Below are 71790 nucleotides of genomic sequence, written 5' to 3'. Positions count from 1 at the left end.
CAGTGTTAATTTTCCTGCGGTATTGTTTCTGTTGCCACCGCTGTTTTGGGGCTACATTGATGGAGATGACAGAATGGATTAGGCGGTGGTCTGTCCAGCAGTCATCAGCTCCTGTCATGGCGCGGGTGATGTGGACGTCCTTGCGGACCCTCGCTCGGATGATGACGTAGTCCAGCAGATGCCAGTGCTTGGAACGAGGGTGCTGCCATGAAGCCTTGTTCTTGTCTCTCTGACAGAACAAGGTGTTGGTTATCACGAGGCCATGCTCTAAGCATTTCGACAGGAGGAGGGTACCATTGGAGTTGGCTTTCCCTAACCCCTCTCTGCCGATCACACCTCCCCAGAGGTCGCTGTCCTTTCCAACTCTGGCGTTAAAGTTGCCAAGGAGGATCATCTTGTTGCCCATTGGGACTCGGGACAGGGATTGTTCGAGGCTGGAGTAGAATTCCTCTTTGGTCTCGTCTGTGGCTTCCAGTGTTGGGGCGTACGCACTGATGACTGTAGCGCACTGGTTCCAGGCTAGGGTGTGTCAAAAAGTCATGAGGTGCTCATTTATACCGCTAGGGGAGTCTCTGAGACATCCATCCAATTCATTTTTTATGGCAAATCAGCACCTGTGAAGAGACGCTCGGTCACTCGACCAGGAAGCACCAAGACTGGTTTGATGAGAATGACCAGGAGATCCAGGAGCTAATAAGGCGCAAGCGCAAGGCATTCCTGATCTGGAAACAGCAACAGAACTCGAGAGCAAGAAAGCAGCTCCACAGAAGCCTGAAGGCCGAGGTCCAACAAAAAACTCGCGACCTAAAAACAGATGGTGGGTGGAGAAAGTGCAGGAGATCCAGCAGCTAGCCGACAACCATGACGTGCGTGGATTCTTTAGTGCGGTCAAGGCCATCTATGGCCCAAGCACCCAAGGCCCTTCCCCACTGCGGGCCAAGAACGGAGAGGCACTCATCAAGGACAGAGAGGCAGTCAGTGCCCGCTGGAAGGAGCACTTCGAAGTTCTCCTTAACCACGAATCTGTCTTCGATACGAGTGTCCTCAACTCCATCCCACAGCATGCTACCCGCCACCATCTCTGCATAAGCCAGACCAGCATGAGGTTGAAAAGGCCATCCGACAACTGAAGAACAACAAGGCCTCAGGAGCAGGTGGAATCCCTGCCGAGGCACTAAAGCATGGTGGAGAAGCACTACTGGCGCAAATTCGTGAACTCATTTCTCTTATCTGGAAGGAGGAGAGCATGCCAGGGGATCTCAGAGATGCCATAATTGTGACCATCTTCAAGAAAGGTGACAAGTCCGACTGCGGTAATTACAAAGGCGTTTCCCTACTGTCTGCCACAGGGAAAGTCATCACAAGAATCCTCCTCAATCGCCTTCTCCCACTGGCCGAAGCGCTCCTCCCAGAGTCGCAATGCGGATTCCGCCCACTAAGGGGCACAATGGACATGATCTTCACCGCACGTCAATTATAAGAGAAATGTAGGGAACAGCACCAACCACTGTATATGGCCTTCTTTGATCTCACAAAGGCCTTCGACACTTAACCGTGAGGGATTGTGGATTGTCCTCCTCAAATTCGGCTGCCCTCAAAAGTTTGTCATTATCCTCCGCCTGCTTCACGACGACATGCAAGCCATGATCCTGACCAATGGATCCACCACAGACCCAATTCCTGTACAAACCGGGATCAAGCAAGGCTGTGTCATCGCACCAACGCTCTTCTTGATCTTCCTTTCTGCAAAGCTCCACCTCACCCTCAGTAAACTCCCCACTGGAGTGGAGCTAATTTACAGAACAAACGGGAAACTGTTCAACCTCCGTCGCCTCCAGTCCAGATCCAAGGTCATCCCATCCTCTGTCGTCAAATTATAGTATGCAGACGATGCTTGCTCACTCGGAGGTCGAACTCCAAACCATCGTCAACACCTTCACTGAAGTGTACGAGAGCATGGGCCTTACACTAAACATCCGTAAGACAAATGTCCTCTATCAACCTGCCCCCGCCACACAGTACTGCCCCCCAATTATCAAAATTCCTGACAAGGCCTTGGACCACTTTCCATAACTCGGGGCTTAATGTCAACAAGGGCAGACGTCGCCGACGAAGTCCAACACCGCCTTCAGTGTGCCAGTGCAGCCTTTGGTCGCCTGAGGAAGAGCGCGTTTGAAGACCAGGATCTCAAACCCGGCAATAAGCTCATGGTCTACAGGGCAGCAGTGATACCTGCCCTGCTGTATGCCTCAGAGACATGGACCATGTACAGCAGGCACCTCAAAGCACTGGAGAGGTACCACCAGCGCTGCCTCTGCAAGATCCTGCAAATCCATTGGCAGGATAGGCGCATCAATGTCAGTGTTCTTGCTCAGGTCAACATCCCCAGCATCGAATCTTTGACCATGCTCGATCAGCTCTGATGGATGGGTCACATTGTCCACATGCCCGATACGAGACTCCCAAAACAAGCGCTCTACTCGGAGATCTGTCACGGCAAGAGAGCCCCAGGTGGGCAGAGGAAACGCTTCAAAGACACCCTCAACGCCTCCTTGAAAAAGTGTAACATCCCCATCGACACCTGGGAATCCCTGGCCCAAGACCGCACAAAGTGGAGGAGAAGCATCCGGGAAGGCGGCGAACACCTCGAGTTTCTTCGCCTGGAACAAGCGGAAGCCAAGCGCAGGCAGCGCAAGGAGTGCACGTCAACCCAAGCACCCCACCCACCCATTGCTTCAACCACTGTCTGCCCCACCTATGACAGAGAATGTAGGTCCCGCATTGGACTAATCAGTCACCTGCGAACTCATTTTTAATGTGGAAGCAAGTCATCCTCGGTTCCGAGGGACTGCCTAAGAAGAAGAAATGGCAGAACAGGCTCGAGGGGCAGAATGGCCTACTCCTGCTTCTATCTTCTATGTTTCTTTGTTTCTATTCTCTGCCTGCTGTTAACTCTTTAGTGACTAAACATGCAGCAGGCTTTGCTAAATCTAAACATGACTGCGGGAAGATGAAAAGGGAGACTTGAATTAATAGGCCACCCCATCGCGCATGTAAACAATATACGATTCCCCGAGAAAGTATTCCGTATTTGCGAACAGTCATCACCTCATTGGAAGAACAGGGAGCACTGCGCAAAGGTTCATTTACTACCAATTCCCCTGCATGGCCAGTTAGGAAGACGGATGAATCTTGGAGGCTTACTATTGATTACTGTGCCTTAAATAAAGCTTCCCCACATCAAAGTCAGAATATTAGTCAAGCCCTTCGCTACTGACATCCATACCCCCCAAGGCCACTGCCTTCTCCACCTTAGACATAGTGAATGGTTTTTGGAATATTCCAGTTGATCAGGAGGACCAGTACAAATTTGCTTTCACATTTGAAGGGCAGGGCTACACATTTATGTGTCTACCGCAAGGGTTTCATAACTCGCCATCGATCTTTCACCAGTTTATGGCATGAGCAGTTAAAGACTTTTTGAAAACTTCAGCCCTTCTACAGTATGTTGACGATCTACTTTTGGCTACCGGAGCAATGGAAGAACATCTGGAACTCCTAGATGAGCTGATAGGACCAGTACAAAAGGCAGGGCTGAAAATAAATCCAAAAAAGTTTCAGCTGGTAAAAGATGAAGTTACCTTTCTGGGAGTAAAAATTTCAGAGACTGGCCTTAGTCCGGACCACAAGAAGATAGAGACTGTTAAAACCAAGTGAAACCAAGGTACCCTCTCAGTGAATAAGTAAATGGACACTCGAATTGATACAGTGTGACCTGGACATTACGCCTAAACGAATCATGCTCTTACTCCTTATGCTCGCCTATGAGGGAAGCCCACACCAGTGTCCATTACCAGTGCTAGATATGGAACCAAATCCAATAAAGGCTAACGCCATACCTGCAGCTCGAAATGGGTACGTTGATGGGTCATCATACTACGTAGACGACCATCCGAGAACTGGATGTGCCCTTATTGACATCGATACTCTCGATTGGTCAGAGGGATTTCAAGTTCCCATCCACTCCTCACAACAGGCAGGACTGATTGCTATAATTCTAGCCGTACATTACACGACTATGGAAGAAACAAATATCTGGTCCAACAGCAGTTATGTTTGTAACACAGTTATGGCTGTTTCCCTCTATAATATAAATGAGTTTTGCTCATCTGATGGTAAATCTTTATTACATTCTGGTCTCCTCCGTAAGCTATGCAAAGTGCTACAGGAATGAGTCACCCCTTGTCACGTGGGTAAGGTAGCAGCCCATCAGAAAAATTCATCCCCCTATTCCCGAGGTAACCAAATGGCCAATCGCTTTGCTAAGGAGGCGGCCAAGAACGGAAAGTTACTACCTTTGTGGGTGATGAAAGATACTCAGACACCCATAGTGGGGGCGGTGACTAAGACTAAAACCTTTGATCTTTTGGCCCTACAGGATTCATATGCTCCTTATGCACAGGTAATAGCCTGGTATCGACAGGGATGCCTGCTATCAGCACCCAACCTATGGGCAGACTCCACTGTAATGCAACAAGATGTAGATAAAATCCCTCCCCTACTAATGATCAGGAATAAAGAGGGAGACCTTGTAGTTTGTATTCCTCCTCAGTTAAAGGAAGGAATACTTTCATTTTCACCCGACGGCGGGACTTTACTCAGCGGCCTCTACACTACAAATGGCCTACTCCTGCTCCTATCTTCTATGTTTCTATGTTTCTAAAGGATACCTGTGGATATGGTTGGAATGAAGAAAGGTTAAACTGTGTAGGGGTCGCAAAATCCCCTCAGCCCCCGAAGATCGGGAAATATTAATCCACATCGTGGACGAAGACTTGTGTGATTTAAATTGTCTCTGGGTTGGACAATGTTTTAAAGCATACCCAGAACCGCAAAAGGGCTGCATTAAAAAAAGCTCATAAGCTAGGCAGCACTTGGACACTGGAATCAAAGAACTTTGTGAAAATCGCACACTTTAAGATTGTACATTTTATTAAAAGATGTACTCTTGAAATTGCCCAGGGCATAAAAATGGCTGAACAGACCTCATGGAAACAGAATGTTAAAAGGCAGCAGAAAGGGACAGACAGTCTGTTTGCATATGAATGGAGCCCGAGCTGTCAGTCACCCTGTGGTATTGGGCGGGTCCGGTAACCTACAAGCTGCTTGTTTGCACTGGGGAGTAGCCCGTTTGAATCTGCCAATCAAAGGCAGTTCAGGAAGTTAGATAATCGATTTGTTTACAGAAACTGCTACAAGGATGTTCGCACAAGGGATTAAACCACTTGACTGCTGTTTCAGCCGAACACAAGACAATGGGTTTCTGTTTACACTCCTCCCAAGCTGTTTACATAGTAATACAATGCCATTCAAAACCCATCAGGGTGAATGGAAATGGTTCGATAGCCATCACCCACAATAGACACTCATAAGAACTGCAGCTTTACATTCAAAGCTCAGCACAGAAGAGACATTTGGACTGAGGAGCGGAACAGTTTAAAATGAATGGGTTTGGATGAATCACCATCATTCATTACTGGACAATGGGGACAGTTGGATCCCTTTTGTTTTAGCCCAGAAACCTCCGGATCTGGGCGGGAACATTTCGGCCCCAAAATTGGGGTATAAGAGATAGCTTCTCAGAAGCATCTCTCTCTCTCTGGCCTTGCCTCCATGTGCCTCTACAGCGTGGGAGTCTGTCTGAAGAAGTAAAACACCAGCAGTTTACTTTTAAAACACTGGGGTGTTTCTTTACTTTAGGGCAGTGAAGATCTCGTAGGGCAAGGAGCTGGCATTGCAGTGGTGAGCATATATGTTTCTGGCCTTCCACAAGGCAACTTAGGATAGGCATAAAGGTGGGAGTAAAGTGGGAATTTCGTTAGAAATTGTGATTTTAGTCATTTTCCCTCATTGTGTCTGTTTTTCCGCCGCTATTTAAGCAATTTTACCATGGTTACTTTGATTGTGTGGTGTAGTTTCTTTAGTTTTAATAAAATTGGACTCTCTTGCATCCAGACCATTTGTCTGTTTTTACATATAATTAATTATAAGTTCCTCCAGTCAGAACTGGAGGGGGAAGTTTAGCGATTCGAAACCGCTGATGGAATTGGTCACAGTGCAGTGGCAAGGGCTGCCTGACCAGGTAAATTACCGTAAACCAGGTAAAGGATGCCCCCCTACAAATTGATGACCGTGGCAGGACTGGATGCAGTTTTTGATATCATATGTGGTCTAGATCTGGAGAAAGCATCAGCTCTTGCTTTTCTTGCTTTCAGTCTGTGGGTAGCCCTGCAGAAGTTAGCGACAGCATGTAAGCTGACCTACTATATAATAGGTGGCTGGGTTAAGAAGGGTGAGATGAGGGTGCTGGAGGAGGTTTCAGAGGCCAGGAATCGGGAGTCAGATTTTGGAAAATGCCAGGCGGAGTTAGAATGCCTCATAAGAGAGGTGAATGAGGTCAGAGATAGTGGGATGAGGATGTGGGAAGGAAATGAACGCCTCACACTAGAGGTCACGAAATGCCAGGCAGAGATAGAGCGCCTTGTGCAGGAAGTCACAGAGGCTAGGGACAGTGAGATGAGGCTACAGGAGGAAAACGCACACCTCACCCAAGAAGCTAGCGAGGGCAAAAGCCATGCGAGGCACAAGATTTAGGCCTAGAAATTGAGTGCCCTTAGCGCCGATTTTGCGGCGCTAGAGGGCCTAGCGCTGCATTTGGCGCCGGCGCCGAAATTGCCTGGGGCCCTTACGCCGCGGTAGACCGGTAGCGCTGCGCCGGCACCGATGACGTCATCGGTGTGCGCAGCGTCCCGGTTGCCATGCCGACGGGCCCCAGCGCCGAAATTCAGTTGCGGCCGCCTCGCCCGTGACAGCCGCAACTAAGACTCTGGCAACAGAGTCTTACGAGTCTTTGCGCCGGCGCATTAAAGGCCCCGCGGCGGCCGGCCGCTTTCCCGCCGGCCGCCTGGCCGCAGCTCCCTCCCCGGACTTCCCCCCCCCCCCCCCCCCCCGGAACAGAAGCAAGCCCGGCACTTGTCCGAGGTGCCGGGCTCATTTTTTAAAAGATTTTCGCGGGCCGCGATCGGGTGCAGGCAGCTCCTCCTTAAGGGAAGGAGGAGGCCTGCACTTCCCGAGCCTGCCGCACCGCATCGGGTGCCGCAGCGCCGGAATTGCGGCGCGAAACGGCAGTTAGCGCCGATTTACCGCCGCAAAGACCCTTCAGTAGCGCCGGCAGCCGTTTGGGCGCGGCCCTGCTGAATTTTTGGCACGCGCAGGGGGACTTAGCGCCGGCACTAACTTCCGGCGCTAAAGCCCTGGCTAAGCCAAAACTCAATTTCTAGGCCAAAGTTCCTAAAGTGCCAAATTACAGAAGCAAAGAGTAACGAGATGAAACTGTGGGAAGAGAATGCCCGCCTCACCTCAGAAGTAACAGAGCAGGAGGAAAAGGTTAGGGAGGTAAAGGCAGCTTATAAGTTGGCCTGCAACCAGAGGTTTAGTGGAGCAGATCATACCCCATGTAACAGAAAGATAGAGAGTTTGGGTATGGAGTTACTAAGGACTAAAGGGATGGTATGTCTCATAAGTCTGAAGGGAAGTCCGTCGGACAGTACCAGCAGCCCAAATCAAACTGCCCCACAGGCAGCACCCAGAACAGAGCTGGCTAGGGAATTAGAGATCCCAAGACCGCAGCCCACAGCTCCGAGTTTTGAGGAGATTTGGCAGCAAGGAGGGGTGGACAATGGGGTGGTAGGAGAACATCAGCAGGTCCCGCTAGGCAGGCAGGGACCAGGACCAGTGTAACCCCTCTGACAGTGGAGGTACGGTCCGCCCGTGAACGATAATGACCCAGGGGCTGTTCAGCATACCTATCTGGTACCCTATGATACCCAACAGCTCAGAGGCCTGGGGAAACATATTTCCCTGCTCTCCGAAAAGGGAGACCCCTCAATGCACTTCCAAGAGATAGAACAGGCAGCCGGTGTTAACGGCTGTGATGACGAAGAGAAAGCCAAAATGTTGCTTTTCTCTGTAGATAGTAAGCTCTATCAGACCCTTTCAGATGAGGCTAAGAGAGGGCAGAAGGGTTTTGAAGACCTAAAGGAGGAAATACTGGAAGCCATGGGTGCGTACGATGGCAATCCATTCGATCGCATAGGGAAAACACTGCAGAAGGAAGGGGAGACCCCACAGGCATTTGCAGACAGGCTGTGGCCAGTCTACAACAGCACGTGTACAGGGAGACAAGATAGGGCACACCTGAACCAGCGGCAGTGGACCCAATGGCTTCGTTGCCTGGTGTCAAATTGCCTGCCCCAGATAAAAGCAAAGGCTGACACTTAGTTTGACCACCGAGACCCCCTAGCAACCGAAGAGACTTTAATCCGGCAGCTCACGGTAGCATATGGGAACGGGAGGAATAGTGGGACCCCCCAGCAAAAGGGTAAGGTCCACGTGGTTAAACCTGGGGCTCAATACAAGAAAGAGTGGCGCCAGGAGAGGAGCCGTCCCTCCCAGAACAAGGTCACTTGTTACAGGTGCGGGGAGGATGGCCACTGGCGCAGGGATTGTGAAAAGCCTGGGAGAGACGATAAAGCCAGGACCCCCGCAGCCCCAACTCAGAAGGCAGGGATAGAAACTCCTCCTGATACAGTCGAGTCCATCATGGAGTCAATAAAATCTTTCCTCAGGGCCAATCAGGGAAAGGTAGCAGCCATCAGTGGTGCTGCAGCCCCCTCGCCCACCTCTGCCTCCCCACAACGACTGGAGCCCGCGCAGCCTGTCCGTCTGTGTAGGAATAACCGGCTGCTGCTCGAGCATAGCAAGAGCCACCAGTGGGAGATAGGAGACCTAGTGATGGTAAGAAACTATGCCCAGGTGGGAAGTTTAGAGCCACTCTACAAGGGACCCTATAGTATAGTTGATAGGGCCAACCCCATGGTCTATGCAGTAAAACTACCCCGGTGCACAAAGTGGTTCCACGCCAACCAATGTAAATTGTATAAATCTGACCATACAAGTTCAAGTTCACAGGCTGTAAAGACAGGCGCAGTGGCTTGTTTCAAGGGAAAAGTTATCCAGCCCACCAATTGGGACATTTCCCACCCCAGTGGGACCTAAGTTTTGGCCAAAGTTGAAATTTGAACCAGTTATTTAGTTCAGAAACAGAGAAACCGCAGCCTGAGAGTAGAAATCTGCAGGCTGCTGCGAGTTCATTCACAGAAAATCGCTTGGGGGGCTCCAGGGAGGAGCCGCCCTTTGAAGAGACTGCCCGCGCATGCGTAGTCGATGGTCTGGAGACAGGAATTCCCCAGTATTTTGAATGGCCTGTTCACGCAGGCGCAGTTCCCCAGCCCGTGACCACAGCAGCTCCTCTTCAGTTTACCCGTGCAGGCGCAGTCGCCAGTTCGAATACAGAGGTTTCACAGCCTCTGCCATGGGACTCAGGGGAGGATACAGAGGTTTCACAGCCTCTGCCGTGGGACTCCGGGGAGGACGTTCACACAGACGCAGCCCCCAGCCCGTGACCACAGCGGCTCCTCTTCAGTTTACCCGTGCAGGCGCAGTCGCCTGTTTGAATACAGAGGTTTCACAGCCTCTGCCATGGGACTCAGGGGAGGAGTTTCGCGCAGGTGCAGTCGCCTATTTATAGGGACAAGCTTCCCAGCCCACTTCTAGACTGGTTCCCCCTATGGTATGGGAGTCTAGGGAGGAAGAGATAGCAATTCCTCTTGCAGGGGATATATGGAAGGAGCTGGTACCAGGTTTTGGACCTGGAGAGGAAGATTTTCAGCCACCAGCAGCGGGTGGTGAGGGGATACCTGCCCCAGTACAGGAGTGGGTAGGGAAAAGGAGACAAACCCAGATTACTGGCAGGCTGCCAGGTATATTAAACAGTGCGGGATGTTTGCATCAAGGGGAGAAGGTTCCCAGCCAGCTAGGGCTGTAACCCAGGCTCAAGGTCCGTCAGCCAAAGTTTCCCCCACAGAGACGCCCCTCAGCAGGTCCGCAAGCCCGAAATAAGATGGTCACCAGAGTACCCGCCAAAAGAGCAATCTCCCGAGCCCGGGAGGAAACAGATCACAGAGGTCCCCAACTAGCAGCCATAAGCTGTCAGGGATTGGAAGCAGGAGGCAGTCCAGCTTCGCTGCAGGCAGCAGTAATCTGCGACAGTGACACCAGAGATTAGCTTGGCCATCCGGAGATGGGCGGCATTTGTATTATAGCTTTCTGTTAAGTTACCAATGTTTATAGCTTGCTTTTAAGATGTTTAAATTTTAAGTTTAGAATGTAACTAGTAGTTTTGAGTTTAAGTTTAAAGTTTAAGTTTATAAGTGTGCCAAATGCTTGTATTTTGGTCCGAGGTCGAGGGACCCGACCATGTCTCCACCTAAGGCAGCAGGTCAGTGAGAGACCTGGCTGCATGTCCTTTTAAGTTTTTTTGCAGGAGAGTGGACAAAGGAGCAGCCTTGTTTGCCCAGCCCGAGCTGGGCATCGAATGAAGATATACAGAATGTTGGGGATCACCTCGCCACTGGACAGATCCAGGAGGAGACCCCGCAGCGACCTTCGGGAGAAACTGGACATGGTCCAGAGGAACCTGCCTACTCATCCTACATGGAAGAGATGGCCCCAGCTGGCTGGGGCATGGCCCCAACCCAGCACTATCCTGACCAAATTTCACTTGCGGGAGACCTCGCTATTGAGGAGTCATGGTGGGGAAGCACGGGCGCCTTGTCAGATAGGGACGCATACCCCGGGGGTGGGTGGTGATGGCCCGGGAAAGATTGTAAAGGGGAGGGGGAGAACAAGAGTCACGTGGGTGCATTCGGGGAAGGGAGGAACTCATCCGGGGTCCACGGGCAAAGTTAGAGTGTAAGTGTGGCTGGGAAGGACGAGTGGGTGGCCGGATTCTGGGATCCAAGTTTGAGTGTGGGGCCAGTGAGAGCTGCCACACAGGTACCCATCATTTTCTGCAGCCAGTTGAGGGAAGACGGGAGGGGGAGGGACTGGGAGTCGTGATCCCATACTCCCCAGTCTCCGTCTGTGAAACATGAGGGGTACCCCGCCTCCACAAAGGGACAAGGAAACGGCTCGGGGCTGGCGGATCAGACATTTCTGTAAAATCTATTCTGTATGTTTTAAAAGTTTAAGACCATTAAAAGGGGGGTGGAAGGAACATTTACTGCCCGGATGGGAGGAGCAATACCCACTCGAATTTTGCGACCCATCATTGGCACGTGATGGTCAGGGTTTATTTCAGCATTATATTTCAAATGATTCAGCATTTTGTTTCAAATGTTTAATGAAGATTTTTGTATTTTGTTTTACAGTTCCAAGCAGTGCAGAGGCGTAGGCCCCTCTCCGTGCTTGGGATCATTTTGATTACATTGTATAACCAAGATTGCAACATTTTGTAATATGTTATAATGTAACAAGTGGTGCAGAGGTATGACCCTCTTATTGTAACATTTTGTAATTGATGTATCTGTAGATGCCTACCGTACCACGGGTTTTCTCGGATTTGAGGGGAATAGACGGATCGGGGAATCAGTGATAGGTAGCTATAGGTAAATGCAGGGGATGATTTTTTGTGGGGGGGTCAGAAAATTTTGCTCACTTCTTCAAGAGGATACTACAAGCATGTTGGAAGTATCCAAGGGGAGAATGTAGGGGTCGCTAAATCCCCTCAGCCCCCGAAGATCGGGAAATATTAATCCACATCGTGGATGAAGACTTGTGTGATTTAAATTGTCTCTGGGTTGGACAATGTTTTAAAACATACCCAGAACCGCAAAAGGGCTGCGTTAAAAAAAGCTCGTAAGCTAGGCAGCATTTGGACACTGGAATCAAAGAACTTTGTGAAAATCGCACACTTTAAGATTGTACATTTTATTAAAAGATGTACTCTTGAAATTGCCCAGGGCATAAAAATGACTGAACAGGCCTCATGGAAACAGAATGTTAAAAGGCAGCAGAAAGGGACAGACAGACTGTTAGCATATGAATGGAGCCCGAGCTGTCAGTCACCCTGTGGTATTGGGCGGGTCCGGCAACCTACAAGCTGCTTGTTTGCACTGGGGAGTAGCCCGTTTGAATCTGCCAATCAAAGGCAGTTCGGGAAGTTAGATAATCGATTTGTTTACGGAAACTGCTACAAGGATGTTCGCACAAGGGATTGAACCACTTGACTGTGGCTTCAGCCAACCACAAGACAATGGGTTTCTGTTTACACTCCTCCCAAGCTGTTTACACAGTAATACAACGCCATTCAAAACCCATCAGGGTGAATGGAAATGGTTCGATAGCCATCACCCACAATAGACACTCATAAGAACTGCATCTTTACATTCAAAACTCAGCACAGAAGAGACATTTGGACTGAGGAGAGGAACAGTTTAAAATGAATGGGTTTGGATGAATCACCCATTAATGGACAATGGGGACAGTTGGATCCCTTGTGTTTTAGCCCAGAAACCTCCGGATCTGGGCGGGAACATTTTGGCCCCAAAATTGGGGTATAAGAGATAGCTTCTCAGAAGCATCTCTCTCTCTCTGGTCTTGCCTCTGTGTGCCTCTACAGCGTGGGAGTTTGTCTGAAGAAGTAAAACACCAGCAGTTTACCCTTAAAACACTGGAGTGTTTCTTTACTTCAGGGCAGTGAAGATCTCGTAGGGCACGGAGCTGGCATTGCAGTGGTGAGCATATATTTTTCTGGCCTTCCACAAGGCAACTTAGGATAGGCATAAGGGTGGGAGTAAAGTGGAAATTTCATTAGAAATTGTGATTTTAGTCGTTTTCCCTCATTGTGTCCATTTTTCCTCCCCTATTTAAGCAATTTTACCATGGTTACTTTAATCGTGTGGTGTAGTTTCTTTAGTTTTAATAAAATTTGACTTTCTTGCACACAGACCATTTGTCCATTTTTAAATATCATTAATTATAAGTTCCTCCAGTCATAACTGGAGGGGGAAGTTTAGCGATTGGAAACCGCTGATTGGAATTGGTCACAGTACAGTGGCAAGGGCTGCCTGACCAGGGAAATTACCGTAAACCAGGTAAAGGATGCCCCCCTACAACTGTACCATGGAAGTAACAGGCCCCTCAGATGTAAGAACTAGAACAGCCTATGTACGAGAAGGGAGATATTGTTTTACCATTTTAGAAAACTCCTATAGTCATGAAAAACTTAAATGTTCAATAACCCCAGGGATCTACTCTATTACCCCTACAAATACTACGGTAATAGGAGGAAGAATTCTCCTTGTAATAGCCTCACATAGCCAACAAGTACTACAAGTAGAAGATGATTTAAAAATAAATCTAGAAGATTATGTCACAAGATTCGAATATGACATCCCTGAGTTACCTGAAGCATTAACCGAGCTAATAAGTCAAGAGAGCACCTCTCAACGCCATTATTATATGTTGGTGCAAGGAAATAAAGACATAACTGAGGAAATTCCAGACATCGAGTTTCAGACCCACTGGTGGGATATAGTAACAAATAAGGAAATTTCTCCTTGAATTAGAATAATTTCCCATGTACTGGTCATAGCACAACTCATAGTATTAATATGCTTACTACTATACACCTGCTACCTGAAACACCTGGTGCTCAATTTTAACACAGCTGACAGGCGGGCTTTTAGGCGTGTGGGGAGTTAAAACCGCCAAACCTGGGAGTCGGGACCCCCCGCCCGCCTGGTTCCCGCCTCCACGCCATTTTAACCTAGGTGTGTCTGATTGACCTGAATCAGTCCCGCCTGCAACAGGCGGCACAGATCTTTAGGGACCTTAAACAGCACCAATTGGCCTTTATAATCCCATTTTAACAGGCCCTTGCCTGTTTATCCCTTTTCCCACGTAAAACACGCCTGGTGGGGATCACGCCTGTGAAACCTGGCATGAACACTATTGGCTTGCTGACTATCAGCTGCAGGTCCAACATTAAAGAGGATATTTGATCAGTCATCATTTGCAGGTGGCAGGACTTTGTTGTCTCAGGCCTGGGGCAACTTTTAGCAGGCCTAACCACACCTGTGGAAGGTTGGAGCCTCACACACTTCTCCAGTGTGACCTCCTGCTAGACCCCGCTCGCCACCCTCACTCAGCGCTTCCTCAACTGAGGCATCTACCAGAAGCATGGGAGGCATTTTTTTCCTTCCCTTCTTGGCACCAGAGGACCTCCAGCACCAGGTGCGGCAGCAGCAGAACTAGGAACAGCAGCAGCACCAGCAACAGCAGCAGCAGCAGCAGGGGCAGGAGCGACAGGCTGCTGCTCACCCACCTGAGGCAGCAGAGGCCAGAAGGGGCCAGCGCATGGAAGCCCATCGGCGCAGGAGATACCCCCCAAACAGGGTCTACAGACACAGGGTCAGCTACCTCAACATGACTGAGCAGCAGTGCCAAAGGCGGCTCCGACTTTCGCGACCGGTAGTGACTGACATCTGTGCAATGATACAGCAAGACCTGCTGCCCAGAGGACCAGGTGGACACTCCTTACCAGTGGCCATCAAAGTCACCACCGCACTCAAATTTTTTGCCTCAGGCTCATTCCAGGGATCATCAGCAGACATCAGCGGCATCTCCCAGTCGGCCGCACACACTTGCATCATGCAGGTAACCGATGCCCTCTTTGCCCTCGTGCACAATCACATCCATTTCACCAGGGATCGCGCAAATATGATGGTGCGAGCGGTTGTATTAGGTCATCTGGCAGACTTTCCAAGGGTGCAGGGTGTTGTTGACTGCACACATGTGGCCCTTAGGGCACCCCATCACAACCCAAGTATTTTTGTCAACCGCAAGGGCTTCCACTCCCTTAACGTTCAGCTGGTCTGTGACCACAAGAAGGAGATTTTGAATGTTTGTGCCAAGTACCCTGGCAGTTGCCATGACTCCTTCATACTGCACCAGTCTAGTGTGCCTCCGCTATTCAGTCCATCAGACCAACTTCACGGATGGCTGCTTGGAGACAAGGGCTAACCCCTGAGGACTTGGCTAATGACGCCATTGAGGAGGCCAGCCAACGAAGCTGAGGAGCGCTACAACTCCAGCCACATTTCCGCTAGCTCCGTAATTGAGCAAACTATTGGCTTGCTGAAGATGCGCTTCAGATGCCTGGTTAGATCAGGTGGAGCCCTACAGTACTCAGCAGCCAGGGTCTCCAGAATCGTCGTGGTTTGCTGTGCACTTCACAACATGGCACAGCGTCATGGCTTGCAGATTCCTGAGGACCAAATGGCTCCTCACATACCCTCCTCAGATGATGATGATGATGAGGAGGAGGAGGAGGAGGAGGAGGGCAAGAACGAGCATCCTGCAGAGGCCCATCAACCAGCGGCAGCATTACGCAAGAACATTGCTGCCCAGGATGCAAGGAACGCATTCATCCTGGCCAGGTTTGCTTAGCCTAAAAAATCAAACTCTTTTGCCTCGCAGCTTCTAACCTGAGCATCGACAATGGCCAAACCCTGTGGATTCCGAGCTATTTGACCAGCATCCTGACAACTGCAAGTAATCCGAAGCCCTCAATGTGAAAGCCCCTTTCGCGAAATGACACACGCCAGAACTGCAGCAGTTGCCATCAGAATTTTTATGAAAAGCAAACAACTGATGGCATTTGTACAAAATACACAGCATTTCACCCAAGTGACTACCCTTGTGACTATTTGTGCTTTATTTTCCTCTTACACGTGCTCTTACGTAGTGGTTCCCCTGTGGCTTCAGCAGATGTGGAGGCCCCTTGCTCACTTTCCTGCTGTTCCTGTCTCGACACCTTTGGCGGGCGTCCTCTGGGGTGGCGAGCATCTGAGGGCTCACCAGCAGTCTACTGCTCCTGTGGCTGTGCAGGAGTTGAGATGTCTATCTCCGTTGGGTGTGGACACTGGTGGGGCTCTGACCAAGGGCTCTGCAGTGGCACGGAAGTGTGAGCGCTTGGAGAGGAGCCCCCACTTCCTTGAGGTCTGCCACCAACCTCCCTCTCATGGGTCAGCTCCCCCTCAGTGCCTGCAAGTGCTCCTCAAGAGATGTCATTCTATTCTGAACACTCACCATGTTTTCCATACCCTGGCGACTAACCTCCTCCATGGCCGTAGCCCTCCTCTCCTCTACCGTAGCCAGCCTTACCACAGAGGCAGCTATCATTTCCACGTAGGTAGCCATCCTTTCCGTGTTGATGCGTTCATGTGCCACTGACTCCACAAAGGCTCTTCTCATGTTCACTATGGACTCCTCCATTCGCTCCACACTCGCAGCGACCCTGGAGACAAAACCTGCCAGAGACTCCTGCATCTGTGCATGGAGTTCCATCACCTCTGATCTTACGGATGGACCCAGAGGCAGAGGGTCGACATGCAGCTGAGCTGAGCTGGCAGGGTCCTGCGCCCTCCGACGAGGACTCTCCACTGCTGTCCCTGTCTCCACAATCTGCTGATGCTCACTTGTAAGCTGTGATACACCAGGTGACAACTCTACTCTATGTGCCGAAGGTCCCACTGAGGTTTGAGTGTCTGCGCTGGTGCTGGGTGCGCTTATTTCTGCTGACGCTGCCCCCTCAGAGGTTGCAGATTCCTCTGAAGAGTCTGGCTGCTCAGGCTCTTCCTCCTGCACACTGGAGGCGGGGGCTCTCGATGGTCCGGTGGGGGAGTCAAGGGAAAAGTTAGAAATGTGATGCCAAGGTTACATGCACATTGCATTTTGCAGATGATCATAAGTCCATATGATATAGCTTCAGAATCATTATCAGCGACTCATGCAGTGCCAATGAGAGAGGGAAATCTATTCTGTCACCAGCTTGCGGGGATGCTCCTGTCTGTCCTTCCCCAACTTCCGCATCTCGGTCAACCCCGGCAATCTCCAGGACGGCTTCCTCCCAGGGGGTGAGCTGGGCTACTGAGGGCGGGCCTCCTCCTGTCCTGGCTCGCTCTCTCCTGTTGTGAGCTCTCTTTTCCTGCAATGAGGGAGACAAGTGGAGGTTGAGTGAGAATTAAGGAGTGAGTGCAGAGATTGCATAGCATAGATACTTAGAAGGAGACAAAGATGGAGTGAGGTTGCAAGGCGAAGGGCCCTCCCTGTGTGTAGTCAGTTGTGTTCAAAGCATCAGAGTGAGAGGGAGTGTGAGGGCTGCATGGTCGAATAGTTAGGTGAATGTGAGCATAGAGAGAGAGGGAATGGGTAAGGGTGCATGGATGTGAGTGTCCAGTGGGATGTGCAGGAAGTGATTGCTAAAGCTGAGTGCTGGTGGGCAAAGGCAATGGGGGTCAGATTGAGGGTGATGGAAACTTCATACAGTACTTACTTTTCCAGTGCGAAGAAGGTCATGGAATCTATTCCTGCACTGCAACCACGTACTTCGTGTGAGCCCCAAGGAATTGACTTGACCTGCCACCTGTAGCCACACAGCCTTGGTCTGACTGGAAGGCCTCTTCCTCCCTGAAGAAGGGAACAGGACCTTCCTCTGGGCCCTAGCACCATCCAGCAATGCCTGGAGAGAAGCCTCATCAAATTTGGGGGCAGATCTGGCCCTCACGCTGGCCGTTGCTCTTGCAGGCTCCTGTGCCATCTTAATGGTGAAGTTTGGGAGCCTGCAGAGGAAGCAAGGCTTGCTGTGGACCTTAAAAGCAGCAGCAATGATGACGTCATATTCTGCGACTTCCTGACAGGAAGTACTCAATTGCCAAGGCTTCCGACACGTTGGAAATCAATTGGCCAATTGAGCTAAAATTGCATCAATCTCACAGACCCATTTAGAATCTTGTGGGAATCACTGAATTCGGGGAACCCACCAATTCCCCGCACGTGTGTTAAAGTCGACCCCCTGATGTCTAATACCCAATATCATTTAAATATGACCACAACCCAAAATACCTTAGAGTTACACAAATGAAAGAGAACTAATCCATATGTAAGAGTTTAGTTTTGAGGGGTCGGCAAATGCCTTGCCCTCAAGGTAGGGATTTGTAGGATAGGGTGTATCTGTATGATTAGTAAAAAAAATTGTATAACTATAATATGTGAAATTGTATGTTAAAAGCCTAAAAGCCTGTATAAAATGGTGAATGGCTGAGAGAAAAGCAGGATGGGAAATTAAGCCAACCTGATTGAAACTGCTGTGTTTTCAATTACTTTGAAGTAATGGAATGTAATGCTAAGTTTATGGAGACTGTCAGGAACGTGGTATTCAATAATGTGATGGAAAAGAGATAAGAGAAGAGAGAGAGAAATTGAAGGCACCCCTCAGTGATAGCAGTATAAAATGGACAGACTGTTTAGACAACATCTTGGGAAATGGTCTTTGAAAAGAGAACATCCAAAGATAAAGGGCACTTTGATATGCACAAAGCGAGACCTAGTGGGATCAACAAGTTCAGAAAACATGTACCAGGTGTCAGATAGCTGATTGCAGTCATGTAGGCAAAGGAAGGGAAAGTGTATAAAGATACAGATATTGAACACTGAAGGCAGCGGGAACCAAGAATCAGAGTTGGAGGAGCTTCAGTCAGAGAAAAGAGCAAGAGAATAAAGAGACCGCACCACAGTCACTCGGAAGGAACGCCGAGGCTAAACGAACAAGACTGTGACTATCTCCTTGTTAAGTATTACTTCTTTGTACTGGATGTTAATGCTTAATAAACCTGTTTTACTTCTACACAATATCCCTGCACCCAGAGTGGTTTGTGTAGTCACGGGCAAATTATTATAAGAGCTTTTGGAAGCTACAAAGAAGGCGGCTCACCACCACCTTCTCAAGGGCAACTAGGGATGGGCATTAAATGCTGGCATTGCCAGCGATGCCCTGATCCCACAAACAAATAAAAAAATGATGCCTTCTCCAGGTTGCCACATGAGCACTTGTGTGTTGGGAGTGAAGGTGAGATTTTCACGGTAGGTGCAATTGACAAAGACTTTCCCGTGAATGCAACTGAGATTGCAGATGAGACTCAAAAGGACTCAATAATGAAAAGAGTGTATGAAAGCACCTTGACTGGATGGACTGATCAGTGTATGGACACAGAGTTGAAACCATTCCATAACCGTCGTACTGAGTTGTCTTGTGAGCAAGGTTGTATCAAGTGCGGAAACAGAGTGGCGGTACCTACTTCTTAGAGAGATAGAATTCTGGCTGAACTTCATACTGAACATCCAGGGATCATCAGTATGAAATCAATTACAAGAAGCTTTGTTTACTGGCCTAAATTGGACAGTGATTTTGAATCACTTGTCAGCAAAGTGGATTGAAGTGAAATATAGGTTCAAACAAGTCTGACATAGAAACAGGATCGTCTTTAAGTTCGGAACCAAAACAAAACAGCCGGAAAATTGGTTCAGCATCAAAACCTTCTGTAAGGAGATCAGGAAGGCTCCACAAGCCTGTTATTAAATGGGATTTGTACTTCATTTGTAGGATTTGTAGTTCATTTAAAAGACAAAAAAGCCAGGAGTTTTTGTTATGTGGTAAATGTAATGCTGGGACAGGTGGGACCATATTTTTGTTGTATTTGAGAGGGGAATACATACATTTTTTTTTAAGGGGGAAAGCAATGTAATATTTTATCACATGGTTTGTCACATAGTTTGCTATGAGCATGCTCAGTTCGCTCTGGCCTAATAAATCAAGCACATGGACTAGCAACTCATCAGGGGAGAAATTCATTATAGCCCCGTTTGGGGTGCTAACTTTTAAAAGTTGTGAAAATGAACGCCAGGCGCTAATGTTTCTAAACTTTAAAAAAAAATTGGTTTTGCACTCCAGGAAGGAAGGGGAGCACTAAATCCTTCCTGGAGCATAACTGGCAGCAGGCGGGGCGGAGGCTTCAGCAGCGCGGCACACTGGGCCGTGCAGCACTGCCACGTTCAAAGGCTCCTTCCCTCCCTAATAAGGAAGGGCCATCGCTGCAGGCTCTGCAATTTTAAAAGTACCTACTTGGACCAGCAAGGCAGCTGCAATCCTGCGCCATCAGCCCAGCACTCAAGCAGAGTGCCGGGCTGATCAATCGCGGGCAGGAACTCATAACTTACCTTGTCCACCTCACCTTTAATCATCGTCCCCTGATGTGACCGGCCACCCAATGCGTTCCTCCTGCAGCGGTCAGTGTTTTCGACCGGTGCAGCTGCAGAGGGCGGAAGTCGATTTCGGGTCTGGGGCGATGCACACGGAGATGACGTCACGATCTCCAGGCGAAGGAGATCGGGGCGCAATGGCGCAGCATCACCGTAAAACTCCCGCCCAGTCACAAAGCCATTTGCGTCCTGCAAGTACCCCCCGAGTGCACTAACGGGAGGCGCAAAGGCATCCAATTGCAACCCCATCATGTCTCTGTCCTTTATTTGTTCTAGCCACATATATTGCAAAACCCATAACTAATCTTGAAGACCTCTATCAGGTCACCCCTCAGTCTTCTCCCTTCTTGATAAAAGAGCCGAAGCCTGTTCAATCTTTCCTGATAGGTATAACCTCTCAGTTCTGGTATCATTCTGGTAAATCTTTAGTGCACCTTCTCCATTGCCTCTATATCCATTTTATAATATTGAGACGAGAACTGTTCACAGTTCTCCAAATGTGGTCTAACCAAGGTTCTATACAAGTTTAACATAACTTCTCTACTTTTCAATCCTACCCCTCGAGAAATGAACCACAGAGCTTTGTTTGCTCTGTTTTAATGGATATGTGCACAATCATTGGCATGTGCTGAAAGCTGAGAGGGGAAACTTGGGAAGTATTGAAGACTTTTCATGGTGTCTGTATTATCCAGTGGCTGAGTAATGGGAAGTCAATAAACATAATGGCACAAATGTTTATGCTGTGCTCATGTGCCTAGTCTTACCTTGCCTATCTATCATAAAATTGTCTGTGGCACTGAACTGCTGACCAAGGAATCATGCATGTGGCATTTAAAGCCATTTGACACTTCCTTCCATCGGGCTGCACCCTCTGCTCCTTCCCTCCAAATGTGTCAACAAACTCCGGGAAGGAGTTTGAACACAGCCTCGTTGTTCTTCTTATTCCTCTTCCTCTAACTGCAACCACAAACCATCAAACCCCTCCACAGACGATCACAGTCCCAGTTGAAGCAGCAGACTTTAAATCAAACTGCACTACAATAAGTTCCACCTCCCCACACATCTGCACCTAATCAGGGGTAATCTTTATCGGGAGCGTGCCCTTACTCAATAAATTTAATTGATCCAAGAAATCACACTGTGGCTAGCGACGCGATGTGTTGTGAGTGGGATTGCCCTCATGCTGAAGTTCCACCAGCAAAATGGCCTAGCGGAAAGCCTAGACACTGGTCTCTGGATTGTTGCCAGCCATTGAAGGGTTGTCAGAAAGAAACGGCAGGATCATTGGTTTTAATAATTGGTTGGCAACATTGAGCAAAAGAGAATAGCCCATAATTTACAGTCAGCGGTGAAGCTGGCCTTGAAGAAAGCTGCCCACAGAGATCTCGTGATCTCTGTGGTGAGGAGTTTGCCTTTCTCGATGGGCAATTGATTGGAGCACTCTGCAATAGGAATTCCCAGTGAAGAGCTGTAGTGACGTCAACAAGCTGTCTAAGCAGCCAATCACATTGTTGAATTCTTGCAGACAGCAAACCAAGAAATGAAAAGCAGTTTCATCTGGACTTTTTAAAAATGTCACAGAGAGCCAAATAAAGGTTGGGACTTTCACATTGGGATAAAGCAGAAGCTGAAATATCATGAACTAATTTTAACATTTTTTTAAAGATTAAAAAAATTGTAATTTTTATCAAAATGGAGAAATGTGACACTCCAAAAATATAAAAATTAGTTTTTCAGGGACAGAACATTTGTTTAGTACTCAATATGCTGTTAAAAGCCCAGTTACATCTAGTTCAACAAGACTCAGCATTTAATGGGGTATATAACAGTGAACTTAGTGCAGCAAAGCCCAAGTTTGCTTCAGTTCCACTGATTTCACGGATTGCTGGCTATGACGGGGGGTGGGGTGTGATGGGGGGGCGATGGGTGGGAGTCCACAGCGGAGCCAGTTTTGGAGCAGTGAATGACCGACTGCAGCTACAGTATTTCCCTCTTTAGGTGCGCATGCGCTAAATCCTGAAGTTGTGGTCAGTTTCAGAGTCAATGATGGCGAAAGGCCAATGACTTATGCTTGTTGGTAATTGGAGGACATTTTCTGAGGTGGATAAATTTTTCACGAAGGATGGGGTTTATCTGAATAGTTTGAGGGCTACAAGGCTAGCTCAAAGTGTAGCAAATGCCAGTGAGAAACGTCTAAATTGGTTAGGACAGAAGATACCACAACCCAAACTGTATGTAGTTTCATTAGGGCTGGGGAACCATGGGCCAGCTGATGGTAGTAGTCTCAATGCAATAAATACAGTACGAGGATAGTTTACTTGAGATGAACCAGGTGATGTAGCTTTAGTTGTAAAAGAGGATATAACTGTGATAGAGAAGGAGGATATTGGTCAGCAGGAGGGAGTTGAACTGGTTTGCGTGCAGCTAGATCATGGAGCTGGTCCAAAGTTGATTCTTGACACATATTATAGGCCTCTGGGATAACATGTTGAGCAAAACTTGGAGATTGTGATCAAATTATAAAAATAGCAGAACAACATTGGCCGGGATTTTGCTTGCCTCAGTGGGTCAGGGGCGGGAGATGTTGGTGGTGGGTCCCGACACCGCTGCTGACTCCATCCTGCTCTGTGAAATGACATTCCGTTGATGGGGCTTGTGAAGCCCACCCAGTGCATTTCCCAGCCCAATTAGTGGAAGCAGGTCTGATGATGTCATATGGTGATGCATCGTCAGTCAGTTTCCTTAAACGGACCATGCCCAACATTATTTTGACATTTGTGCTGTCAGTGTTCTACAGCATTGAAGTGCTGCAAACACTGACAAGCACAGCACAAAGGTGCACGGCTGCATCCAGGTGCTCCCATGACACCATCCATATACTTATGGAGGGAGTCACAGCATGCAGGGAGATTCTCTTCCCTTCCCATGGGCGGAAGACTCCTCCACAGGTCACCAACACAGCCTGGCTGCACATTGCACAGGAGGTCACAAGCAAGGATCTTGTCAGGAGGACCTGGGTGCAGTGGTGCAAACCTTTCAATTATCTCATTAGATCATGAAACATTAGTGTAAAGCTACATTCACCTTCATCCTGCTTTGCCAGTCATCACATCCCCATCACACCAACTTATCTTACACCTCCACCCATCCCTCTCTATCTACATTATCACATCCCCATCCCACTAGCCACCCCTCACATTCAGCCTCATCCTAGTGCAATCATGCCAACTAACAACACACAAGGGTAGCCACTTGGGTATTTTATCTAATTTATCTAATTTTTATGTAAAGTTTCTGGCAATGTGCTGTCAAACATTGAAACTTTTATTTTCAACACTTTGGTCTCAATTTTCCAAGCCCCGCGGAAGCTGGTTTGGAGGCGGGAGTTGTGGGAAAATTGCAGAATCGGGGGGCAGGAACCCATCCCACCCCCAACCCACCTCCGTGCCAATGTCCCAGGAGGCGGGTACCCGATTTGTGCTGGGAGCCGCCTCCCCGAGGCGGGAAGGGCTAACAGTGTCAATTAGCTGCCTGTTAGCAGGTAGTTAACAGGCAATTTTTTGCCTAATCCTTATCTTTAGCCCTGAAGTGTGGGCTTCCCAACGGCTCTGAACCACGCCAAGTTAGCGAGGTGGACCGTTGGGCTGCAGGGGTTGGAGGGGTCGAGATGTCCATTGTGCAGGTGAGTGATGGGTGCATGTGTGCAGAGGTAAGTGTGTGAGGTAAGTGCAAAGTGTTTTAATAAGTTTCACTTACCTATACTTTCTCCTGCAGGCCTCCTTCCTTCAGTTCTCGGGAGTCCCTCAGCTCACCGGCACAGAAAGCAGAATGGCCATTGAACTGTCAAAAGCTGCAGCCTCTGCTTTCTGGTCTGGCGAGCTCTCTAACTGAGTCTGAGTAGTAGGACTCAAGTTAGAAGACAGATTGTCAGTGTTTGACAGCTTCACAGAGCTGTCAAACGCTGATTTTTCATCTGTCAAAAGCTCTTGACAGATGAAATGTCTGTCGCTGATGTCACCAGTAACCAGGTGTCCCTTAATTGGCCTGCTGAGCCTGCTGGGTGGGTTTAACAAGGTCAATCAAGGGAAAATAGCGTGGGTTGGCCACAAGTCGATGGAGGCAGGACTACAACGCAAAAAGTGAGAGTCCCGCCTCCAAAAGCTCCCCATTGACAAAATCGAGCCCTTTGTGTTCTTGGATAGATTTGTGTGCACCTTTGGAAGTGGCTTAGTGAGTTGCAGTGAATGGTGAGACATAACGGTATCCCCCACAATGGTGGTGAGTGTGAAAGGAATGGTTTGGATATTGTAAGGATGCTTTATGGTGTTGGTTTGGGGTGGTGCCAACCTGGCGCATCATGTGGCAGCCATATGAGTATACAGCATCAAGTGAAGTAAATCTGGCGATGGTGGGGCCATCCCTGGCCTCCCAGGCAGCAATGTGAACGGGTGCCGATGCCTTTTTTCCTGTGCAGCATCAGGTGATTGTAGAGAAGATTGGTGTTGTTGTTGGTGCTGCTGGTGTGCCTGGTGCTGCTGGTGTTGGGGCTGATCATGGTTGGATTCTGAGAACCAAGGTGAGACAGTATAAAGGGCACCCATGTTGATGGAATAGATGGTGGGTGGAGTACAAATGACAGAAGCATTCTGTCAATGGTGAGAGAGTTCTTCCAAAGAGGTGATACTGGATGGAGAGTGGAAAGTGGAAAGCCTGCAGAATCTGTGCTGGAAATGGACTGAGAAACAGGTTGTGCTTGAGGAAAGCGAAGATCTGTCAGATGGGAGCTTTTACTGTACATTTGAAGCTGTCAAGGAATCAGCTGGAGCAATGGCCACTGAACTCCTGCCTCAGGTTGACAGCTGTGGTCCACGAACAGCGTGGTTCCCGCGGCCATGAACTTAAAGCTTAAAGTGAAAAGGTAAGTTAAAAAAGCCTGTTAATGGTCTGACAGCAAGACAATAATGAGATTAATTGGGTCGCCCGCGGCTGCCTGTCAGGTCTGCTCAGTGCTGACAGACACGACATTGGGAAAGGCACATGCGGAGGGTCACCTTCCCACCCGACCCAGCACCAAATGCGCCCGCTGGCCCCCCGCAAAATTCTGGCCATTTTGTTGCTATGGACAATTTAACTATCCAAGTTAACTTGGTGACCTGCCAAGTTCAGAGAGGCAAGGCCGAGTTATTGTTGATACCATTACCCGCCCACTGGCCCCTCTCAAAAAATATTCTAAAGCTCGTCTGTGAGATGAAGCCAAGCGAGCATTCACGGGACAGGCAGAAGATCCGCCCACGACAGATACTTCCAAAAGAGCTGCTGGAGAAATTTCAGAGCTATATCCTGAAATATTTACCCAACCTACAGCTATGTTTCTATTACTGGTGCCACATAAAGCCAGCGAGCAGGATTCATACTTCTAGTTTCTCTATTTTATTTGCAATATTTGTAGCATTCTTTGGTTGATTGCTTTCCCCTCCTAGTTGTGCCAGTGATTGATCTTTTTGCCTCTAAGTTGTCACTCTGTTTAACTTCTGTGACACTTCCCAAATTTTTCATTTACCCCAAGCTATCTATTTAAAATGTTGAACTATTCCTCCCCAGCATTATTAATTTAAATCCTCCTCCAGTGCTATAATTACCCTCTCTGAGAGGACATCAGGACCAGGAAGTGACGAGGACGAGGGTTTCGGAAGCAGAAGTGGAGATTTATAGAGAGGTGGGCTATGTTACGGAAATGGAAGGATGTTATTTTGGTACTAGAGCGGATGTGGGTGTCAGAAGCTGAGCCCAGGGTACCACATCTCGTGCCTCAGTATAAGATGGCAGCTGCGAGGTTGGTGGAATAAATTTCAGAGGCTCGGCCGTGTTAACTCAATGCCTTCAGGCTCAGCCTTTCACACATAATCATCTTTTTAATAAGTTCATTTCTTCTCCCACTGTACCTCTCTTCCTGGATCCCCAAACCCAATCCCCTTCCAACAAATTCTTGCTCTTCAACCCAACAAATTCTTTCTCATCAGCCCAGAAAGCCTTATTGTTTAGTCCAGATTAGACTCATTTATATTAGGTAATCTTTATTAAGAATATATAATATTTAAAATAATTAAATATAGGAACATATGAACAGTAGTAGGCCATCCAGGCCTTCAAGCCTGTACCACCATTCATTGAGATCATGGCTGATCTGTATCCTAACTCCATCCACCCGCCTTTGCTCTATATCCCTTAATACCCTTGGCTAGCAAGAAACTATTGTTTTGAAATTATTAAGTGAGTTAGCATCTACTGGTTTTTGATGGAGAGAGTTCCACACTTCTACTACCCTTTGTGTGACGAGGTGTTTCCTAACTTCTCTCCTGTGGTTATAGTGGTAAAGATCACTGTCAATTCAGATTTAATTTAGCGCTGATACACAGTACAATGAGGACCTCAGTTTCTACTGATGTTCTTTATTCATTTTAAATAGTATATATTGGAATCATGATTTATGACATGAATGCATTGAATTTATGGATTAGTAGAAAGAATACCATTAATATTCTTATCTGCTTTCAATGTAAATATGTAAGCAATGGCCTGCAAACATTTACTGTACAACTAAGTACATACATAGTCCAATAAATGCTAAAAGTTATTTTTAAAGCTTAATGTTTTATTAACATTACCTAATTGCAAATTATGCAGTAGATTGAGTGATTAAAGCAACTGATTGATTAATTTCATATTAAAATGCAGCAACAGTATTGTGAAAGAGTCAATAATTAAGCTTGAGTTGAATAGTCAATTTTGCCTTATACCTAAGATAACATTTCCATCTTCCCAAGCAATATTCTCCACAAAATGGAGTACACAGCGGTGTGGTAGCAAAGCATTTACTTAGTCACAATTCATCCACCCCTCTGGTTTTAAAGTTGCTCTGAAAGAAAGTCGACGGCTGTATTTGTACACCAAAGGTCCACTTGTGAGGTAAAAATGCCCTATTGATGAAAAAAAAGTTTAGTTATTATTTGCTAAAATCATGAGACCCACATTTCCTTGTGCCTTCTACCAGATTCATGTTGTAACTCCAGCAGAACATTTTGGAAACAGGCAGGTGCCAGCTTTCCGCTGATTTTGGGAGTTTCCAGTTGGCCGTATAATGGGCAGAAACTCTGGCTGCCTCTTAAAAGATCAATGATGCCGAAAGGGCGGAGCCGGAATAATGGGAAGGGACTTTATGTTTGAGTTCCAGCATTCCGAGCCCTGAAGGGCTTCATGTAAGACTTGAAGGTGGTTTGCTGAGAGAGCTGATATGCATGTTCAACAAAATGACACAAGTGAGAGCCACCTGTATTGTCAGGCCAGGGAAGCAACATAGACCACAGAAGACAAAGTAAATTGTTTTTAAAGTTCTGGATTGGCTTCCTTACACAGAAGGGTTGAGGGAGGGAGTGCATTTAGCCTCTGGGAGTTCCTGGGAATTCATCCCCACTCCCCCCCAAAGGTGGCCAGGCATCAGATGTCCCGACAGAATGGGGCAGGTGGGCGCCAGAGGTGTGCCTATAGTGGCATGGATGGCAACGTGCCCCAAGTTAAACCGGTAGCTTTTCCAGGAACCCTGCAAAATTCAGCAGGGTCATTGCTGGAGAGCACCCGTGAGCACAATCACAGATTAATTGGCCAATTGAGCCTTGTGGATTTTTGGAGTCAGATTTTCTTGAATTGAAAAGTTGGACAGATAATGTTGTGGTCCTGGGTAACTGTGTTACTGTTCTTAGCATTATGTATAATCAGGATCAGAAAGATAGAGACTTTATTCTCTCCAAAGAGATTACTCCTTTCTGATATAGTCTTGTTGAAAGAAAATTAAAGAAATTGCACAAAAATTCCAAAAAAGTATCGATGTAAGCAAGTGTCAGTCTTGGCTCAATGGTAGCTCTCCCACCTCACAATCAAATGGTTGGGTCCAAACTCCACTCAGGGACTTGAGCTTCAGAGCATCACTGAGGGAATTCTACACTGTCACAGTTGTCATTTTACAGATGTTATGATCAAATAATTCACTTACTCCCAAAATAGTCAGCAAATTGGGAACAATGCAAATTGGGCACGGCAGGAGTGGAGTCTCACAATTTTGGGGCTTATATATGAATACAGTCTGCTAATGCAGAGCATGCATAGATATGCAGATAATTCAAAACAAATCAGGACAATGTACTTTAGTTTTTAGCTTTAGCCGAAGGAACACTGCCAGAAAGAGACAGAACAAAATCAGTGAACGATGCTGTCACCATTTTGATGGTTATTTTTTCAAGGAGTTTCCCGTCAGTATAAATTTAACATTGATTCCAGATTATGCCTCCTCGACTCAACCAGCAACAGGACAAAAAATGTGATCAAGATCAATCCCATGGCAAGACCTAATTAACAGTTATAGTTATACTTTTAGACCTGAATCTCTCTTCTTCATCAAACCTGCAGACTGATAGACAGAGTCCTGCAGGTTTTATTGTCTCCACTTGTTAACCACTCTTGTATGTATTCAAATTACAGACAATTAAATTCTACATTTTACTGCTAAACAAAAACATTTAGTATAATAATAGATACTTTGAAGCTGAAGTGTGCAGACAATGTTATAAACTCTGACAGTGATGCCATTAACGGCTTGAGCTGCGATATACATTTCTTTTGCTCTTTCTATCAGTGGGGGTATTTTAACCTATTAAAATGGGTGGGTTGGGGGCATGGGTGTAGTTAAAGCACTAAGCATCAGAATCATGACCTGAACTCGCCACCAACCCACCTGTAGTGATCAATAACATGTCATTCTGTGGTGGACACTAGGTGGAGCAGTAGAGCTGTATATAGCTGTATGTATAAGACTACACTACCCAGCTATATATTATATTAAGACTACATTACCCATGAGGCTAGGCTACCCACAAGGCAGCAGTCAAGATGGAAGCCTCTACAAGATGCTGTACAAGTCCACATGTGCTCAATAAAAGTAACTAGCAAAAGCTAGCTGTGTTCATAATAAGAATGTCTAGTTATTAATGAACATAACATGGTACCAGGGTGGTGAAGATCTGCTGAAAATTGTGAAAAGCGGCATGGAGAATTTGAAGCCACCAGAGCGTTTGAATCTCACAGAAAAAATCGACTACAATTGGCAGACTTTTAAACAACAATTTGAACTCTACATTGCAGCCATCGGATTCAGTATGAAGCCAGACGCAAGGAAGATAGCATTGCTGCTTACGGTTGCAGGCCCACAGGTGATAGAGGTATTTAATACATTTGTATTTAATCCAGTGGAGAACAGAGAAAAATTAGAAGATGTGCTAAAACAATTTGATGCGCATTGCTCTCCCAAAAAGAATGAGACGTATGAAAGATACATCGTCCGTTCTCGGACACAGCAACAAAATGAGACTTTTGATAGCTTTATAACTGATCTGAAACTGAAAGCACAGACATGTAATTTCTCTGAGCTCAAAGCATCCATGATTTGTGACCAGATTGTGTTTGGTATTCATGATAAAAAAGTCAGGGAACGTCTGTTGAGAGAAACCGAACTAAATTTGGAAAATGCGGTGAAAATATGCCAAGCCAGCGAGCTAGCTCAAAATCACGCGAAGACTTTCAGTGAAATGAATAATGATGCGAATGTAATGAGTGATAATGCTGCTGTCAGTGCTGTGTCCTACAAGGGGAAGAAACGTGTGCAGAACAGAAATGAAAAGCAATCGGAGGATGAAATTTTTAATTGTAAACGCTGTGGTTACAAACACCAGTTAAGACAATGCCCAGCATTTGGAAAAATGTGCACAAAGTGTAATGGAAAGAATCACTTTGCCAAACAATGCTTTTCAAAAGTAAAAACGACGAAAGGGCAACGAGTTAATGTGATTGAGGACACTGATTTAAGTGAGACATTTTTTGTAGGAATGGTGTCATGTGACAATATCAAAAAAGATACAGAAAATGTGCAGCCCTCAGAAATAGACAATGCTGAACATAAAGTTAATGCAGTAAAAGAGGACAAATGGATGATCCCACTGCAGGTAAATGGAGCATTAGTTACCTTGAAACTAGACACTGGGGCAAAAGCAAACTTAATCAGTATGAGTGACATTAACAATATGAAAGAAAAGCCCAAAATACAGAAAAAGTCAGTACTAATGAAGAACTATAATGGACAGAAAATAGATAGCTTAGGTGTATGCAGACTTAAAGTGACAGTCAAAGACAAAGTGCATCATCTCATGTTTTCTGTTGTGGCTGAAAGACTTGATTCGATACTAGGTGACAAAGCTTGTGAAGACTTAGAACTGGTCAAGAGAGTCTACCGTATAAACTGTGCCATAAGCAGACCAGATGACTCAGGTGATGAAGCAGAGAGCCCATCAAGGATGAAAAGGCCAAAGGGTATCCATGTCTTCAAAAAGCCTAGTTTCTCCAAGAAGAAAGAAAAAGACTTTAAGGTCAAAGAGAAGCCAAAGGAAGAAAAGCACAAAGAAAAAAAACACAAGGAGAAAAAGTCCAAAGATATAACCGCAGCAGATGTTGTTAAGCAGTGGAAAGAGAAAAAGAAAAAGAAGAAGACTGCACCAGAGCAGGAAGCAGTTCCGGTGGATACTCCTTCTTCCCTCAGGCCAATCTTTGGTGTTCCATTAGCCGAGGCTGCTGAGAGGACTATGCTGTGTGATGGGATCCAGCTGCCAGCAGTTTTTCGAGAGTGCATTGACTACATTGAGAGTTATGGCATGAAGAGTGAAGGAAACAATGAAACCCTCTCCAAGCAAAGATCGCAAGGAGACCTTGATCTATTCAAGAGCAGATTGATGACAGTGCCGCAACTGCATCTTGTCATTCACCGCCAGAACAATCTCATGAAGACACATCAGACTTACCCGTGTTGAGAAGATCCACACGTGAAGTAAAAGAGCCTGATAGACTTAATCTTTGAGTACAATGTAAAGCTTTGAAAATGTGTTGACTGTTTTGAAAGTGTTTATGTTTATAGAGCTGATATTATCTTTATTGTTTTCTTGAAAGTTGATTGATATTGATTTGTTAAACCTCAAAGAAAGGAGGATGTAGTGATCAATAACATGTCATTCTGTGGTGGACACTAGGTGGAGCAGTAGAGCTGTATATAGCTGTATGTATAAGACTACACTACCCAGCTATATATTGTATTAAGACTACATTACCGATGAGGCTAGGCTACCCACAAGGCAGCAGTCAAGATGGAAGCCTCTACAAGATGCTGTACAAGTCCACATGTGCTCAATAAAAGTAACTAGCAAAAGCTAGCTGTGTTCATAATAAGAATGTCTAGTTATTAATGAACATAACACCACCCACTTCCGGTTTTAGCGTAGGAAGGCCGGGGAGGTGGGGTGGGGCAGCCAGTCCACTGCCAGGAGTCGGGTCGTCTATTTAAATATTATAATGAGGCTGGAAGCATCTTCTTTAACCTCCACTTTGTGTTTGACTGCAGCTGGTCAGGATTTGCACACTTCGTAAAAACCCACCAGCTACAACAAGGCTAGGTCTGCTGGATCCAGGATGTAAGTGTCTTTACAGCGACCTCTTTGATCCAGGGTCCCTGTCAAACCCATGCCCCGCGATTGGAGACCCCCCTACAAGGCCTCCGATTGCCCGCACCAGGCTTCCACCCCCAACGAGGCTTCCGATCGCCCCACAAGGCCTCCGATACCCCCCACGAGGCCTCCGATCCTCCCAAAAGGCCTCCGATACCTCCACACGAGGCCTCCACCCAAGGCCTCAGATCCCCCCCAAAAGGCTCCCCCACCCCCACCCCCACCTCCGGCCCTCCCCATGCTGCTCCTTTTGGCCACTCCCATCCCTCTCTGGCCCCTCGATCATCTCCCGGCCCCCGACCCCCTGATCTTCTCCCGGCTCAACCCCTCGTTCGTCTCCTGGCCTAGATCCCGACCCCACGAGCTTCTCATGGCCCGACATCTTCATCTTGTTCCAGCTTGGCTCACCCCACCCGATCTTCTCCTGGCCCCTCGTTCTTCTCCCGGGTCGACACCTTGATCTTGTCCCAGCCCACCCCCCGCCACCCGACGTTCTCCCGGGCCGATCCCCAGAGGCTTCCCATTCAAATCAGGCCCTGCCGTTAAAGTCGGCAGGTCCTGCGGGAAGCCCGTTCTCCCAGGTTTCCAGACCACCTCGGAGACCCACCCCTCCCCCCCCAACACACCTTCCCTGTTAAAATTCAGCCCATTGTGTCTGGTGCTTTGTTTGCCTTTTTTACCCTTTTTGCAGCACATCTCTACCTCCCTCACTTGAGCACTAGTAATGTCATGGGCGCGCAACTTACCCCACTGTGTCTCTGACTATCTATCTATCTCTCTCGACAATCTCTTTTTCTTTGCCTCTCTTCCTCTCATAGTATCTTTCTCACTGCCCTTCATGGTTTATCTGTCTGTCTGCCCATTTGTTTGTCTCTGTAAAATGAGCGTGTGAAAATAGTTTTCCTGTACAAACTTACCCAAAAAGGATTCCAATGTTTAGTTTCTTGTTTGTTTTTCCTAAAGACTTCAAAACAAACTCTGTTACAGCCTGCCTGTCCCTTCATTTTGATTAATGCTCACATTTCCCACAGAAAATCACACTTCTGTATGTTGGGAGTTTCTCCACATAAATTGCCTCGTACTTGGAATTATCGGCACAGCAGCTTGCTAAGAATTATTGTTGGTGTCACTTCAGCTGCCATTGGTCGCTCTGGGAAGATCGTGGTTTCAAGTTCTAGACTTCTCAGAGAGGCACAGGCCTCCAATGGAAAATGTTACTAGGTTTTTTTTTGAACACAAGAACATACTCGTGTATAGGTACATTTAATCATTTGTTTGTAAATTTTGTAATTTGTATGATATTGTTATTTTACAAACCTTATTTGAAGAAACTGTTTCTCAGTTAGTGAGAATTCAAAGTGGTGGCCAAAGGGATTCTCACAAATATTTTGAGCAATCCAGTTGCTTTATCTTCTCCTTCATTTTATTGATTGAATTTATTGACTGTTCGTGCTTAATTTGTTTCTTCATATAACAGTTTATTCATAGTTTTTCTGTTCGATTTACTTTTTTTATTTATATGTTCCCTACCAGTTTAGGTGTTAATCACTGTTTTATGAAATGTGAGTTGATAAGCTCCAGAAAAATTGCATTTATACAACTGATGCTCTGAAGTACAACACAGGAAGTGTTGTAATAATGTGATGAATAAAATGTGTGCCAGATGCAACACTTTTAATTATTATACTAGCAAATCTCCCAGGGTGCAGCTTACAGTAAGATAAAAATACAGCTTTATCAGGACAAGGGCATTATACCAGGTGAAACTTAATGGGGTCGATTTTAACTCAGGTGCGGGCAATTGTTGGGTTCCCCGAATTTCATGAATCTAAATGGATGTGTGAGATTGACGCAATTTTAACTCAAATGGCCAATTGATTTCCGACATGTGGGAAGCCTTTGCAATTGGGTTTTTCATGACTGCAAGTCCCCTCCGATGACATCATCATTGCTGCTGCATTTAAGGTCCACAGCAAGCCTTGCTTCCTCTGCAGGCTTCCAAGCTTTCCCCTTAAGATGGCACATGAGCCTGCAGGAACAATGTCCAGCGGGAGGGCAAGAGCTGCGCCTAAATTTGATGAGGCATCACTGCAGGCATTGTTGGATGGGGCTAGGGCCCACAGGGAGGTCCTGTTCCCTTCTTCAGGGAGGAAGAGGCCTCCAAGTCAGACCAAGGCTGTGTGGCTACAGGTGGCTGGGGAAGTCAACTCCTTGGCGATCACACGGCGCACCTGGATGCAGTGCAGGAAAAGATTCCATGACCTTCATCGCACTGGAAAATTAATTATGAAGTTTCCATCACCCTCAATCTGATCCCCATTGCCTTTCCTCACCAGCACTCAGCTTTAGCAATTTCTTCCTCCACATCCCACTTGACACTCACATCCATGCACCCTTAGCCATTCCCTCTCTCTCTATGCTCCCATTCACCTAACTATTCGACCATGCAGCCCTCACACTCCCTCTCACTCTGATGCTTTGAACACAACTGACAACACACAGGGAGGGCCCTTGGTCTTGCAACCTCACTCCATCATTGTTTCCTTCTAAGTATCTATGCTGTGCAATCTCTACACTCACTCCCTCATTCTCACTCAACCTCCACATGTCTCCCTCATTGCAGGAGAAGAGAGCTCACAACAGGAGAGAGCGAGCCAGGACAGGAGGAGGGCCACCCTCAGTAGCCCAGCTCACCCCCGGGAGGAAGCCGTCCTGGAGATTGTCGGGGCTGATACAGATGCGGAAGTTGGGTAAGGACAGACAGGTGCATCCCCGCAAGCTGGAGACAGAATAGTTTTCCATCTCTCTCATTGGCATTGCATGACTCGCTGATAATGATTCTAAAGCTACATCATATGGACTTATGATCATCTGCAAAATACAATGTGCATGTAACCTTGGCATCACATCTCTAACTTTTTCCTTGACTCCCCCACAGGACCATCGAGAGCCCCTGTCCCCAGTGTGCAGGAGGAAGAGCCTGAGATTCCAGACCCCTCAGAGGAATCTGCAACTTCTAAGGGTGTAGCGTCAGCAGAAATAAGCACACCCAGCAACAGCGCAGACACTCAAACCTCGGGGGGACCTTCAGGACATAGAGTAGTGTTGTCACCTGGTGTTTCACAGCTCACAAGTGAGCATCAGCAGATTGTGGAGACAGGGACAGCAGTGGAGAGTCCTTGTCGGAGGGCGCAGGACACTGCCAGCTCGGCTCAGCTGCATGTCGACCCTATGCCTCTGGGTCCATCCATAAGATCCGAGGTGCTGGACCTCAAGGATCAGATGCAGGAGTCTCTGGCAGGTTTTGTCTCCAGGGTCGCTGCGAGTGTGGAGCGAATGGAGGAGTCCATAGCGAACATGAGCAGAGCCTTTGTGGAGTCAGTGGTGCATGAACGCATCAACATGGAAAGGATGGCTACCTACATGGAATTGATTGCTGCCTCCATGGTAAGGCTGCCTACAGTAGAGGAGAGGAGGGCTATGGCCATGGAGGAGGTTAATCGCCAGGGTATGGAAAACATGGTGAGTGTTCAGAATAGAATGACATCTCTTGAGGAGCAATGGGTATCTATTGAACAGAGAAACCAGACCTTCATGGAAGTCCTTCCGAGTAGGGCTGCCATTGCAGATACAGGTCCCCATGGCCCCCCTGATGTGCAGCAAGGTGCTCTCAAGCCACTTGCAGGCGCAGAGGGGGAGCTGACCCATGAGAGGGAGGTTGGTGGCAGGCCTCAAGGAAGTGGGGGCTCCTCTCCAAGCGCTCACACTTCCATGCCACTGCAGAGCCCTCGATCAGAGCCCCACCGGAGTCCACACCCAAGTGAGATAGACGTCTCAATTCCTGCACAGCCGCAGAAGCAGCAGACTGCTGACAAGCCCTCTCAGGCTCGCCACCCCAGAGGATGCCCGCCAAAGGTGTCGAGACAGGAGCAGCAGGAAAGTGAGCAAGGGGCCTCCACATCTGCTGAAGCCACAGGGGAACCACTACATAGGCGCACGCGTAAGAGGAAAATAAAGCACAAGTAGTCATAAGGATAGTCACTTGGGTGAAATGTTGTGTATATTGTAAAAATGCCATCAGTTGGTTCTTGTGCATAAAAATTCTGATGGCAACTGTTGCAGTTCTGGTGTGTGTCATTTCGCGAATGGGGCTTTCACATTGAGGGCTTCGGATTACTTGCACTTGTCAGGATGCTGGTCAAATAGCTAGGAATCCACAGGTTTTGGCTATTGTCGATGCTCAGGTAAGAAGCTGCAAGGCAAAAGAGTTTGATTTACTAGGCTAAGCAAATCTGGCCAGGATGAATGCGTTCCTTGCATCCCGGGCAGCAATTTTCTCGCATAATGCTGCCACTGGTTGATGGGCCTCTGCAGGATGCTCATTTTCTCCCTTCTCCTCCTCCTCCTCCTCCTCATCATCATCATCATCATCTGAGCAGGGTATGTGAGGAGCCAATTGGTCCTCAGGAATCTGCAAGCCACGACGCTGTGCCATGTTGTGAAGTGCACAGCAAACCACGACGATTCTGGAGACCCTGGCTGCTGAGTACTGCAGGGCTCCACCTGCTCTATCCAGGCATCTGAAGCGCATCTTCAGCAAGCCGATGGTTTGCTCAATTATGAATCTGGTGGAAATGTGGCTGGAGTTGTAGCGCTCCTCAGCTTCGTTGGCTGGCCTCCTCAATGGCGTCATTAGCCAAGCCCTCAGGGGATAGCCCTTGTCTCCAATTAGCCATCCGTGAAGTTGGTCTGGTGGCCTGAATAGTGGAGGCACACTAGACTGGCACAGTAAATCTCCTTCTTGTGGTCACACACCAGCTGAATGTTAAGGGAGTGGAAGCCCTTGCGGTTGACAAAAATACCTGGATTGCAATGGGGTGCCCTAAGGGCCACATGTGTGCAGTCAATGACGCCCTGCACCCTTGGAAAGTCTGCCACATTTGCGCGATCCCTGGTGAAATGGATGTGGTTGTGCGCGAGGGCAAAGAGGGCATTGGTTACCTGTATGATGCAAGTATGTGCAGCTGGCTGGGAGATGCCGCTGATGTCTGCTGATGATCCCTGGAATGAGCCTGAGGCAAAAAAGTTGAGTGCGGTGGTGACTTTGATGGCCACTGGTAAGGAGTGTCCACCTGGTCCTCTGGACAGCAAGTCTTGCTGTATCATTGCACAGATGTCAGTCACTACCTCTCGCGAAAGTCGGAGCCGCCTTTGGCACTGCTGCTCAGTCACAGAATCACAGAAACCCCACAGTGCAGATAGAGGCCATTTCGGCCCATCGAGCCTGCACCGACACATATCCCACCCGATCCCCGTAACCCCACGTATTTAATCCCCCTAACACTAAGGGTCAATTTATCATAGCCAATCAACCTAACTCGCACATCTTTGGACTGTGGGAGGAAACCGGAGCACCCGGAGGAAACCCACGCAAACACGGGGAGAATGTGCAAACTCCACACAGACAGTCGCCCGAGGCCGGACTCGAACCCGGGTCCCTGGCGCTGTGAGGCAACAGTGCTAACCACTATGCCACCGTGCTGCCCCTGTGTCTGTAGACCCTGTTTGGGGGGTATCTCCTGCGCTGATGGGCTTCCATTGGCTGGCCCCTTCTGGCCTCTGCTGCCTCAGGTGGGTGAGCAGCAGCCTGTCGCTCCTGCTTCTGCTGCTGTTGCTGGTGCTGCTGTTGTTCCTGGTTCTGCTGCTGCCGCGCCTGGTGTTCGAGCTCCTCTAATGCCAAGGAGGGAAGGAGAAAAATCGCTCCCATGCTTCTGGCTTATGCCTCCGCTGAGGAAGTGCTGAGTGAGGGTGGCGAGAGGGTTTCCCAGGAGTTCACACTGGAGAAGTGTGTAAGGCTCCAACCTTCCACAGATGTGGTTAAGCCTGGTAAAGTTGCCCCAGGCCTGAAACAACAATGTCCTGCCACCTGCAAATGATGACTGATCAAATCTACTATTTAATGGTTGACCTGCAGCTGGTAGTCAGCAAGCCAATAGTGTTCATGCCAGGTTTCACAAGCGTGATCCCCACCAGGCGTGTTTTACGTGGGAAAAGGGTTAAAAATGCAAGGGCCTGTTAAAATGGCATTTTAAAGGCCAATTATTGCTGATTAAGGGCCTTAAAGACCAGTCCCGCCTTTTGGAGGTGGGACTGATTTGGGACCATCAGACACGCCTGGGTTACAATGGCTCGGGGTAGGGAACCAGGCGGGGGGGGTCCCGCCTGCCAGTTTTAGCGATTTTAACCCCCCGCATGCCTCAAAGCCCGCCTCACGGCTCAGTTAAAATCGACCCCAATGCTAAAGTATCGATGCATTTTCTTAAGCCTGTAAAATCTAGTTGCTGTTAAGTCAACAGTGGGTGTTTTCATTTATTCAGAGACTGCAGACATACTGGGACAATTTTAACCTGAGCCGCCTGGTGGGAAACTGGCGGGATCAGATCGGCCGTCCGTTTTACACCCCGCCCGATTTTACCCTCCACTAAAGTCAATGGAGAGTAAAATCGGACAGGAGGTGAAAGCGGTGTGGAACTCACTCCTATCAGTTGCCCACCTGGTGGCTGAGTTTAAAATGATTCCCTCTGTCTCTAGTATTTTGTATTTTTGAAGATTTCCTTTGTTTCTTTGTACCTTTTTGAAGTGTGGCACAAAGATTTGAGTGCAACACTTGAATTGTGACAGACAGGAAATCCATGCTAAATGCAACATTTTTATATTACGAATATGTACTACATAGTCCCCAGTATTCTAAAAAATATAAATTCTTAAAGACAAGAGAGAAAATGATGTCCTCATAAGGTGACTTGATGGGGCTGATGTTGTGAGGCTCAGCTGCTGGAATGGAGCCTTGCTTTATAGGAGCACAGATCAGAGAAATGGCGCTCGGATCCTCTGATTTGTGACACTCCTGATGTTCCAATGATAAATATTCAATCTGGCCTCTTCACACAATTTTGTGACCCATGTTCCTATAGATCGGGTTTTGCGCAACAAAACTGCCCTTATATTCTTAATGTAAAGAAATCCATTCAATTTAAAACTACTGAATTAAAAGAAATCCTTTTAAATCTCCCAGCTGCATCTTATTTACATCTTCCACACTGATTTTATTATTTTAATTTTACCACTGTTATTAAACTATAAGTTACCTTTCTCTACCAAGTGCACACTTACTTCGATATGTAAAAGCTGCATCCACGTTATTAGAAATTTGTGGAAAGTACTTGCTTATTGATCTTGGGTATCCACGGAACATTCGATTTCTACGTTGATTATAACTAAATAAGAAAATACATGGTACATTATGTTATGATCTCTGGGGAAACAAACAGCAGCAAAAGCATCAGAAAATGGGTCAAAGATAGAAAAAGTTATGAAAGCACTTACAGCCAGAGTTGATCTCCCACAAAGAACAGTATCCTTCTACGACCTACACCCATTGCGGCATCTATTTTATTAACATTGCTTGGAAAACCAAGGTCAGAGATGGGCTTTGGGTACCCTGATCTCAGAACAGTCCTTCTGAAACGCCAGTATTGAGATCCTGCAAGGTGAAGAGCAATTTATTGTAAAAATAATCGCAAAATGATTGGCCAATCCTCTCACACAGTTTTATATTAAACAGATCTTATCATGCTGTGTATAATTGTGATACTCACAGACGCAGATTGATTGACCTCCAGTGATGGCACACAAACAGAGACTTCCGTTGTGCTAACAATATTTGGAATAACCCATATTATTAACAACAATGAGGAGGAGCATCCTCTAATAATTTGAAAATCATTACTGGAAGGATGATGATAATATTGCAAATACTAAGGTCTAAAGAGTATTTTCTGCAACAGCCTACTCAAAGTCATTTTGTGTGCTAAAAAATAGTTATCCAAAAATTTGAATTAAGCTTTGTAGATGGTACAGGAAAGTGGGAATTTAGGGGGAGAAATTGGGTGAGTAGCGCCACCTGTTAGCGCCTAAAGAGGCAGTCAGTGGCTGTAGCACCACTGGCTGCGCCTCCCGCGATATTCAGCAGGGGCGCTAATGGTGGCGTTAGGCATTTGCGCTGTGCCGCCAGCGATGACATCATCGGTGTGCGCAGCGCCCCATTCGCGCCCCGTTCGCGATATTTGGTAGCGAATGCCGCAGTTGCGCCGTTCGCTACCCGCACCCGGTTCACGGGGCCTTACTGTGCCGGCAGCGGCGCAAGTTAAGGTGGAGGTGCGGGGCGGCCGCCTTTTTCGGCGACCGCCTGCCAGCACCTCCGTCCCCAGCCTCCTAACCCCCCCACCCCCCCCCCCCGGCATTGCCAGCTGTTTCCCGAGAGCCCGGCACTTCTCCTTGGTGACGGGCGCATTTGCCAGCACTCATGAGCGGGGATCGCGCTGTTGCAGGCACCTCCCCCTTAACAATGGGAGGAAGGCCTGCAGTACCGCAGCATGCCGTGCTGCAGCGTGCGGCGCTGCGGCACATTGCGCTGCGATATTCAGTTTCAGCACCCTAAGAGGGACGCGGAGCGCCTCGAGCCTCGCCCCGTGTCCCTCGAGGGGCAATGAAACTGAATATCTGACGATCGCTAAAGCCTCGAACGCTGCGCTAAATCCTGCGCTCAGGCGACTTTTGCGCCACTTTGGCGACCCAACCCAATTTCTAGGCCTTAGTGTTTAAAAATGCGAATTATCAGATAATTTGAACTAAACAACTTTGAATTAGGAAGAGTAAACTCTTGGGCCGAATCATCCTGGAAAAAAAATGGCGAGTTCAGGACACACGCCGTCATTAATGCACAAATCAGCCAGCAAGTTCAGGGGGTTAAGAGACACTCTGAGAGTTGCGAATCTCCAGAACTTGCTGGTCGATTCATGCCGCTCCGCCATTTGCTTCACACAAAAGGCATCTCGACCTCAGCTTCCCCATTATTTTTAAGAACTTGCTGGATTGCACATTAATTGCCCATTAAACTCGCCACAGAAAGTTAGGGCTCACAATTAACAGCATAAGTACACTTTTAACAACTTGATCATTGTTAATGCAATGCCAATCAATCTCTCCAGCCCAGAAAGAGAACAATTTAAACTGTTGAGTCTCATTTCTGCATGCAGTAAATTCTTCTTACAGATTTTAAAATTTAAAATTTCACTAAGGTTCCAGATGCTGTGTTGCCCTTGTCACGCTGTTATCAGCTCTCACTTCCAGCAAGTTACAGCACAAATTATATTCAATTTAACGGTGAAGGAAAAAGTCTAAATAATGGTGCATACTCCAGCAGGATTTGGCCCAGACATTATGCTTGATTTTTTTTAAAATAGAGAAAAATCCAAATCAACTATAATTGGTGTATGACTTTTATGCATCGTAGACAATAGACTATTATTAACATACTAATCGATTTATTACTAAAAGTAAATAAATAGGCAATGTCTAACCAGTAAAAAAATAAATATTTGTCCTCCCGCTTGCATAGGCAGCATCGATATTTGATGGGAGACTTGGCCAAGTGACGTCAACTGAGATTACCTTTGAAGACCGTGCATTCCTATAGAACCTGTATAACAATGAACAAAATTGCATCACTGGTTATCCTGGTGCAGAACTTGATGGAATCATTTTCTACATAGGTGTTCATGGCTGGAAACGACAACAGCTGTCAGTATATACTCAGAAATAACCTCAATATTCTATAATTTGTCTTTATGGGGGAAGACGTGCTATGGTCTTGCTACTTGCTACGGGCACTTGGAGAGGTTTAAGCTAATTAAGGAGAGCCAACACGGATTTGTAAAAGGCAGATCGTGTTTGACAAATCTAATTGAATTTTTTGATGAAGTAACAGGGAGGATTGATGAAGGGAATGCAATGGATGTTGTCCACATGGATTTTCGGAAGGTGTATGACAAAGTACCACATAGAAGGCTGGTTAACAAAATTGAGGCTCATGGAATAGATGGGTCAGTGGCAGCTTGGATAAGGAATTGGCTTAAGGACAGAAAACAGTGAGTTGTGGTAAATGGCTGTTTTTTAGACTGGAGGAATATAGACAGTGGTGTTCCCCAAGGGTCAGTGCTGGGGCCACTGCATTTTTTGATATATATAAATGATTGGATATTGGAATACAGAATAGAATTTCTAAATTTGCCGATTACACCAAACTTGGGGGTGTGGCAAACAGTGAAGATGATATCAATTGACTGCAACAGGACATAGAAAGGCTAGCAGAATGGGCAGACAAGTGGCAGATGGAATTTAATACAGAGAAGTGTGAGGTGATGCATTTTGGCAGAAGGAACAGAGAGAGGCAATATTCACTTAATGGCACAGTTTTAAAGAGTGTGCAGGGATAGAGGGACCTGGGAGTTAATGTGCATAGGTCCCTGAAGATGGCAGAACATATTGAGAGAGTGGTTAACAAAGCATATGGAATCTTGGGCTTCATAAATAGAGGTATTGAGTACAAAAGCAGAGAAGATATGCAGAACCTTTATAAAGCGCTGGTTAGGCCACAACTGGAGAATTGCATCCAGTTCTTGTCACCACACTTTAGGAAGGATATGAAGGCCCTTGAGAGGGTTCAGAGGAGATTTACCAGAATGGTTCCGGGGATGGAGGATCTTAGGTACAAGGACAGGTTGGAGAAGTTGGCTTTGTTTTCCTTAGAACAAAGGAGGTTGAGGGGTGATTTGAGAGATGTTTACAAGATTATGACAGGTTTGGATAGGCTAGACGGGGAAAGGCTGTTCCCACTAGTTGATGGTACAAGGACTAGGGACACAGATTTAAGGTTCTGGGCAAGAGATACAGGGGGAACGTGAGGAAAAACTTTTTTACGCAGCGAGTGGTGAGGACCTGGAACTCTCTGCTGACGGAAGTGGAGACACTTTTATGTTTTCAAGGGGAGACTGGATAGACACTTGAGGGAAATAAACTTGCAGGGCTATGGGGATAGAGCGGGGGAATGGGACTGATTGGATTGCTCTACAGAGAGCCGGCACAGACTCGATGGGCCAAATGGCCTCCTTCTGTGCCATTATGACTCTATGGTTGCTTTGTGTAGCAAAGTTGTAAACATCTTGGCATGGAGTTTCCGCTATGTTGTGCTATTTCTTTAGCGCAATTCGCCTGAAATCAGCCAAACCTCTACATAAGATCGAGGAATTTCAAGCGCAAATTACATCCAGCGCAAATCGAGTTTCTGCGATCTTTTGCACTAGTTCTTTATGATGCTGTTACACATACAAATGTTCCTGTATAAATGACCCTACTGCAGATTTTAAAAACTGATTAAATTAATAGCCTCATTTAAAGAAAGCAGTCGCAGAAAAGGCATTATACATAAAAAGAAAACTTCAACTGCTAGCAATCTGAACTAAAAACAACAAATTGTTGGAATTACACAGCAGAGCCATCAGCATCTGAAAAGGAAAAAAAAAAGTTAACATTTTGGGTTTAACCTTCATCATGTGCGGATCCTGCTGGCAAATATCCAGCTACTATATTTCTAGCAATTTGATTTTTTATAGCAAAGATGTTGCACTATTTTTTTAGCTTGCTACCAGTTGCTTGCGGTCTTTTCACTTTTACACAGCCTAAAATGAAGGTCAGACATGTTATTGGCGCTCTATGGCTGATATTAGGTTCACTGGGTGGAAAGGGGGAGGTAGCAGCCCTGAAATCAGACCACTGCAATTCCCATCCCATTCCCGCTCTGATCCTGCCCACTGCCTGGTCCTTCACAAGGGCAGCCCAAGTGCCACCTGAATCAGGTGGCGACTCATTAAATTATTCAAATCGGGGTCGAATGATGTAGATAGGTCACCAATTGAAATTTCGGTACAAATGGGTGGAGCACACTCTGTCCATTGGTACCGGGCAGTGAGCGGTCTAACTAGTGGTCCTTAAAGCGACAGCTGGCGGCCGCTCACAAACTGGGCTGGGAAATATCTAACTCTTTTTGGTGGAACCAGGAGCAGCAGGAGCTTCTGCTCGCCCTCCCCCTCCCACAGCGTCCGACTATTGACCATCTCAGCAAGAGAGTGTAGGTGGCAACGTTCGCTGCTGGGAGTTAAAATCGGCGCATCTGAATTATTTTTTCGTTGAGCTGTGGAAATATACATAATTTAAAACTAACATGAGATTTAAAAAGTACTTTATTTACCCATTCTTAAAAAGATAAATATTTCTTTGTATTCTTAAGGCAGCATCCGTGAACAGGTTTGGGTCACAGGTTGGTGGTTCCTCTGTTGGAGGCTGGCTTGTTGTTTGTGTTGGAGGCTGAGTTGGTGCTTGTGTTGGAGGCTGAGTTGGTGCTTGTGTTGGAGGCTGAGTTGGTGCTTGTGTTGGAGGCTGAGTTGGTGCTTGTGTTGGAGGCTGAGTTGGTGCTTGTGTTGGAGGCTGAGTTGGTGCTTGTGTTGGAGGCTGAGTTGGTGCTTGTGTTGGAGGCTGAGTTGGTGCTTGTGTTGTCGCAATTGCGGGTCCTGAATAAAGAGATATGATTATAATGTGGAATTAAAGGAAAAAGTTATTACAATGTAAATAGTTATTTGGCACATAGAAGGAAAGGTCTATTTTCACTTTAAATTCATTTTCATACTCATGAGTATTAACTGTTGGGCTATAAATGTTGCTGGAATATTCTACCATTTTTTAAGTCACTCGATTTGAACATATTTTGCAAAATTGGTGTATTATAACATTTATTTTCATATCATAAAACTTGAAGAAATAATTCATTAACCTGTCATACTTTGACATTCAACATTCAAAACACACCTGTCTTGCATGGACTGAAATGCACTGCAAAAACATGAGCAGAACTTGCATTTATATAGTACTTTTAACATAGAAAATGTATTGAGGTGCTTTAAGAGCTGGAATTTCCGTGGGGGTTCTCCAGAACTCCTGCTTAACTTCAGTGGAAAGTTGGCATAAACCACAGAAAAATGGCACAAAGAACTGTTTCCACTGTTACACTGAAGTTTCCACTGATCATCTGCTGAGGTTATGGCAAGACATTGAGAGAACACCTGCGGAAATTTTACCCCAAAATTGATAAAAGGGAGAAGGAAACAAACACCAAACAAGGTGAAGGAATTAGGAGCAGTGACAAAAGCTTGGTTGACAATAGTTTTGAGGCAGTTTGAAAGGTGGAGAGAAAAGTGGAAATGAGGAGTGTCTTGAGGAGGGAATTCCAGAGGATAAAGCAAGGCGGGTAAAAGGCTCTGCAACCAATGGTGGGACAAAGGGAGGTTGGGATGCACAAGTTTTGGGTACCGTATAAAGCCTGGATTCCTCGAACATCATCTTTTGGAAGAGTATACCCATCTGTGTTCACAAATTCATAGAAGGGAAACATCAAAGCGTTTTTATCCTTAGAGTGATCGAGTCCCAGAGAATGTCCAAACTCATGGCCAGCAACAAGGAACAAGTTGATTCCTAGAAAAACAATGTTAAAGTATTGTGCTCAAACCTGCTTAAACTAAAGATTATGCAAAACTTTTCATTAGTTATAAGCATGATATCTTAGTTCTTCTGTCAATTTTCTATGTTGCTACTGAAATTGATTCTAAAATTACAGATCAACAAATTTACAGTGATGATACTGAGACTACTGCCTCTCATCAATAAGTATCAGGTAGGTTACATCACACACTTGTAGTGATCCAGGTTCAAATGGATCAGAAAGTGACCACAGGAATGAAAACAAGCCGATTACCAGTTGAACATACTTTATGCTGGCAATTCAATCTGAAAATAATAAGGTAAATTTTCAGATCCTAAAGCTCTGACACTGAGATCAGAGCACTTGATTCATGGCACTCTTACTTTTCCAGTTGTTACAGGCAGAGGGAGTTGACAACGCCTCCAGAGTGGTCTCAGTGATTACTGAAATGAATGTAAATGATGTAGTGGGAAGTTAAGCTGCATGTCAGGTTTGCAGTCTGACAGTAGGTAGAGTGCATAACCTGCATGAACCTCATTAAGTGATGTATCTGGTGATAAGTGATGCCATTTATACCTGGGCAGAATGGAATGGATACCTCCTACCCATGTTACTCCTAATTTTACATTTGGGTATGCAGTCCCTTTAATGGTCTGCCGGCCCATTCAAAGTTACGTGCATGCGCAAAATTTTACATTGGAAAAGTTGGTCCTCTGTGCAGTCATGTTTCCAAGTGTTTGGAACAATCAACACCTCCAGTGCAGTGACTGCACACTCCTAGATGAACCTTCAAGTTCAATGTGGCCATAGCTTCTTTAAATATCCTGGCTAAAAACACGTCACGGATGATGTCATCAGGCCCGCACCATTTAATAGGGCTGGGTAACATGCAGGGTGGCCTTAATAGGTCTGATTCGCGCAAAGTCCATTTCTGCAGCAGGATGGAAGCAAGAATGGGGTCACGACCCGCCACGGTGACCCCCGGCACTGTTAACAGGCAATTAATTGGCACTAATCCCCTTCCCGCCTCGGGGAGGCAGGTCCCAGTGCGGGTCGGGTACCCGCCTCCTTTGAAACTGGCATGGAGGCAGGTTGGGTGCGGGATAGGTTCATGCCCCCCGATTTTGGGATTTTAACCCCCCAACACGCCTCCAATCCCGCCTCCACAGCCCAATGAAAATCCTGCCCCAAGTGTTCGTCAGTTTCACTGATTACACTGATGGCTATGGGGGGATGGCGGGCCCACAGCGCAGCTAGTATGAGAGCAGTTAATGACTGATCGCAACTTCAGGATTTCTGTGTTTAGATGCGCATGCGCTACATCCTAAAGTTGTGGTCAGTTTCAAAGGAGAAGTAATGGAGAATGCTGTTAATGTGCCGTTATTACCCATTGCAGATTGCGGTCCATTATGTTTGGGTCAAATTGCTCTGTGCTATTTTAAAGACGACTTTATTTTAAACAGGTTAATGCCTGTGTTAGAAGAGAGAACATAGGAATTTGATGCAAATATATTAAGCACTAATATGAAATAAGAACACAGTGTAATTTCAAGGTTATAAAAGCTCAGATTCCCTTGCATTCCAGGGTGGTTCTTGTAATGTATGTACCTTTAAGGGGAGAACTACTTTATACAGCTCCTGTATACTGTAGTACCGGCAGTGACCACATCTGTATATAAACCCTGAGTAGTGATCTGTATAGCTAGTTCTAGAGTAACCCTCATTCAGTAAACACCTGTTGAATTGTTCCCTGCAGTTTGTTGTCTGATTATTGAAGGACACAACATTAAGAAACACGGACATAACAGTGGCGATGCGCAAGTTCGAACCTACCTGCAACTCTGCATCACCTCCCAGGGGTTCGCTCCTGGAGAACAGTGGAAGAAGGTCGAGTCCAGAAGCACAGGCGTCGACCACGGGCAACCGCCCAGTCATCCAGCGGAGATTTGAGCATCTCAGGGGAGGCTGTCGAGAGCCAGGCTTGGCTTTCCAGTCACGGTGGTCCAGCGAAACAGGCTGGCAACAGGTACTGCACAGACCCTTCCCGGACAGCGATGGGCTAGAGCCCGACCGAGCGGCACAGAAAACGGCCGATCAGCGTCGACGGGGGAGAGGGAGAGGGCAGAGCGCGCAGAGCACAGCCGGTGTTCAAGGGCCGAGCAGCATCAACGGGGGAGAGGGACGAGAGAGAGCAGAGCGCAGCCGGTGTTCAAGGGCCGAGCAGCGTCATCGGGGGAGAGAGGCGTGCAGGAAAATGCAAGGCGCTGCCATTGCCATGAGGACCGCAGAGAGCGGCATTGGCAGAAGTGCAGGAGCAGCGCACGAAACCCACAGGGCGTCGCCATTTGCCACGAGGACCACTGAGAGCGGCATTGGCAGCGGCGCGGGAGACGCCATTTTAAGCTGCAGCGGGGAAGGAAGGAAAGCGCGGGAGACGCCATTTTAAGCCAGTCTAACCACACCCAAAAATGCCGAAGAGTGGCAGTATCACAGCGTTCGACAATGAAGTCGAAGATTGGATGACATATGTCGAACGCATAGAAGTATACTGCAAGACGAATGAAGTGCCAGATGACAAGAAAGCGCTGTTATTGTTGAATTCAATGGGTGCAAAAATGTATGGCCTACTATGAAACCTAGTAACCCCAGAGAAGCCAGTAGAAAAGGATTTTGAAAACATAGTGTCAATCCTACAGGACCACTTAAACCCCACACCGCTGCTGATAGCAGAAAGATTTAAGTTTCACAAAAGGAACCAGCATAAAGATGAAAATAATGCTGAGTATTTAACGGAACTGTGCAAGCTATCGAAACACTTCCAGTTTGGAACGGGACTAGCAGATACTTTAAGGGACAAGTTTGTGTGTGGGCTTCAAAGTGAAGGAACCCAGAAACGGCTTCTATCAGAAAAGGATCTTACGCTGGACAAGGCTTTAAGCATTGCAGTATCACACGAAGCAGCAGCACAGGGTGCTGCAGAGATACAACGGAGGCCGCAAGAATATGGCACAAATGAAATGTCATACGGAACAGTGAAGTGCTATCACTGCGGCAGAACAACACACGACCATAATGATTGCTGGTTCAAGGACAAAGTGTGCAGACAGTGTGGAAAAGTAGGATACATAGCAAGATTCTGCAGGTCGGGAAAGAAAACCAGCAGCAAGAAATCGCCACAGGAGAAGTACAATAAGGTACATAAGGTGACGGAGAGTAGTTCAGACGAACAGAAGAGTGATACAGACTCCGGAAGCAACGAGCTGGGTTGTCTGAAACTACATAATGTGATCAAAACGGAGGATCACCAAACTATCTGGGTCACGCTCAAGATAGCAGGAGTCCAAGTGAAAATGGAATTGGAAACAGGGTCAGCCCTAACAGTCATAAACCGAAGGGACTACAAGCGGCTATTCTCACATATATTCTTGAGAGCTCCAAAGATTGTCTTGAAGACGTATACGGGGCAAAAAGTCTACCCCAAAGGAAAAATAAGGGTGAACATTATATATAACGGCAAGGAAACATCAAAAATGGACCTATATGTATGGCCAGATGGAGGACCACCACTACTAGGACATGAATGGATCCGGAAGATACAGCTAGATTGGCATTCCATACAGGCACTGACTGTGGCTTACAAAAAGGATGACGACGTCACACCTGGGCGACTGTCAAAGATCCTAACTGACGCGAAAGAAGTATTCCAGCAAGGACTCGGAACACTAAAAGGCATGACAGCGATGATTAAAACTGAAGAAAACGCAAGCCCCAAATTTTTTAAGGCCAGACCGGTACCTTATGCGATCCGCCCAGCCGTTGAAGCAGAGCTGGAGAGTCTGGAATTTTCAGGTGTACTGTCCAAGGTAGACTGGAGCGAGTGGGCTACACCCATTGTCCCTGTGATGAAAAAGTCGTTGAGCAGCACGCCTGGGGAACCGAGGAAGGTTCGCATCTGTGGGGACTTTAAGGTACAGTGAACCCGATCCTTCACACCATACAATATCCACTTCCGCGGATTGAAGATATTTTCGCCTCGCTATCTGGAGGGAAACGCTTCACTAAGATTGATCTGGCCCAGGCGTATCTGCAAATGGAGGTAGATGAAGCATCAAAAAAATACCTCACAATCAACACCCATAAAGGTCTCTACCAATACAACCGGCTGGTATTCGGGGTAGCATCAGCTCCGGCTATTTGGCAGAGGGCAATGGAACAAGTCCTGCAAGGGATCCCAGGGACCCAGTGTTATTTGGATGACATCCTGGTCACGGGCGAAAATGACAGTGATCACCTTGCCAACCTGGAGCAGGTGCTCACTAGATTGCAGGAATATCGGCTCCGAGCTAACCACACCAAATGCGAGTTTTTTATAAAACAGATCTCGTATTCTGGCCACGTTATCGATAAAGAGGGGTTACATAAGTCCCCAGAGAAGATTGAGGCAGTAGTCAAGGCTCCAGCACTGGAAAATATGTCACAACTGAGGTCGTTCCTCGGGCTGGTAAACTACTACCATAAGTTTTTGCCAAATTTGTCTACAATACTACACCCACTGAACACCTTACTGCAAACTGGGGTGCCATGGAAGTGGAGTGACGAATGTAGACGAGCTTTCCAGAAGAGCAAAACACTAATCACATCCAAAGAGGTATTGGCCCATTACAACCTGGCATTACCAATTCGGTTGGCATGTGATGCGTCACCCTACGGCATTGGAGCGGTGCTGTCGCACAAATTCTCGGATGGCTCAGAGAGGCCAATAGCCTTTGCGTCACGATCACTAACCTCAGCCGAGCGTAACTACGCCCAGATTGACAGGGAGGCCCTCAGCCTAGTGTGGGGAGTGAAAACGTTCAATTACTATCTGCACGGGCAGAAGTTCACCTTGCTGACTGACCACCAACCACTTGTCTCCATCTTTAATCCAAAGAAGGGCGTTCCGGTGATGACTGCACAACGGCTACAAAGATGGTCCCTTTTTCTAGGGGCGCACCAATATGAAATCGAATATAAGGGCACGAAACAGCATTGAAACGCTGATGGGCTATCACGCCTGCCACTGCCTACTGCGGAGGAAGCACGAGCAGTGGATCCTGTTGAAATATTGCATTCGACTAGAATCGAAAAGGAAACCCGAAATGACCCGACACTGTCTCGGGTATATGATTTGACGGTGAAGAGATGGCCAGCACATGGCGACTCACTGTTGCCAGCATTCTCATCCAGAAGAGAACAGCTGTCAGTGTGCCAGGGGACCTTGATGTGTGGATCCCGAGTGGTAATTCCACCCAAGTTAAGGGAGAGAGTGCTCAATGAGCTTCATAAACGTAATCTGGGAGGGTTGAAAATGAAAAGCCTTGCTAGGGCTTATGTGTGGTGGCCGGGGATCGATCAGCAAATCGAGGACCTGACAAAGAGCTGCTCAGGATGCCAGAGGCCCAAAATGCACCACCACATGCCCCTCTACACCCATGGGAGTGGCCCTCATCTCCATGGCAACGGGTGCATATTGATTTTGCTGGTCCATTCATGGACTCAATGTTTTTAATAGCCGTGGATGCGCACTCGAAATGGCCTGAGGTCATCAAAATGTCCTCCACCACCACGGAGAAAACTATTGCAGTCCTACGGACCATTTTTGCCAGGAACGGCTTGCCAGAGCAGATTTGCTCTGATAACGGACCACAGTTTGTGTCCGAAGAGTTTCGAAGATTTATGAAAAGGAATGGGGTAAGGCATTACACATCCGCCCCATATCATCCAGCCACAAATGGATTGGCTGAGAGGTTCGTACAAACCTTTAAGAAGGCAATAAAGGCTATGTACAATGACAACATTCCGCTGCAGCACAAGGTGGACAATTTCCTGTTCGCCTACCGGAATGCGACACATGCAGTCACGAACCAGGCCCCAGCCATGATGTTCTTTAACCGAAGGTTAAGATCTCGCCTGGAATTGCTCAGACCAAACGTACGAAGAGATGTTGAGAGTAAGCAATTCCAGCACATCCATGAGAAGCCAACAAGGAACTTCAATGTAGGGCAACCAGTCTTGGCCCGCGACTACCGAACAGAAAAATGGCAGCCAGGAATGATATGCACACGGCAGGGCCCACTAATGTACACAGTGGACGTTGGGGAGAGCATCGTGAGACACCATGCTGACCAGATCCTAGAGTCACAGGAACAAGTCAACCCCATGCCTCGCCCATACGTACCTGGTGATGAACCCGACGTACAGGTAGCATCTACCCCAGAAACAATAGCATCGGAAGCTGATGAACCAACCGACGACAGGGGGCCAGAATCGCCTCCGCACCAAGAGCAAGACACTCGGGAAAGGCGCTATCCAGAAAGGATCAGGAAGCCTCCCGAAAGACTGAATTTATAAATAGACTATTTTCAGTTAATGTTGCATGTTAAAAGTGTTAATTGTAATTAGTTTGTTATTTAATTGTTAAATGAGTGTTATGGTACTGTTAATCTAAAAGGGGAGGAATTGTAATGTATGTACCTTTAAGGGGAGAACTACTTTCTACAGCTCCTGTATACTGTAGTACCGGCAGTGACCACACCTGTATATAAACCCTGAATAGTGATCTGTACAGTTAGTTCTAGAGTAACCCTCATTCAGTAAACACCTGTTGAATCGTTCCCTGCAGTCTGTTGTCTGATTATTGAAGGACACGGACATAACAGTTCTTGCCACAGAATAATTGCAAGGTAGAGAGCAATACATCACATTTCAATATGTTTATCCATTCATCTAAATTTCAAATCCACGCTGGTGGCAAGCAACCTGCCCATGAATTTCAAAAATGCACTGTTGACAGCAGAGGGTGCTTTCCTTCAACAAGGACTTGAGAAATTTAGCTCATTGAGTTTGAAATAATAGTGAAATACATTTACCATTAGATCCGGTTGTCCAAGTTTCAGCCTCATCGAAATGAGCATCACCTCCAAGGCCTGGTCCAGGAGCAAAGGCATGGGCCAGAGTCCCAGAGGGTCCATCAAATGGAAAAAAATCGCCATGCACTAGCAAGAAGTATTGAACAGATATGTCAGTAAAGAATATTTGGCAGCTAAGGATGGAAACATCGTAAACGTTTGTTTGAACGTATGAAACAAAAAAACGATGCTGGAAATACACAGTCGACCAATCAGCAGCTGTAAAAAGACACTGTTCGTGTTTCAGGTTAACCCTTCATCAGACTGAAGGCCTGTTTTATCTCTTAGCCTTCAGACTGATGATGGGTATGCACCTGAAGCATCACAACCTGTCTTTTCTATTTACAGATGCTGACTGGTCTACAGTGTATTTCCAGTATTTTCTGTTTTTATTTTGGTTTGCCAGCATTTGCAGTTTTTACTGATAATTTTCTTGTTTGAACATACCTCCAGCAGCAAAAGTAATTTCAATGTCTGCCGCGGATGTTGATTTTGTAAATGTCAATGGAGTAACATCACTCCAAATTTTGAAAGCCTGCTTCAAAACATTATCCACAGCCTTCTGCGGTAAGTCACTTGTATATTTATTTATTCTGTGTGGAGACAAAGTCAAACACATCACTGTTCGAAAACCCTAAGAAATAATTATGCTGATCGTACGCAGTTGTGTCTGAGATCAATATCTGTCCTTCAGAAAACACCTCACAGCACCTGCGCCAGTCACTTCTACAGAATCATAGAATCATAAAATCATAGAATGGTTACAGCACAGAAGGAGGCCATTCAGCCCATCGAGCCCATGCCGGCTCTCTGCAAGAGCACTTCAGCTAGTTCCACTCCACCGCCCTTTCCCCATAGCCCTGCAATTTTTTTTCCTTCAGGTACTTATCCAATTCCCTGTTGAAGGCCATGATTGAATCTGCCTCCACCGCCCTTTCAGGCAGTGCATTCCAGATCATAACCACTCGCTGCGTAAAATGGTTTTTCCTCATGTCACCTTTGGTTCTTCTGCCAATCACCTTAAATCTGTGTCCTCTGGTTCTCAACCCTTCCGCCAATGGGAATAGTTTCTCTCTATCTACTCTGTCTAGGCCCCTCATGATTTTGAGCACCTTTATCAAATCTCCTCTCAACCTTGTCTGCTCTAAGGAAACAAGCCCAGTTTCTCCAGTCAATCCAAGTAACCGAAGTCCCTCATCCCTGGAACCCTACTTATAAATCTTTTCTGTATCCTTTCCAAGGCCTTCCCATCCTTTCTAAAGTGCAGTGCCCAGAATTGGACACAATACTCCTGTTGAGGCCGAACTAGTGTTTTAAAACTGTTCAACATAACTTCCTTGCTTTTGTATGCCTCTATTTATGAAGCCCAAGATCCCGTAAGCTTTTTTAACCGGTTTCTCAACTTGCCCTGCCACCTTCAACGATTTGTGCACATATACCTCAGGTCTCTCTGTTCCTGCTCCCCTTTAGAATTGTACCCGTTAGTTTATTTTGCATCTCCTCGTTCTTCCTACCAAAATGCATCACTTCGCACTTTTCTGCGTAAAATCTCATCTGCCACATGTCTGCCCATTCCACCATCCTGTCTATGTCCACTTGAAGTCTATCACTATCCTCACTATTCACTATAATTCCAAATGTTGTGTCATCTGCAAACATTAGCATCCAATCAGGGGGTTCAGCTGGCGAGTTGCAGGGGGAGCACTATGTGAGTCACTGAGCAAAAATGAGGAAGAATGTTGACAGGAGAACTAGCCCCAAGTTTCCTTCAAATGCTGAGCCTGGGGATTCAGACCGCAAACATAGAAACATAGAAGATAGGAGCAGGAGTAGGCCATTCGGCCCTTCGAGCCTGCTCCACCATTCAATGAGATCATGGCTGATCATCCAAATTCAGTACCCTGTCCCTGCCTTCTCCCCATATCCCTTGATCCCTTTAGCCTCAAGAAATATATCCAACACTTTCTTGAATATATTTAATGAACTGGCCTCCACCGCCCTCTGTGGTAGAGAATTCCACAGGTTCACCACTCTCTTGTGAAGAAATTCCTCCTCGTTTCAGTCCTAAATGGCTTACCCCTTATCCTTAGACTATGACCCCTGGTTCTGGACTCCCCGGCCATCAGAAACATCCTTCCTGCATCTAGTCTGTCCAGGCCTGACAGAATTTTATAGGTTTCGATGAGATCCCCTCTCAACCTTATAAACTCCAGTGAGTATAAGCCCAATCGACACAATCTCTCCTCATACGTCATTCCTGCCATCCCAGGTATCAGCCTGGTCAATCTTCGCTGCACTCCCTCCATGGCAAGAAAGTCCTTCCTCAGGTAAGGCGACCAAAACTGCACACAATACTCAAGGTGTGGCCTCACCAAGGCCCTGTACAACTGTAGCAAGACATCCTTGTTCCTCTACTCGAACCCTCTTGCTACGAAGGCCAACATACCATTTGCCTTCTTAACCGCCTGCTGCACCTGCATGCTTACCTTCAGCGACTGGTGCACAATAACACCCAGGTCTCTTTGCACTCCCCCTTCTCCCAATCTATTGCCATTCAAATAATAATCTGCCTTCCTGTTTTTGCCACCAAAGTGGATAACCTCACATTTATCCACATTATAGTGCATTTGCCATGTTTCTGCCCAATCACCCAACCTGTCCAAATCGTACTGGAGTTTCACGACATCCTCCTCACAGCTTACCCTCCCACCCAGCTTTGTGTCGTCTGCAAATTTGGAGATATTACATCCAATTCCCTCGTCCAGATCATTAATATATATTGGCCTAGAAATTCAGTATAGCCACTTTTGGGGCAGTAAAGTCGGGTGGCCGCTAAAGTTTGCGCCCGGCGCAAAGTCGCGCCCCCTTCGCTGATATTCAGTCGCATCGCCCCAAGAGGTTGCTGCTGCGCAAAAACAGGCGATGCACGACTATCTTTTGGCGCTAAGCCGGCGCTGCTGAGCGATAGCCCCGAGGCTGGGCGCAGCGCAGGTGCGGCGAGTTCTTGATTGACGGCAGACACTCTGGCGCCGGTCATCTCATAAAGGGGGAGAGTGGATTTGTTTGCCTGCCACACCCTGCACACTGCAGCCCTCAACCTAGGCCTGACCACTTCAGCTTCACCTGTACAACGCCCAGGACTATGGAGAAGGCCAGGGAGAGAGCGCAACGCTTCAGCGACGGTGGCCTGAGGGTGCTGGTTGGCGGAGTGGAGCGCAGGCGCCATGTTTTGTTCCCAGAAGGTGGCAAGAGGCCGCTGCCCAGCGCCTACCGGAAAGCCTGGAGGGAGGTGTCCAACAGGGTGTCTTCCAACAGCGTGGTTGCCAGGAGTCCTGTGCAATGCCGGAAGAAGTTCAACGACCTCACTCGGGTTGTCAGGGTGAGTACCCTTTCCAGTGTCCTCCTCATCCTTGCATGTGCACCTCACATTATGGGCAAAGGGACCTGAAAGCCCTAATGGCCAGCCCTCATCCAGCAGCTATGGGACTGGCATGAAAATCAATTGCACATTCAGCACTTTACACACTGTCCAAGCTATTCGACCATGGGAGGCATTGCAGACAAGATCAGGGCATCACACTGTACAAGCTATTCGACCATGGGAGGCATTGCAGACAAGATCAGGGCTTCACACTGTACAAGCTATTCGACCATGGGAGGCAGTGCAGACAAGATCAGGGCTTCACACTGTACAAGCTATTCGACCATGGGAGGCAGTGCAGACAAGATCAGGGCTTCACACTGTACTTAGAGGCCGTCCTTTCTCTTGCAGGCCAAGGTTGCGCACAACCGGCGCAACCGAACTGAGACCGGGGGAGGCCGTCCTGACCTCAAAGAGCTCTCCGACCTCGACCAGCATGTGGAGCGCATTATGGGAGGCCGGCTGATTGGCCCCGTCGCCAGTGGAGATGCCGACCCTGTTCTGGGAACCAATGGTAAGGGCATCACCTTTTGGACCTCTCTCGTTCCACTTGCGCATCAGATCAGCATCCTTTGCCACTGTTCGACCAATGCGGTGAATGGCACCACTCATGCCTCCCTCGCTTCCGCCCTGTCCTCACTCTAAAGCTGCTCTTGTGCCTTCCTGCTTTCAGATGGTGAATTGCCAGGTGAGGAGGCGGGCCCTCAAGCTGCCACTGTCAGCCCTTCGGAAGACGAGGAGGAGGAAGAGGAAGCCGGCCCATCAGTGCCACCCTCAGCCGCGCCAGCCCATGGCGATGTAGGGGACACGTCTTCCCTGGAGGGGAGCCGGGGGGAAGGGTCGGAGGAGACTGAAGCTCCGGGGCCCAGCGGCCTGCAACAACGCGGGAGGGGTGGGGAAGCTCGGCGGACTTCTCCCCAGAGGGTGAGTGCGGCCTCCAGTCCTGCGACGGTCAGCGCAGAGGAGGTGCGCCTCCTAGAGGAAATGGCCGTCCAGGCTGAGCGCAGGCACACTGAGCTCATGGCTGCAGTGGCAAGGATGCCTGACTCCATAGAGTCACTGGCAAGGAGTGTGCAGGAATTCGGGGCAGCACAGGCCAGGAGTCTGCAACAATTCAGTGCAGCACAGGCCAGGAGTCTGGAACAATTCAATGCAGCACAGGCCAGGAGTCTGCAGGACATCGCGGCAGCACAGGCCAGGAGTCTGCAGGACTTCGCGGCAGCACAGTCGGCTTCTAGCCAAGTGCTCAGTCGTGCCATCCATTCACTGGCTGGTGTCATGCGGACACAGACCAGGGCCACACGGGCACTAACTGCTGCCACCCTCGCTGGATCAGCCAGGCATCGCCAGGGCACTCGCCGCGCAGCAGCAGCCCAGCAGTCTGTCCTTCAGCTGTTTGCTGCGCATGCTGCAGTGCTGGCCCGTGCGAGTGCCAATGTGTCAGGCGACCAGCGAGCACCTGCGATCTGCCAGGTTGCCACCATTCCTGTAGCCGACACTGCCACTCCGCCATTGCAGCTGCCACGAGCTGCTGGACAGACTGCTGCCGCCCAGCCAGAGTTGGAGCAGTCAGCAGCCGGACACTCCAAGGCCAGAGCTGGTGCAGGCCGACCCCCAAGGGCATCTGCCGTCTCGCCATCTGCCCCTCAGCAGCCTTCCCCCAGTCTTGCTGCAGCCACTGGGCTCCCATTGAGGAGGAGCAGCAGGGCGGGCAGGGGGCAGGCAAGGATGCGCAAGGCATCGCCCTCACAGGGCAAAAAGTAGAGGTATGCACAAATGCCTGGTGCTTGTAAGGCCGGCACTGGTGCAGTTGTTTTTGTGTAAGGCCGAGACTGGTGTCTTTCTTTCTTTGTGTAAGGCCGAGACTGGTGTCTTTCTTTCTTTGTGTAAGGCCGAGACTGGTGTCTTTCTTTCTTTTTGTAAGGCCGAGACTGGTAGCTTTGTGTTTTTGGAGGGGTCTTCTCCACATGAGCATGTAATGTGGGAAGGGCAGAGGTTTTCAATAAATTATTGTTGTTAAATTGCAGTGTGCATGGTTTTTTGGTTAAGTCCTGGTTGCCCTGCTCGGCTGAGGGCTTGTGGAGCGGCTACATTCATCTGCTGACATTGGCACAAGCCAGTCCCTGAGAGGGGGCCTAGAACCGACGTTCAATAAGCCGGCGACGGGCGGCCCTTGCACTTTCTGCCTCCCTCCTGTGCTGGTCCTCCTCCTCCTCCTCCTGCTCCTCCTCCTCAGGTGGTCCTCCAATCTGTGGTGGCAGTGGCTGAGTCCTGCGGATAGCCAGGTTGTGCAGCATGCAGCAAACGACCACGAAATGGGAGACTCGCTCCGGCGAATACTGGAGGGCTCCACCGGAACGATCCAGACAGCGGAACCGTTGCTTCAGGATGCCGATTGTTTGTTCGATGCTGTTCCTGGTCGCTTGATGGCTCTCGTTGTATCCCTCTTCAGCAGGGGTGCTGGGCGCACGGAGCGGGGTATTCAGCCAGGTACACAAAGGATAGCCTTTGTCCCCGATAAGCCATCCTCATGGGTGAGGCTGTGCCTGGAACATGTCTGCCACAGAAGTCTGGTGCAGGATGAAGGCATCGTGGCTGCTGCCTGGAAAGCGGGCATTGACAGCTAGGATGAGCTGCCTGTGGTCACACACCAGCTCTACGTTCAGCGAATGGTAGCCCTTCCGGTTGCGGTAATCCTCGGCATTCTCCAGAGGTGCCCGCAAAGCCACATGCGTGCAGTCAATGGCGCCCTGCACCATGGGGAAGCCCGCGAATGCTGCAAAGCCCATTGCACGCTGTTGCTGCTTGGCAAGGGCCATGGAGAAGGAGATGAACTGACGTCTCCTTTTGAAAAGGGCATTGGTGACCTGGCGGATGCAGCAATGCACGGCGAACTGGGAGATGTTGGCAATATCCCCAGTAGCGGATTGGAAGGAGCCGGTGGCATAGAAGTGGAGAGCCACCGTCACCTTCACTGCCACCGACAGAAACGTCCTGCTCCTCAGCTGTGGCTGCAGATCACCGCCAAGCAGCTGGCAGATCTCTGTGACCACGTCCCTTCTGAATCGCAGCCTCCAAACACACTGCTCCTCAGACATGTTGAGATAGGAGAACTGCTGGCGGTATACCCTGGGTGGGTAAGGCCTCCTTTGCCGACGCCTGTTGCCCCCTCTCCATCTAGCCAGGGCTGCCACTCTCTCACGGCGTCTGTGAGCCCTTTGGATGTAATTGAGAAAGCTAGCGTTGACACCCATTGCAGCCCCCATAATATGCTGGCAAACAATGAGATGTCAATGAAGGCAAAGACTAGTGGAAAGCTGTGGCCTGAAGCCACAAGTACCTGTCCGAGTGCTGGGCCAATGCAGAAAGCTATCTACCTTGGTCTCTCTCCAAAGATCCGTTTCGCAAGAAGGTGTGCTGCGAAATGGCAGCCTTTTATATTGCAGGAGGAGTGCCCTTTAATTTGCGCCCCCCGCGCCCCGCATCGGCTGAGCACCGTTCCACTCTAAAGTCGCTAGGGGCGCCAGGCGCACAATGGGGCGTTGCCACTGAAGTTCCGGTTGGGGGCGCACAAAGGGCGTTGCACGAGGAAGTGACGTCATGATCTGCGCGCGCAGCTGAGCGCGCGCAAAGACTTTGCGCCGCCGCTAAATCTCTAGTGAAGTTGGGGCGAGGCGCAGTTCGCGCTGCGCCCGGGCGCTACCCGCCTAGCGCCCGACATCTACTCCTCCTAAGGCGCTAATGGCTGGCGCAACCAACTGAATTTCTAGGCCATTGTGTATAAAGGGCCTGCCTACAAATTCAGTTTGGAAGCTCAGCACAGGCACTTTCTAAGTACATTTGAGGGTGTGCCAGGCATTGTGAAAGGTTTGGGGGCAGGGAAAGGACGGCTAAATCTTGAGCGCCTAAGGTGGAAATGAACTTGGTGTGTATGTCTTTTCTGAGCCTCCTCTTTCTCCTCCAGAACCAGTGGAAAGAGTGGTTTGCCTGGTGAGATAGACATGCATACCACTGTGGTTCTGGACATTTAGAGTGCCTTTGTCAAACACTCTCAGATTGGAGATCAGGTGCAGCTTCAAACATTTATATCCCATAAAAAAGCACAAAAGCTGTAAATTTGTTATATTACTTTGTAGAAACTTTATTCCAACACCTACCAAGAAGACTGCCTCTTAGAGGAGACAAATGGCTATATCGACATGTAGACCAGTGGCCTTTTATAAGGGCGATGAGCAACTGGAATACAGTTTTCAAGGCTTTGGTTGCATTGAAGCCATCGGTTATTTTACATAATTTTCTGGGTCTTAACGAGCCTGCCCATGCCAAGAGTGCAGGCACTCAGTGCCACATGTTCTACGCAGCTGCTGAAGAGTGCGCTAAGTGGAACGGACACAGAGTAAGCCTAGTGCCTAAGTGATGGATAGGCTGCGTCATTTGTGCCTCATGTACTTGCTACTGAGACCGATCCTCGCAAAATCGACCAATGTTACTGAATGAACAGGGCATGTCACATGACAAGAACCATACCTGTAGGTGAGATCATTCCGTTCAAACTTAGGTCGATCTGGAAACAAATTGAAGTCTTTGGGATCAACTACTCCACATCGAGGAGGATTAGCAATTTCCATTGTTCCATTGACCAGGCTTGCAGTTATTTTCATATTATAGACTTTCTGTGTTCCCTAGAAGCAAGAAAAGGGTTTATTTCCAGAGTGATTATTTGCACGGCATTTTCTGCCTCCCTCTGCACATGCTGGCCTGTTTGTACCGCGCGTGCGCACTCGGATAGACGAGGAAGCCGGAAGTGGGGCCGACCTGAGCCTGAGGCCTTTGGGTCCCCTTTCAAAAATCAGTGACTATACCAAAGGAGCCTTCAGAACTTTTGTCTAGAATGTCGCTCTGATTATCTACATGAACATTTTTGTGGCCTTCAGAGAGAGAGAGAGGGAGAGCGAGCCTGGAGGAGAGAGAGTGAGAGAGAGACTGGGGTGGTGGGGGAGGAGAGAGAGAGACTGGGGGTGGGGTGTAATGTTATCTTAATAACGTAATTACGAGTCTCCCAAGCAGTTGTAGTGGAGTGCCATTTATTCAGTCCTGACTCTGTGTCTCCTAGTCCAGTACCTCAAGCATGGCCAAGATGGCGTCCGCTCCCGCCCCCAGATATGACGTCAGCCATCAGCCAGCTGTCAATCAAACCCCGCTGTCTTTACGACAGCTACGGTTATCCATATATCTCCCCCCTTCAGTGAAGACATAACACAGTCACAACATAACATAACATAACACATAGAACACTTGTTAACGTCATATAGAAACAGTCAGTGTAACTACACCATTGGTATAAACCTTACCCACACCCAGGAGTCCATTAACTGTTTACAGTCTTATCAATCCCTGTCTACAGGTCAAGTTTAACTACAGGCTTTCTGGTGTGCTGTGACCTGCATGGCTGAATGGGTGTTTGCTGAACCACCCCAGTTGTATCCCTTAAGTTCATGTCTGTACCACACAGGTCCCTTGTCACATTATCACTATTGTGTCCTTCGTCACTTTGTGGCATTTCCCTCATCTCGTCTCTTTGTGGCATTTCCCTCATCTCGTCATCCTCTCTGTCCTCCTGAGGCTGAAAGTTCTCTGTGGTTTTCAGTAGGTGCCTCCTGTTTCTGCGAAACACATTGCCGTTCTCTGTCATGACACTGTATGACCCGGGGGCGACCTGTTGTAGAACGGTAGCTCTTTTAGGCCATGACTCAGGCCCTTCAATGCGAACTATATCCTTCTCCTGTAGAGGCTCCAATGTAGTGGCTGTGCGGTCATGAAGTGTTTTTTGTTTCTGTTGTAGTTTCCGAGCCTTGCCTGCCCACACCTCATCTCTGTGGTCAGGTGTGACATAACTGGGAAGTCGTGTATGGATTTTCCGACCCAGTAAGAGCTCAGCTGGAGACTTGCCACTTGCTAGCGGGCCCGCCCTGTACGACATCAGGGCCAGATATGGGTCAGTGTTGCTCTGTGCTTTCTTTAATAGTCTTTTCACAATCTGTACCCACTCTCCGCTTTTCCATTCACCTGAGGATAGAGCGGACTGGAGGTTACATGATTAAACTCATACTCTAAAGCAAATGACTGAAACTCATGACTGGCATAGGGAGGGCCATTATCAGAGACCAGGGTTAGAGGGATGCCCTGCCTGGCAAAGATTGACTTCAGGTGAGTTATCACAGTTCTTGATGTGGTACTGGACAAGAGAGACATCTCCAGGTAATTGGAATAATAATCAATAACTAACAAATAGTCTTTTCCTTCATAGTGAAATATATCAGTTCCGACCTTTTCCCAAGGTTGTGATGGGAGCTCTGTGGTAATGAGGGGCTCTTTTGTTTGCTTGTAGTGATACTCCTGACATGTAGCACACTCGCTGATCAACTGGTCAATATCAGAGTTCATGTTTGGCCAGTAGAGTGCCTCATGTGCTCGCCTTTTTGACTTTTCTGCACCCAGGTGCCCTTCATGTATCCTGTTGAGCATTTCTCGTCGCATAGAGGTGGGCACTACTATCCTGTCACACTTAAGCAGTAATCCATTGACCACAGAGAGCTCAGACTGAATGTGATAATATTGTTTACATGACCCTTTCTTCCAGCCCTCTTAAAGATTTCTCATTACTTTACTCAGGACTGGGTCCTTTGATGTCTCTGTGACTATCACTGATGGTTGTTCCTGTGTGGTGGGCAATGCTGCGTAGACCATATCCACATGAAGAGCCACATCCTCTTCTGATTCACTGTTTTGTGTGGCGTAAGGTGCAGCCCTGGATAGTGTGTCTGCAATGAACATTTGTGTCCCTGACACATATGTTAGCTCAAAATCGTAACATTGAAGTCTCATCATTAGGCGTTGTATCCGTGGTGACATGTCACACAGATTCTTCTTTGCGATCCCTAGCAGTGGCTTATTGTCCGTTTCTAGGATAACCTTGGGAAGACCATAGATGTAGGTATGAAATTTTTCACACCCAAATGCCAAGCCAAGGCACTCCTTCTCGATTTGCACTCTGTAGCCATCATGGAGCGTGACGCATACGCCACTGGTCGCCAATCTCCTTCATCTTCCTGTAGAAGGACAGCCCCTAATCCATTCTTAGAGGTATCTGTGGACACTTCTGTCCTCTTTTTAGGGCAGAAGAACTTCAGTAGGGGTTCACTTGCTAGAATGTGTAGCAGCCCCTTCCATTCTCTCTCATGTTCATGTCCCCATTGGAACTCTGTCTCTTGGTGCAGCAGTTTTCTCAGATGAACAGTTTTCACTGCTAGATTTGAAATGAATTTTCCTAGGTAGTTAACCATGCCAAGGGCCCACTGAACCCGTTTCTTGCCCTTTGGTTTATCCATGTCATGTATAGCCTTTACTTTTGACTTGTCTGGCTGAATCCCCTCTGTAGAGATCTTGACTCCGAGGAATGTGATTTCATTGACACTGAACTGACATTTGTCTTTATTTAGTTTGAGCCCATACTGCTGTATTCTCTGAAGTGTTTTCTCCAGTCTGGTGTCGTGCTCCCCCTGAGTGGAGCCCCATATTACCAGATCATCCACGTAGACCCGCACTCCCTCCAGGCCCTCGATGATTTGCTCCATTGCTCTGTGAAAGATTTCTGGGGCGGAGCTAATAGCAAAGGGCAGACGTTGGTAGGAGTATCGACCAAACGGGGTGTTAAAAGTGCACAGCTTAGCACTTTCTTCATCAAGTTTCAACTGCCAGAAACCATGTGAGGCGTCCATTTTGGAGAAGACTTTCGCTTCTGTCATTTCGCTGACTATTTCCTCTCTCTTTGGAATTTGGTAGTGCTCTCTTTTGATATTGGCTTTAAGGTCCTTGGGATCCATGCAGACACGCCATTTATCAGTTTTCTTTGAATTGACGCAGACCATGGAATTTACCCAGTCAGTCGGTTCCTCAATCTTCTTTATGACAGCTAGTCTCTCCATGCAGTCTAGCTCTTTCCTCAGTTTTTCACGGAGAGCCAGTGGAACTGCGTGAATCACAGGTTGTGCATCCTCTCTCAGTTTGATGGAGTGTGTAAAGGACAGTGCTCCGAAACCCTGAAATACATCTGCATATTTGTGTGCTATAGTCTCATGAGTCAGATTTGTAATATCTTGGGGCGCACTCTGCACACAGTTCAGTTCATTGATAGTATAGACTCGTTTTACCAAGCCCAAATCCACACAGGCCTTATCCCCCAACAGTGACTCATGTCCTTCAGGCACTATAACAAAGGTCAAAGGGTGAATGTGATTTTTTTACCTTAACATTCAGCCTACACGTTCCTTTTGTTTCAATGCTTTGTCCATTGTATGCCTTCAAAGACACTGTCTTGTTCAGTATTTTAGGTTGCGCTTTGAGATCCTGTGCATCACTCCAACTTATGAGGTTTGCCTTAGCACCTGTATCTAGCTTAAAGGGAAGAATGGTGCCATTTACCAGCAAGGGAGCTATCCAAACTTCAGTCTTTGGTCCTACAGAGTGCACTTCATTAGCATTTTTGCCCTGTTTTGACTCATTTTGCACCATTCCAACAAACACAGTCTCTGCTCCTGTCTCTTCTGTCTCAATAGCATGCACTGTCTTTTTACCTTCAGTTTTCTCTTCCCAAAAACACATCTTGGCAAAGTGATTCCTGCCTTTACATTTTGCACAGTTCTTCCCATAAGCAGGACACTGTCTGGCTACGTGTTTATTACCGCACCGTCTGCATTCATAAGGCATCATCGTCTTGAACTCCGTGGGCCCTCTTGTGTCCCTTTTGTGTACCACATCCACCGGCAGGTTTTTCAGCCCCAGGGTGCTCCCGCCCGCTGCTGTGCTGCTCCCTTCGAAAGTTTTCGTGTGCATGGCTGAGAGTTCACTAGCATAACATATTTTCACTGCTGCATCCAAATTTAGATCATTGGGCCAGAAATTCGTGACCAAATGCGTGAGTGCGGTCTGGGTACTCACGCATCTGGCCGTTGGAAATGCCGGCGTTCAGCATGCACAGCGCATGCGGGGAACGCCGGCATTTCCAGTCCTCGGAATGAAGGGGTTCATAGGCACAGCACGTGCGACTGCACAGGCAGCGCTTGCGCAGTGAACTTTGTCGATTTCATTCATGGATTCAGTGAGGGTAAGTCCTTACAAGTTACACTTGAAAAAAGCATGTGTAAAGTTGTTCCAAGGCTACGGAGGAAGATATATTTTATCGTGGAGCTTCTGAAAGGCAATATTTTTGTTTGGGAAAGGGAGGGAAGTTATTTTAAGAAATTTTAAGTAAGTTTTAAAGTTTACATTTTTTTTTTAAACGGGTTTTCAGAACGGTAGGTAGAAGGAGCAATTGTGGCTGTGTGAATTGAATGTGAAAATGAGTGTTCTAAAATGAGTAATGTAACATTTCCAGCACTTTTAAGAAAGAAACTTTTCATCAGTAATAAGTAATTATGTATGTATGTCTGCATATATTCCTTTACGTATATGTATGTATGTTTTATATTCCTTTACTTATGTGTATGAATGTATGTTTTTAATTATGATTTTCCAATAAGTTACTTTCTCTGAAAGTCATAATTAAATAATACATTCATACACATAAGTAAAGGAATATATACATAACACGCAAAGGAATATATACAGACACACATACTTTCAGAAGCTCCACGATAAGAAATATCTTCCTCCGCAGCCTCTGGAGCAACTGTACCCATGCTTTTATCATGTGTAAGTTGTAAGGACTTGACCTCACTGAAAGCATGAATGAAAGTGGCGAATTTTACTGCGCACGCGTTCTGCCTCTGAACCCCTTCGTTCAGAGGACAGGAAATGCCGGTTTTCCCCGCATGCGCTGTGCATGCTGAAAACCGGCATTTCTTCCAGCCAGACGCGTAAGTACCCCGACCGTACTCGCGTATTTGGAAGGGAATTACTGGGCCAACATTTTACATGTCAATAAAATGAAAAATTTAACAATTGCAAGATTTGCCCCCTCGCATCTGCGACTGAGGGTCCAAGGAGGTGCATTGCGCAAGAGGTCATCGTCGTACGTATCCTCACACTGTTCCCTTTCGGGAACTGTATGAAGTGGTGGAAGGATTTATGGCCGTGATTAACGCTCATTCCGTGACCGTAACCATCTTTGAACCAGCCATTAGGGTGGTTAGTCCTATGGCGTGAGGGTTTTACGGGCTCCCACAACCCATCTGAGGCGGGGGGGGGGGCCACCCACACCCACGGACGCAAGTATCCCGCTGGATGTCCACCCAGAATTTATAGTTGGAGCTCCGACTCCACTTGCCGGGACTGTCTGGAGTGGGGTTCGAAACCCTACTCCTTCTGGCCCAGCGGCGGGGATGCTTACTGCTACGCAAAAGGCCCACTCCGCACAAAAGGTGACACCCATACGTTTCCTGCGCCTTTTCCCTCCCCGTGACTGGAGCCCTATGCTGCCACTTGAAAGACCAAGCTATCATCTGCCCTTTTTGCGGCGCCTTTGACTTCTCATTACCAATGATGAGCAGGCGCTGCGCCTCCACCTCCTTGAGGAGATTGCTGAGGTCATCATCAGTTCAATTGTGAGTTCTTTTAATGCTGTGAATTGTGCTCATTCCAGCCATTTCACATTGCTAATCGGATTGGGCCTTTGGCATAGCGGTAGGATCCCCGCCGCTGGGCCAAATCAGGGTAGGGTTTCGAACCCCGCTCCAGACAGTCCCGGCAAGTGGAGTCGGAGCTCCGGCTCTAAATTCTGGGTTGACATCCAGTGGGATATTTGTGTCCGTGGGTGTGGGTGGCCCCCCTCCTTGTATAGCTTGTGGGAGCCCGTAAAACCCTCCCGCCATAGGACTAACCGCCCTGATGGCTGGTTCAAAGATGGTTACGGTCACGGAATGAGCGTTAATCATGGCCATAAATCCTTCCACCACTTCATACAGTTCCCCAAAGGGAACAGTGTGAAGACACGTATGACGACGACATTGCTAAATAAATAAATGGAATTAAAAAAATTCTTTTAGGGCTTTTAAAAGTCTTTAAATTGCTTTAATTCTGTTTAAAACTACTTCAGATTCTTCAAAATAATGTAAACGTTTTTAAAAGTTTATAAAAGTTTCCAAAAGCTTCAGAAAACTTCCAAAAACCTATTTAAACTGCTGCTTTGCATGTAAAAATGCTTAGCAGCTTGGCAGAAACATTGGGGGCATGTCCTGTTAAACTGAGACCTCAAGGGGCGTGTCTCAGTTGCACAGCGCGCTACAGGCTTCGCGCTGGCTGCACTCCTGGGCGGCGTGACGTCAGACGCTGCCCGGGAGTCAACATTTTAAAACAGCAATTCCAGGCGTCCCTGAAGCTCAACGGCCGGCGCTTCGGGTAAGTGCAGATCGGGGGCTTACACGCGCGGCAAGCCCCCGACTCGAACTTCTGGGCCATTGTCTCTCAGCATTCTCTCTCCCACCTTCTTGTCGAGTATTCCAAGAACGACTTGATCACGTATCATCGATTCCTTCAGGTTCCTAAAGTTGCATGTTTGTGCTTTAATTTTCAAGTCCATTAAAAAAAATCAAAGGATTCCCCTTGCTTTTGCACGCGGGAGCGAAACACGAATTTCTCATACGTTTCATTCTTTTTTGGAGTGCAGTATTCGTCGAACCGTTCTATCACCTTGTCCAGATCATTTTTATCATCTTTGGCTGCAAACGTAAATGTGTTAAACAGCTCGATTGCCTGCGAGCCAGCCACTGTTAGCAACAAAGCTACTTTACGTGTTCCAGAGCTAGTCGAAGCGTCAATCGCTGTGAGGTAGAGAAGAAAGCGTTGCTTGAAGACATGCCAATTTTCATCCACATTTCCTTCTAGTTGCAGGCTAGCCGGTGGTTTTATTCCTTCCATTGTTGTAGTATGTCCTTATCGTGAGTTCCTTAAATCCTGGTGCCATGTAATGTTATCTTAATAATGTAATTACGAGTCTCCCAAGCAGTTGTAGTGGGGTGCCATTTATTCAGTCCTGACTCTGTGTCTCCTAGTCCAGTACCTCAAGCATGGCCAAGATGGCATCCGCTCCCGTCCCCGGATACGACATCAGCCGTCAACCAGCTGTCAATCAAACCTCGCTGTCTTTACGACAGCTACGGTTATCCGTACATGGGGGAGGAGAGAGAGAGACTGGGGGGGAGAGAGAGACTGTGGGGGGAGGAGAGAGAGAGACTGGGGGAGAGAGAGAGACTGGGGAGAGAGAGAAAGAGAGGGAGAGATGGAGAGAGAGAGGCTGGAGAGAGAGAGAGACTGGGGAGAGTGAGTGAAACTGGGGGGGAGAGAGAATGACTGGGGAAGCGAGAGAGGCTGGGTGGGAGAGAGAGAGAGACTGGGGAAGAGAGAGAGACTGGGGAGAGAGAGAGAGAAATGCGGAGAAGAGAGAGAGACTGAAAGTGGGGAGAGAGAGAGAGAGTGAGACTGGGGCAGAGAGAGAGAGGCAGAGACTGGGGGAGAGAGACGGGGAGAGAGAGAGACTGGGGGAAGAGAGAGAGAGAGACTGGAGGAGAGAGAGAGAGAGATTGGAGGAGGGAGAGAGAGAGACTGGGGAAGGAGAGAGAGACTGAGGAAGAGAGTGAGAGAGTCTGAGGAAGAGAGCAAGAGAGTCTGAGGAAGCGAGCGAGAGAGTCTGAGGGACAGAGATAGAGAGATACTTGGGGAGAGAGAGAGAGAGAGACTGGGGAGAGTGAGAGAGAGAGATGGGGAGAGAGAGAGAGATACTGGGGGAGAGAGAGAGAGAGACTGGGGGAGAGAGAGAGAGACAGGCAGAGAGAGAGATACTGGGGGAGTGAGAAAGAGAGATGGTGGAGAGAGAGAGAGACTGGGGAGAGAAAGAGACTGGGGGTGAGAGAGCGAGTGGGGGAGAGAGAGGGAGAGAGAGTGGGGGAGAGAGATACAGAGACTGGGGAAGAGAGAGAAAGAGACTGGGGAAGAGAGAGATTGGGGAGAGAAAGAGACTGGGGGTGAGAGAGCGAGTGGGGGAGAGAGAGTGGGGGAGAGATATAGAGAGACTGGGGAAGAGAGAGAGAGAGACTGGAGAAGAGAGAGAGAGAGACTGGGAGAGAGAAAGTGAGAGAGAAAGTGGGGTGAGAGAGAGAGAGTGGGAAGAGAGAGAGTGGGGAGAGAGAGAGTGGGAGAGAGAGAGAGACTGGGAAGAGAGAGAGAGAGAGTGGGAGGGAGAGAGAGAGTGGGGGGAGAAAGAGATGTGGGGGGAGAGAGAGCGTGAGGAGAGAGAAAAAGAGAGAGTGGAGGAGAGAGAGAGAGTGTGGGGGAGAGAGGGAGAGAGTGGGGCTGAGAAAGAGACTGGGGGAGAGATAGAGTGGGGGGAGAGAGAGAGTGTGGGAGGGAGAGAGAGTGCGAAGGTGAGAGAGAGTGAGGGTGAGAGAGAGAGAGAGAGGGAGAGAGAGAGAGGGGAAAAGAGAGTGTGGAGAGAGAGTCGGGGTGAAAGAGAGAGAGAGACTGGGGTGAGAGAGAGAGAGGGTGGGGGTGAGAGAGAGAGAGAGACTGGGGTGAGAGAGAGAGAGGGTGGGGGAGAGAGAGAGAGGGTGGGGGTGAGAGAGAGAGAGACTGGAGAGAGAGAGGCAGAGAGACTGAGCAGAGACAGAGACATGGGAAGAGAGAGAGAGTGGGGGAGAGAGAGAGAGACTGGGGAGAGAGAGTGATAGAGAAAGTGGGGGTGAGAGAGAGAGTGTGTGGGGGAGAGAGAGAGTGGGGGAGAGAGAGTGGGGGAAGAGAGAGTGGGGGAAGAGAGAGGGGGAGAGAGAGTGGGGGAGGAAAGTGAGGGGAGAGAGAGAGTGGGGGTGAGAGAGAGTGGGTGGGAATTGAGAGAGAGGGGTCAGAGAGAGAGGAGGGATTGAGAGTGTGGGAGAGAGAGAGAGACTGGGGAAGAGTGAGAGAGAGTGGGAGGGAGAGAGAGTGGGGGAGAGAGAGTTGTGGGGCACGAGAGAGTGGGGGGAGTGAGAGAGTGGGGGGAGAGAGAGAGAGTGGGGGGAGAGAGAGCGTGGGGAGAGAGAAAAAGAGAGAGTGGAGGAGAGAGAGAGAGTGGGAGGAGAGAGAATGAATGGGGAAGACAGAGAGAGAGAGTGAGAGCAGGTAGAGAGAGAAAGGGGGGAGAGAGAGAGTGAGAGTGGGGGAAAGAGGGGGGAGAGAGAGACTGGGAAAGAGAGAGAGAGACTGGGGGAGAGAGAGTGAGAGAACATGTGGGGTGAGAGAGAGAGTGGGAAGAGAGTGAATGGGAGAGAGAGAGAGTGGAGGAGAGAGAGAGAGTGTGGGGAGAGAGAGAGAGAGTGGGAGGGAGAGAGAGTGTGAAGGTGAGAGAGAGAGAGTGATGGTAATAGAGAGTGAGAGAGGGGGGGAGAGAGAGAGGGAAAGAGAGAGAGCGGAGGAGAGAGAGTGGGGAGAGACAGAGTGGGGGGTGAAAGAGAGAGCGTGACTGGGGGTGAGAGAGAGAGAGGGTGGGGGTGAGCGAGAGATTGGAGAGAGAGAGAGAGACTGAGGAGAGAGAGAGACTTGGGAAGAGAGAGAGTGGGGGAGAGAGAGAGAGACACGGGGAGAGAGAGAGTGGGGAGAGAGAGTGGGGAAGAGAGAGAGGGGGGAGTGAGAGAGTGGGAGAGAGAGAGACTGGGGAAGAGAGAGAGATAGAAAGTGGGGGTGAAAGAGAGAGAGTGGGGGGAGGGTGACAGTGGGGGAGAGAGAGTGGGTGGAGAGAGAGAGTGGGGCTGAGAGAGAGAATGGGGAGATTGAGAGAGAGGGGGAGTGAGAGAGTGGGAGAGAGAGACTGGGGAAGAGAGAGAGAGTGGGGGGAGAGAGAGAGTGGGGGGAGAGAGAGAGCAAGGCTGGGGGTGAGAGAGAGAGTGGGGGTGAGAGAGAGAGACTGGAGAGAGAGAGAGAGAGAGAGAGAGAGACTGAGGAGAGAGATAGAGAGACTGGGGAAGAGAGAGAGAGTGGGGAGAGAGAGAGACTGGGGGGGAGAGAGAGAGACTTGGGGAGTGAGAGTGAGAGAGAAAGTGGGGTTGAGAGAGAGAGTGGGGGGGAGAGAGAGAGTGGGTGTAGAGAGATAGTGGGAGAGATGTGATGTGAGAGACTTGGGGGAAGAGAGAGAGAGACTGGGGAAGAGAGAGACAGACTGGGGAAGAGAGACTGGGGAGAGAGAGAGAGAGACTGAGGAGAGAGATAGAGAGACTGGGGAAGAGAGAGAGAAAGTGGGGTTGAGAGAGAGAGAGAGTGGGGGGAGAGAGAGAGACTGGAGAGAGAGAGAGAGAGAGAGAGAGAGAGAGACTGAGGAGAGAGATAGAGAGAGTGGGGAAGAGAGAGAGAGTGGGGAGAGAGAGAGACGGGGGGAGAGAGAGAGACTAGGGGAGTGAGAGTGAGAGAGAAAGTGGGGTTGAGAGAGAGAGTGGGGGGGAGAGAGAGAGTGGGTGTAGAGAGATAGTGGGAGAGATGTGATGTGAGAGACTTGGGGGAAGAGAGAGAGAGACTGGGGAAGAGAGAGACAGACTGGGGAAGAGAGACTGGGGAGAGAGAGAGAGAGACTGAGGAGAGAGATAGAGAGACTGGGGAAGAGAGAGAGAAAGTGGGGTTGAGAGAGAGAGAGAGTGGGGGGAGAGAGAGAGACTGGAGAGAGAGAGAGAGAGAGAGAGAGAGAGAGAGAGACTGAGGAGAGAGATAGAGAGACTGGGGAAGAGAGAGAGAGTGGGGAGAGAGAGAGACGGGGGGGGGAGAGAGAGAGACTGGGGGAGTGAGAGTGAGAGAGAAAGTGGGGTTGAGAGAGAGAGTGGGGGGGAGAGAGAGAGTGGGTGTAGAGAGATAGTGGGAGAGATGTGATGTGAGAGACTTGGGGGAAGAGAGAGAGAGACTGGGGAAGAGAGAGACAGACTGTGGAAGAGAGACTGGGGAGAGAGAGAGAGAGACTGAGGAGAGAGATAGAGAGACTGGGGAAGAGAGAGAGAAAGTGGGGTTGAGAGAGAGAGAGAGTGGGGGGAGAGAGAGAGTGGGGGTAGTGAGATAATGGGGGAGAATGTGAGAGACTTGGGGGAAGAGAGAGAGAGACTGGGGAAGAGAGAGCGAGAGAGTGACTGAAGGGGGAAATGAGAGACTGAGACTGAGGGGGAGGGAGAGAGAGACTGAGGGGGAGAGAGAGAGACTGAGGGGGAGAGAGAGAGCGACTGGGAAGAGAGAGGGAGAGAGACTGGAATGAGAGAAAGAGAGAGACTGGAGAGGGGAGAGAGAGAGACTGGGTGAGAGAGAGAGAGACTGGGGAAGAGAGAGCGAGAGAGAGAGAGT

General features: G+C 48.1%; 1 protein-coding gene across 1 annotated transcript; it reads right to left on the bottom strand.

Annotated features, from left to right (window-relative positions):
• Nucleotides 1–38196: 38196 nt before the first annotated feature.
• Nucleotides 38197–62843, bottom strand: LOC147111620 (stromelysin-1-like). The gene is made up of 10 exons (XM_085998283.1): nucleotides 62817–62843; nucleotides 59983–60137; nucleotides 52482–52627; nucleotides 51996–52121; nucleotides 44919–45080; nucleotides 43804–43978; nucleotides 41078–41196; nucleotides 39042–39198; nucleotides 38829–38932; nucleotides 38197–38285 (listed from the first exon to the last, which is right to left on the bottom strand). The coding sequence occupies exons 1-10, from the start codon at nucleotides 62841–62843 to the stop codon at nucleotides 38197–38199; spliced, it is 1260 nt and encodes a 419-aa protein (XP_085854409.1).
• Nucleotides 62844–71790: the final 8947 nt, after the last annotated feature.

This window comes from Somniosus microcephalus, chromosome 10 (assembly GCF_052327205.1).
Source record: "Somniosus microcephalus isolate GS21.2 chromosome 10, FLI_Smic_1.0, whole genome shotgun sequence".
Classification (NCBI taxonomy): domain Eukaryota; kingdom Metazoa; phylum Chordata; class Chondrichthyes; order Squaliformes; family Somniosidae; genus Somniosus; species Somniosus microcephalus.
This window is presented reverse-complemented; position numbering and strand designations above follow the sequence as displayed.

Coding starts and splice junctions, on each gene's coding strand:
- LOC147111620 (XM_085998283.1), bottom strand. CDS start 62,843: ATGGATAAACCAAAGGGCAAGAAACGG. Junction 52,628..59,982: donor CGGAATGATCTCACCTACAG/GTATGGTTCTTG, acceptor GTCTCCACACAG/AATAAATAAATATACAAGTG. Junction 38,933..39,041: donor GTGGGAGATCAACTCTGGCT/GTAAGTGCTTTC, acceptor TTTCTTATTTAG/TTATAATCAACGTAGAAATC.